The 72,089-nt window shown below is 39.6% G+C and overlaps 1 protein-coding gene across 1 annotated transcript; it reads right to left on the bottom strand.

Moving 5' to 3' along the window:
- Window positions 1-32,311: 32,311 nt before the first annotated feature.
- On the bottom strand, window positions 32,312-61,845 carry LOC121512255. The gene is made up of 6 exons (XM_041791426.1): window positions 61,343-61,845; window positions 56,962-57,002; window positions 37,922-38,042; window positions 35,848-35,989; window positions 34,088-34,204; window positions 32,312-32,485 (listed from the first exon to the last, which is right to left on the bottom strand). The coding sequence occupies exons 1-6, from the start codon at window positions 61,843-61,845 to the stop codon at window positions 32,312-32,314; spliced, it is 1,098 nt and encodes a 365-aa protein (XP_041647360.1).
- Window positions 61,846-72,089: the final 10,244 nt, after the last annotated feature.

The raw sequence follows: 72,089 nt of genomic DNA, 5'->3' as shown, positions 1-72,089 counted from the left end.
ACACTACTAGACCTCTCATCCCTAGGACTTCTGCCACCAGTCCTACCTCTCAACCCTGAGCTGCCCCAAACATCCATACAGAAACAAAGCTACACCACACAGACACCTCATCCCCACCTCTTCTATTCCACTATCTTTTGGCACATGGGTACTTCTCCAAATTGAAAAGCTGCCTGCACAGATTACAAGAGCAATGACTCTCCTTTTATAGCATAACGATGTCTGCTGACAACACTCTTGTCTGTTAGACTAAAACACTTGACCCCTGAGTGCTCGCACATACAGCAAAATAGGACAGTGTGTATTTGCTGCTGCTCTCCATCACCTCCAGAAAGAAACAACCCACCATTATGAGAATTAGAGGTCTTAATTGAAGGTGCCATCTTTTTAAAACTACTTGTAGCCAAGCTCACATGGCTGCCATGACACTCTGGTTGTGTGGAGTATTACATGCTTACTATGAGAGAACAGGGAGGAAGAGGAGGGTCAGTGAAGTCCTGCTCTGATGCTCATGTTCAAAAGGTGTATAAAGTGAGACAACTAGATTAAGAGGACAGCAGTTGAGGTCACTCTTGCAGCTGAGTTACCCTGCTGGAAAACAGAATGTGAGGATTAGTTCTCCTCCTCCCTATCTAGACCGATAAAGCTGGTGAAAACAAGGATATGTTGCAGTGGCAGACTAAGGTTGTGTGAGGGGCAGGGTACTAAAAAAAGAGCTCTTGTTGAATGCTGTGAGGCCCGAGTGAAAAAAAAAAAAAACACGTCAAAGATTGATAGTGAAATAGTTAGACACCCTGGTAATGTAATCTCTGTGATGCAACATATTAAAAATGTAACCATTTATTTTGATAAATGGGGATTTCAATGAAAATAAACTTAATGGCACTAAATTATATTTCCTACACTACTAGAAATGTGCCTCAAGGGCACTTTATCAGGTTTTGTCCACTAAGTGGGTACTTCATCAGATTTGTCCTTAAGGGGACCAAAGAGGGCACTTGAACAATTTTTGTCCGCTTAGAGGGGACCCCAGAGGGAACTTTGTCAGATTTTTTCTACTCAGAGTGCACCATAGAAGGCACGGTTAAGTTTCATCAGGACACTTTAATAGAGGAACCTTGACAATTATCTTCATTTGTAGCGCACCCTCAAGGGAGTTTTGTCACATTTTGCATCCAAAGAAGGCACCAAAGAGGGCCTTTGGTCAAATTTTATCCACTTAAAGGGAACCCTAGAGGAAACCTTGTCAGATTTTTGTCACTCACAGGGCACCTTAGAAGGCACTTTGTCAAATTTCGTCCTTAAGAAGGGTCCCTTAAGGGGAAACCTTGTGGTGTTGTAGTACTCGAGAACAGTCTAGGTCTTGAGACCGGTCTCAAGACCACAGTTTTAATGTCTTGGTCTTGTCTCAATCTCGGATTGGCCAGACTCGGGTCGAGACCTAACCTGGCATGTGTGAAACACATCCATCTGGAAAACCACTCATGCACAGCGTTTGGGAAAGGGCAGAACCTTTGAAAAAAAACTTGGAGGGTGATTGGATGAACATTCTGTCGCATCTTTACGGGCCAATCAGAGCAGCAAAACACATGACGTAGCGGCTACCAAGCTGCGCCCCAACGGAAGGAGTAAACTCCACATAGATATGCAAAACTTGAATGATGGCAACTGTAAACATGTCAGCACACGACTTCTGTCGTTTTTTAAAAGAACATAACTCAAAGCTGAAAAGCAGCTAACGTCTTCCGCCATAATTGCACAACAACTCGGACATCAGTCCATCTTATTTCTAGTCAGAAATACCTCTGAACACTTACTTTAGGCCTCATTCACCTGACAAATCTAGATAAACATGTAACCCTGTTAAAATGGCTACTTGTTAAAATAAGTAGATGTTAGAATAGAAAGTGTATCCTGGTTAAACTATTTGTGAATGTGGTTTAAATAGCATTTCTTAAAGGTTTAAAAACATTATTATAAATAAGTGTAATAAATATGTTTAAGAAGGGTTAAGAGATGTAAATGTATCTTGATAAATATTTTGTTTTATTATTTAATTATTTAATTATTTTTAAGGTTTATTTTTGGCCTTTTTGCCTTTATTAGATAGGACAGTGGATAGAGTGGGAAATAGGGAAGAGAGACATGCAGGAAGTGGTGCCATGGGCCGGGTTCGAGCCCAGGTCGCCTGCGTACATGGCGTGTGCGCCTTAACCACTCGACTACCAGCGCTCCCCAATTGTATTTTATTTTATTTTGAAGAGTTCAGATATGTAGGGGAATACTGTTCATTTATTGGTTCAAGGGATGTGACCCCAGGTCAGAGAGGAGGAGTATGTGTGTGATGATTTGAGGGAGAGACGGCGGGGCGACATTATGACAAGCGTGTGTACAGTTTTACAAAAGAGGTGTGTAGTTTTAATAACATTCTGAGACTGGATACTTGTTCTACACCCAGTTTGTGAGCTGCTAAAGAAATTTCTAAGTGGAGTTGCCTTTGTAGTTGCACACGTGTTTAGTTAGCTCACATGCTAATTCAGTGTGTGTGTGTTATTAGCATTCGTTAGCAAAAACGAATGGACTTTTGGCCACTGCCTAGCTAACACAGCTAAAGCTACTGGCTGTCTTTCATCACTTCAACACGAAACCCTGAGGAGTCATTAGACACGCTGTAAGGGTGAGCCACAAGTCATCACTCGGACACTGTCACCTGCTGCCTGGTTGGAGACTACATTGCCTTTGGACGTCTATGTGCCGCCATATCATACATCAGTTTGGATCTGACTTTCACTGCTCTGTGGACTGAGCGGACAACTGCTGTGGATTTCATCACTCTCAAGTATCCCAGCATCAGGCCTGCAACAAGAGGTTTCTCCTTTATATGCTGGCTGTGAGTGTGTGTGTGTGTGTTGGAGCATGGGCCCTCTGAATTTAGTTTTGAGTGTGTTTAGAGATAATATTTTAAACTATCCAGTTTAAAGGGAAATTTGTGATAAGTCTTGAATTTTCTTGTATCTTTACATTGAATTGTCAGCTGGTCTTGTCTCAGTCTCGGCTTGTCTCTGTCTTGACTTGGTCTCCACCCCCAAGAGTCTGAGTCTTGTCTTGTTCTTGGTGCACTCTGGTCTCAGGCAAGTCTTAGCCTTGGATAGTGTGGTCTTGAGTACAACACTATAACCTTGTCACATTTTCCCCTTGCAGAGAGCACACTAAAGGCCATATTGTCAAATTTTGCCCATATAGAGGGCACCAATAAAGTGCTTGGAAAAATCTTGCTTACATTGAACCCTGGAGGGAATGTTGACAGATTTTACCCAAATATGCCATAAGAGGCAATTTGTCAAATTTTGTCCACTAGGGCACATTAAAGGAGAACCTTGTCAAGTTTTGCCCGCCTGCAGGGCACCCTAAAGGGATATTTTCAAGAAGGCTCCAAAGAGGGCACTTGAACATTTTTTTCCATAACAAGGGAACTTTGTCAAGTTTCTCCCCCTTGCAGGACACCCTGAAGGGCATATTGTCAAATTTTGCCCACAAAGAGGCCACCAAAGAGGGCACTTGGTCAAATCTGTCTGCTTTGAGGGGACGCTTGAGGGAGATTTTGCCCATACATAAGGCTCCTTCTCAAAATTGTGTCCACTTTGAGCCATTCTTTTGTGGATTATGAAGGTGTTCTTAAAAAAAACAGTGGTAAAAAAGCCTAATCTGTGCTTTTATTTTGACAAATATGTCCCATCCCCCATATTTTCTTTGTTTTTATCTTTTGTGGATTTTATTAGTTTTTTTATTAATCTTTAAATATATTATTGTGTTTTTTTTGTCTCTTTCCTACTGTGTTTTGGTGTCTTGTGTGAAGCACCTTAAATTGCCTTTTTGCTAAATGTAAAATAAACTTGCCTTTCCTTTCATCACATCTTTTATTCCATCTCAAATCCAGCTATCCCATTCCATGAGTTTGGGTCCTGCTAGTTAAGAACCACTTCCCCTCTTTATCTTTTATAGGGACATACAAGAGAGCACTTTCATGGCATTTTTTTCATTTCAACAAAGGGCACCAGAGGGTTGTGATTAGTGTTCTGACATTGTTATATCATATTAGAAGTTCTTTAGCCTAAAATAAACTCTTACATTTAAGCCCTCATCCATGAGATCCTCTGCTGGTCCTCATAACCTCACTGTGAAATGAAAAATCCCAGCTCCTCCTAATACCAGGGTCTCTTGAGGCTCTTCTCCTCTGCTCAGATATCAGAGGGTGAACATGCGGTTCTGCTGGCTGAGAGCAGCAGGGCATGTCCTGTGGGCTCACATCAGGAGCCAGCGGGGACTCTGACTTTAAGAGCATGAAGCAGACACACTTCATGAATCCTGCCCATCATAGTGCTGCACCAAGTCAGGGATTTAAAGCCTAAGGGAACATAAGGACAGCAGATTCTCCATGCTGTTCTCTTCTGACATGAATGACATACACATGTAGTGCAGCACATTGTCTTCAGTCAGCATGTATTGTAAAGTGAATGTGGCTCAGTTGGTGGGGTCAGCTATCTCTCAACCAAATCAAATCAAATCAAAGGTAGGGGGGGTTCGATCCACTGCTGTCCCATTGATGTGTCCTTGGACAGGACTCTTGACCCACTGCTGTGCATGAACGTATGCATGTATATGGATGCATATGAGTAGGATTAGGCTGATGGCCACTCAACACTGTAGCTTTTGACATTAGTGTGTGAATGTGGAATGAAAGGGTAAGTGTCAGATGAACAGAAAAGTGCTATACAGGCACAGGTCTATTTACCATTACGTTGTATTTTTCCCCACATACTTTACCATTGTAACCAATGAATACTAAGTCATTGTGATTTGTAATGAAGACAGTGGAGCATGGAGCATATTGTGCAAATGCTCTTTATTATAATGACTTAATTAAAGAACTCCACTGTCTGTCAAGTAGACCGTTCCAGCTCTGAGATGAGTGAGGAGCTCTGCCAGGAAACAGATTTAAGACAACACCCTGTAGTAACTCCTGCAGCAGCTGCCATATGTGCCTCAGTTCTGTTCCCGCACCGTGCTGTATTTAACTATTCAAAACCCAGAACAATGCCAGATGTTGTCTTTGTTACTGGATGACTTATGACCAATTAGATTCATCTTATTCTTCCAATTTCAATATTTTTCCACTTTGCAAAGGATGGTTTCTGTGGCTCAGGCAGCTGATCTCATAACTACAGGTTTCAGGCATAGATGGAGTTTTAAATTCAAGTTTCAGGCTCAGAAAAACAGAATCAAATTTATGTGTAACAAAAAGACAGAGCAATGCAGTATAGCAGGACTAAAGTCACAAAAATTCAACCCTTATGAAGAGTTTCTCTACAGATGAGTCTCAAAGCTGATGTCTTGCAAAATCACAAATGTGTTAGTGATGTTTGAGTGGATCTAAAAGAGCCATCATGCAGCCATTCTGGGTAATATCAGCACCTTTCTATGCAAATGAACTTATTTACATAACGTGTCTTAGAATAAACAGCCATAGGCAGTTAGATTGAAAAAAACAATACTGCTTAGAGTTGGTGGTCCATACTATTTATGGGGGATGTTCCACTCAAATGATGATCAGGCAGGTACCAATGGTGAGACCGTGTGTCCAATGCTGACATGCTTAAGGGTGCAGGGGTGGGAAGGCTCAACTACCTGATACAGGAACGGTGGCTCCGCTTTTAAAGGCAACAAGCGTGCTTTACTTGGCCTGATCAAGCTCACTGCATGGCAATGTCAGAGAATTGAAATTGTTGTATTACAGATAAAAGGGAACGGAGATGGATGTTTGGTTTCCGGAGGGTTTTAGTGGGACAGAGAAGATGGCTGACCCAGAGGCTGATGAAGGAGCTGAGAGTCCAGCAGAGGCAGGTGGCTGAGCAGAAGGCAGCTAGAGTGAGTGATGATACTGAGGCAATAAGAAGGTAGGATGAGCATTCACAGCAAAACTACACCAAGCAAATGTTTGCCAAAAATTACAAAAAAGGGCTTTAAATGTGATTTACCACAATGATCTTGCTGCAAGTAGTCAGGGAACCTGGTGAGATATGATGTGGAGCTGATGAGTACACAGAGAGCAGCTGTGCAGATCCAAGAATGTTAATTAAAGCTGTACTGAACAGCAATATGGAGGAAGCCAGAGTGTCACAGAATAAAGTCACACCTACACACATTCACCAGCAGACAGGGAAAAAAAGGCCAAAACAAAAACACAATGGCTAGAGCCATGATCTAAAACTTAATGACTGAAAAGTTTTTTTTTTTTTTTAAAACTAATGCATTTGCCAAAAAACTTCACCTACAAAAATAAGCCAATGGGCTTCAGCCTATTCCTTTTTTGGTTGCTGTCTGATAAATTATGTATTCAATTATTTTATTTTTGTTTTTAAACTGAAATGAAGCATTCACTCATTCATTCATTCATTCATTCACAGTACAGCTGAATCATAAACTCTGCACTAACAGCAACTGTGTGCTTAGTGTTATGCCAATTTTCCCCAGAAAATTTTGGCTAAACTTATATCCATATGCCAATATAACATGTGGTATCAACTAATGAAGCTCAGTGTTAGTTCATGCAGGACACGGTAGTCATACACCCCGCTGTGATCAGCTGATGACCAGGTGATCCCAGTTATCACCTCCCAGCTCCCACAGCCAATCACAGCACTTTATCACCACACGGCAGCGTATCTAAATATGACAAACTTCTCGCTAATCCCTACTTGCATTAATGCTGATGCACCATGCTGCTGGCAAAGCTGAACCTCCTCCACCCCAGCCTCCTCCTTTATCACATAAAGCTTGTTGTTCCCCTTAAATTGAGATTCATGCTACTATGGATTAATTGCTTTTGCAGTACACACTGTCGTACTAGAAAGTCAAAGCATGCTGCTTGAGTAACCCAGGGAGCATCTTTTGAGCAGAGCCTTCTCCACCAATTAAAACCATATATCCATTTTGCAAAGAAATGGTTAAATGCATGATGAGAGTATTCCTGACTAAAGTTAAGCTATCAAAAGTGCATCCAACACGTCATAAATTGTTTAATCAACATTAATTTTTGATACATTTTTACGACGTATCAATACTTTAATAACTTTAAAATTCCCTAAAGAAAATGCCGACATACTTTGAATGCTACTTGTATTTTGACAGATCATATGCACGGTGGGGGAATACAACAGATTTTGAATGTCCATCAGTTTAGCACTAACATCTTAGTTTCTCTTAAGTCTCCTTGAGGAAAACAGAACTTCTTTTTGTCATAGTTTTTATCATAAAATATATATTTTAGTTAGTCTCATCTTTGTCATGAAATGACAGGCTCAGGTATCAGGTCAGATATGTCATCAGCAGTCATCAACTGCATTCAAAACCTGATGACAGTATAAGACATTTCTGTGTCAGTCTGGCAACTGGTCCAGGCTTCACCTTAAAGAGGTAGAAAAAATCATGGAAAAGAGTCAGGCAGATTTGGGTTGGAAGCAGAGGAGTAGGTAAAGGTAATGATTTCTATGTTCAGATGTGGGCATGTTTGTGTCACTGTCTATGGTGTCCTCCCTCTCTGTGGCTGTGCCTTGTGCTTCCTGTTCTTGGCGGCAGGCTCGCTGGGCTGACGGATCAAACAGAGGACATGAAACAGTAAAATTTAAAAAGGACAGAGGGTTATTGAGAAATGAGTCAAGTTTGAGCATGATGAAAGGCTAGAGTTGAAAAATGATGTAATAAAGAGAGGAATCACTGACAGTCATGAGAAACGTTCAGACAGACAGAGGGATGCGAGCAGGTAGAAGTCGAAAGAACGAGGATCAGAAAGCAGGACAAATGTTCTCTGTTGAAAGTTGAACTGTTTTAAACACACTTAGAGAAACTGTTTAAACTGGATGCCTTTAACAAGAGCACACTGAGCCACAGACACCCACTCAGACTCAGTGTGAGCTTGTTCCTAGGCTGCACTGCTGCATTAGGCTGTTCTGTCCCTTTCTGCATCATCAACAAAGAAAGGTCTGTAATGAAAGATAACAATGAAACTCTGGACTTCAAAATCAATACTGTTTGAAGAGGAAGCAGAAGAAAAATAAGGTTATAAGAAAAATAATTCTTAACATTTTGAACAGAGACTTCCTTGTCTTGAGTTTTCGTCATCACTGTCACAAGAGCTATGTTTACAATCGGAATAAATGCCTCATATAAGCACTTCAATTGGAATTTAAATTCATCTCAATTGACTTATTTTGAAAGAAATTTCATTCCGATCGAGAGGGGTGGTTTATGCTGATAGACGTTCAGATCAGAGTCCATGAAAACACTTGATCTCATCATCTCTTCCTATTCAGGGTGATTTTTCTCTTAATGTGCATGTCTGCCCATGCAAGGACCAGACAGAAACATGGTAGGAGAAAAAGAAAAAAAGAAAAAGAAAACTGGTCTGTTGCAGAGAGCACTACTTTTTTTGATCAGATAATATGACGTACAGACACGAAATAGCAGAACAATCCAATATTTAGCACTAGTAGTAGTTGGGGGGAAAAAAAGCACTCACACATCATGGCTGAGCACCCAAGTGTGAGCTCTTTGTCTTGGAAATACCAGCATTACTTTCCCTCCTCGGGATAAAGGACGAAAAAGATCCGAGAAGTAAACTATCCCACCACCAAGAACACTTATTCCAACTTACGAAGTACCGAGTTTAACAACTCGCTTCAGCTAAACTAGTTTCCAGAGAGCTGGACGCTACAAACACTGCTAACCCAGGTACAGCTCACGTTAGCTCAGCAGACCAGGAAGGAGCCACTCCATGCAAACAACCAAGACTGGATTTTAAATCACCGCCAGCTGCAGAGTGTGTCACTAAGGAAGCACTAAACAGAGTGATAGCAAGGTATGGTGTTGAAGAGATGCTTCTGATATAAGCTGTAGAGTCTGCTGCCTTCAGAGAAATAATGAGAAAAATCAGATAAGATGAGAGAGGACCGTCATGCAGAAATGCATTTAGAGAGCAGCTTGGATTTAATCTGTGCACTGTCAAAAGAGTACATCTATTTTAGACTTCTTAAACAGTGTAAAATCCTTTAACAGTGTCAGAAGTTGAGAAACATTTTTTATTGTGTTCTATTATTTCACCACTTTCCAACATAATGATAATGGCTACAATGTGATATGATATTACAGTTATTTTCTCTCACATTGCCATAACACCAATTAATGTGATGTGTGCAATAATGAGGACTGAAGCAAAAAAGTAAGTTACCTTTCAAAGTAACTAGTTACTTTTACAATGCAGTAACTCAATTACTAAGTTACTTTTTGCAAGAAGTAACTAGTAGCTGTTCCTAGTTACTATTTTTCGGTAACTTGCCCAACACTGGATCTAACTATGATCAAAGATGATTAAGGATCAACTCATGACAATTAGCTTGTCCTGTTCATGCCCATCCACACATTCATATGACAGTGGCACACTAGTGGGCGCAAATTGGGGTGCAGTGTTTTGGCAGAAGACACACTGACATGGGACTATGGGAGCAAGGGAACAGACCCAAGACCTTATGAGATTACGATGAGTTACAGTCGCCCCTATAGCAATAACACTGCAGTGTCTTAATTTTACAACATATAAATAACCTCTATGAGAAAATGAGAATGTTGTAAAATGCTTCATTTTTATGCACAGGTTTTGCATGATAATGTGTTTATATGGCATTTATATATTTTTAGACCTTTAAATTTCTAGCCCCAGCTCTTTATATTTAATGAATGTTCAGCCCACGACTAAGAGTTCTTACAGAAAGGGTTGAACATGCCTCAAACATAGAGTACTTCAAAGGAGACCCTACCACTGTTAGGTAAGCTCAGGGGGTTTTAATTTGGTCCATAACCCTTCTGTATGCAGTTATTAATAATGACAGCAGGGATGGGAAGCCTGAATCGTCATGGTAACAGCAGCTCCAGAGCACAGTTAATGGAGAAGGTTTGTGGTCTTATGGTGGTTTGTGTGCTAAAAATAAGAACATTTTAATGCGATGGTGACACAACAAATTAAATCCTGGTCTGCCAGCCTGCTCTAGGAAAGTCCTGTTGTGTTAACCTCACATTTTATGCAGATGATTTTTGGACTCTCCCACTTACTGTTGGCCAGACACTTAGCAGTGGGCCCATGGCTCTGCAGGAAGCCATCAGCACACTGATAGCACACCACAGAGTAAATGTCATAGTGAGAACACTTTCAACCAACCAGGAAGGCATTTTACACAGTGGGCTAGGCTCCACAGAGCACTGCAGAAAGAAGAAAAATTTTATGCTGTGCCAAAAAAATAGAAGGAACTTAAATTATTTTAATAATTACACAACATTTCAAGCAAAACTGAACATAAACTCCCCTACCAACACACACATAGACACACTTTTCTCCTGACAAATTGCTCTAGAGGACTAAAGGAATTAAAAGAACACCTTTATTCTGGTTACAGGCTCTATTGATCCTGTCACTAATTACTAGGACTTATTATACACACATGAGGAGCTATGATAGCAGATGGTTGTTTCCCAGTGTTAGCCACCGACTTTGAATGTTGATTGCAATTCACAAAATTGCTGCAAATGTTAGTATTGATCATTGCATAAATATGATGCTAATTAACAACTTTGACATTGAAAAAAAAGCATAACTACTGTATATGTTACAGCTGTTTTACAACTAAGAAATGACGTGCATTTCATGTTGTGCGATTTTATTTGTGTGAAAAGTTCTGGAAGCTACAGTCTTCACTCTATGACTCAGTCACAGGATTTACTTTTGCTCTCTGTGCCCAAGGTTTGTCTTGAGATGGGCAAAAGAGTTTCAAGTATGGTGCTCCTGCAGCATGGAATCTTCTGCAGGAAATTTTATGTCTTGGGATGTCTCTTTAAATTGTTTTAAAAGTAGACTGAAGGCTTTGGAGGAAGATGCATCAGGATGTAGATGTTTTGACTGATGACTTTCTGATCTGTGACTTGAGATTGGTTGATCTGTGCTTTGTAGTGTTTCTGTCTTTAATGTTTCATGTTCGTAACTCTGTGAATGTGCTGATCCTCGTCTTGGCCAGGACAGTCTTGTATATGAGATTTGTAGTCTCAGTGAGGCTTTCCTGGTAAAATAAATCTAAATTAATTAGATTAAAAAATCATGCATAGACTTATATGGGGAAAATAGCGCCATCTCGGTGTGTACACTAAAAATAGAACATTTTACTGTTTTCCCTTTAAACGAATTACTGAAATTACAAAATTCTTGTTTTTATTATGCTTTGGCAGAGAGATTAAAAAACATGATTAGAATGAGAGTAAATGGGACATTTTTGTCCATGAATGGCTTATTAGGGAGTAAAGTTTTAAATCATGCACTTTAAAAAAACTGATCATGCATCAAAATCAGTTTTGTTGCAAATATTTGATATGTCCAAGATGGTAATTTGAAAAAAAATATTCCCCAGGCCCCTATCATGTATTATTTAGAAAATACTTGTTTTTTTGTGTGCAATTTTCATACAAAACAGTGACACCATGTATTCAAACTGGCATTTAAAGGGTTTAAATCCTGAAAATAATTGAAATGTTGGTAATTCTGAACAGGACTGAAGTTGATTAAAGGATTTAAGCCCAGAAAGGTGGAAAATATTGATGTGTGATTTGTTTTTAGCAGTTTTTGTAAGTGGGCATTTTAGTCCATAAATAGCTTTTAGGACAGTTAAATTTAAATCCAACTCTAACTATCCAAAAGCAACAATGCATAAAAATATATATTTTTTTGCTTAAAAAAAATCCCCAGGCCACTTGACTTTTTTTTTTGCTTTTGAAAACTCATTTTGTGTGATTTTTTTCCTCAAAAACAACTATAATATCTTGCAGTCGAAATGGCATTTGAAGGGCTTAAATCCCCAAAGTATTCAAGTATTTAGTCATATTGGACAGGACTGACGTTGGTGAAAAGAATTTTTTGTGAAAAATATTTTTATATGATTTTTTAGTTAATGTTTTTCACAGTAGACATTTTTGTCCATGAATGGCTTATCAGGGTAGCAGTGTTAATTTCGTCGACTAGCACTATGACTAAAAATGTTCGTTAACAGTCTTTTTTTGTTTCCATGACAAAAACTAGACTAAGACTAACAAAAATAGATCTGTGATGACTAAAACTGACAAAAACTAAGTTTAGTTTTTGCCTCTTAGCTGAAGAGAGCAGAGACCTCAGGTTTGACAGGGTGTATAGAACACCCTACCATGACCTGGTACCAGATTTAGGCAAGAAAATAACTGCCTGGACTAAAGTAAAGACTAAAATGTGAGGACTTTTTATGGACTAAAACTGGACTAAAATGTTATGAATTTTCATTAACTAAAACGAGACTAATACTGAAAAGAATAGAAATGACTAAAATGTGACTAAAACTAAAATGCATTTCATTTAAAGACTAAAACTAAGAGTAGAATTAAAAATAGCTTAAAAATGAACTGTTGTCTGGATTCAGCTTGACAGATCACCTGGCTCAATGAAAGAAGTCATACATACTGTTGTAGCTCTTTTTGCAGCTACTCAGACAAAATAACAACAGCTGTTGAGGCCGGTAATGAGGAAGATTTGCCCAGCTCTCACTTTCTTTTGAACGTCGGCCCTGCCTCCTCTGACTGGTGGTCCTGACTGAACAACGTGAGTCAAGTACCCCATCAGTCACGTTCATTCAGGGCTCCTCTGATGATCTGGGATATTGGATAAAGGTCAGGAAAAGAGTAGTGGCTTTGATATAAGCCTGATAGGACCTGTTTCTGTTTTAGGCCAAAGCAGCTGATAGGAACCTCTCAAAAATGTTAGCGCACTATCCCTGAAGACCAAAGTGTCTTAGGGTGTTTTCACAACTGATATTCCAGGGGTCTTGGTTCAGTTCGGAGCTCAAATTGCAACATCGTTGCACTTTCCTGTGGTCTGGTTCGCTCTCACATTGCACTAAGTCAAACAAACCAAACCGTCTGGATAACATCAAGCAGCTTTTTTTTTTTTTTTTTTTAACTATATAAACAATGAAAAAAAAAAAGAATTCTGGTGCTTTTGGGCATTATGAGCAGCCAGCGAGGCAGTGAGCTGTCCAGCATGAAAGCTCAACTCATTTTGACTATAATCTAATCTGAAAATACACTAAATTCTAAATGGACTAAAATATTAACAGTCTCTCTAAACATCTAAAAACATTCAAACAACAGGTGGTGAAACCAGGATAATCAGTGGATTAGTGACTCAGTGAGGAGTCATACTTTGATCTTTTCACAACTGTTTAACTGTTTAGCTGGCTACGTAGCTAAATATGGGTATAATTTTGCCATTTTTTAATATGAACAACTAAAGGACAGTATATGGAGATTTTAAAAGTGTTAATTATGGTAAAATATGACACTTAATACAATGGCTTTTTTCTCATCAGATCTGTTACATCTCTTATGTTTATAAAAAGATGATCGTGATCTTGCACATGACAACTCGCCCTTGCTGGCCCCTGGGTGACTGCTTTCACCCAGTGTGACCTGTAGTCAGCTGATGAGCAGAACAAGAGATCACATATGCTGTGAACTGTAGAAAGCCAGAGAATACACAGCATGGAGCAGACAAACTCTTATGATTATCTGTGACATTATTTGTGGTTGCTTGGAGTGAAAAAGAGGCTGATGAGGAAGAGAGGAGGAGATGAAAGGATGGCGGTGATTGTAACTGACTGATTATAGTCAGAGGTTGGCTGGAAGCTGGGGACTTGTGACAGTGAGCATCAAAGGTGGTACAACACCAAACTTGTCGGGGAGATAAATCTGCCTTTAATCCAGGATCAGGGTGGATGTTTGAGGGGACATGTTGCTGCCTGAGGCTTCAGAAGTGAGTCTCTAAACTTGTGAAACCATCTGCTGATGCAAATACTTGGCTCACATCAGGGCCGAGGTGGGACTCATTTTCACGGCTCAGACCAGCCCACTTTAGTCACAGCCTTTTACTAGAGTTATGCAATTGTGGATTTAGTTTAGGCTATTTATCACAACACTTATCTACAATCAAGAATTAAACAAAAAAAAAAAAAAAAAACCTAAAGTGTCACTTTTGGCAGTTTGATCACTGCTGCATTGTGTGTTACTGACTGTTAATACTCTTATTTTTTTCTTTTATTAATCTTTAAGATAAGCCCTGCTCACATTAACATTATTTTAGAATAGAATAGAATAGAATAGAATAGAATAGAATAGAATAGAATAGAATAGCACTTTATTGTCATTGTTGTGAACAATGAAAGGCAGTTTGGCTCTCTCTAAGAATAGCAGCAGGTAAAAAGAGCAATAAAAATAAAATAGATAAAATAAATAACATTATATATACAGAGCAAGACATGTAAAATTAGGCAGGATATTGCACTTATGGAATGTATATTGCACCTAGAGATGACTATTGCACAAACTAGTGTTATAGGATGTTTTTTTAAAATCTGAATGGGGGGAGCACTGTCTTAACAGCTTGGGGGAAGAAGCTGTTTTTTCAGTCTGTTAGTGTTTGATTTGATTGTCCGGTATCTCTTTCCAGAGGGGAGGGGGAAAACAGTTTGTGACCAGGGTGTGTTGGGTCAGTGATGATGCGGCTTGCTTTCTTGAGTGGTCTGCCAGCATAAATGTTATTGAGGTGAGGTAGTGAGGTCCCGATGACCCGCTCTGCTGCCCTCACCACCCGTTGGAAGTCTCTCCTGTTCTCCGCAGTGCAGCTGTTGAACCACACAGTGCAGCAGTAGGTCAGGAGGCTCTCCACTGTTGACTGGTAGAAGTTGGTCAGCAGGTGTGGAGGGAGGTGGGCCTGCTTGAAGGAAGTACAGTCTCTGCTGGGCCCTGCCCACCTGGTGGGAAGCATGGGCAGACCAGGTGAGGTCAGCTGAGATGTGAACCCCAAGAAACTTGAAGCGCTCCACTCTCTCCACCTCTTCTCCCTGAATGAGGAGCGGAGAGTGCTCTGTGCATTTAGATCTCCTTGAAGTCCATGATTATTTTGTTTTCGTGATGTCCGTTATCAGTCCTATTACGGTGGTGTCATCAACGAATTTGACAATGGTGTTGGGGGTGGGGGTGGGGGAGCAGTCGTGGGGGAAGAGTGAGAAGAAGAGGGGGCTGAGGACACACTCCTGCGGGGTTCCGGTGTTCAGGATGAGGGTGGATGACGTGTGGTCTCCCATCCTAATGTGTTGGGGTCTATTTTCATTGTAGAAAATAAAAGTTGGTTGCTGAGATGTCAAAAGCTTTCAGATATTTATCAGGAAACTTTAAATTTTCTTAAAGGCAGACATGGGAAAAAAGAGACTTTTACCCCACATTGGCTCTGTTGTTCATAAAAAAGAAAGTCTTGCTCTGCAGAAGCTTTTGGGTATATTTTTATATTTTTTGGGCTTTTTATGCCCTTATTTAGAGTGAAAAACAGCAGATAGAGACAGAAACAGGGTCTGAGTGTGGAAAGGCACATGCGAGAAAGAAGCCGCAGGCTAGACTTGAACCCGGGCCGCCTACATACATATGATGCTACCTAACCATAAGACCATGATTTTATTTCAAAGGTAATTTTACAGGTTACAACCCTAAGTAAATAATGGACTAAAAAAAACTTGCACTGTCAAAAGGTTCATATTTTTTACGGCAATTAATCTCAGGATTTCTGTAGTTAATCATGATTAATCACACCTTTTTTTCTTTTTTTTGCTTCATTGCATTTTAAAATTCCACTGTTTGCTTTTTTAAACCTCCTTTGTGTCATTTTGCATTTTTCCACTATCATATATCAAAGGTAAACAACTTCCTGTTTGGATACAGACCTGCTTTTACAGCAAGGCCGACCATAAGGAGGGATAAAGGGGAGAGCTTTCTAGGAGCCTGCCAAATGGGGGGCCCATGATAGTCAATAAAATCATGATCCATTAAGCTGTGATAAGAATATTTTATTTTTAACCTGAATTATAATCATTCTTACCAGAGCACTAATAAAAAGTTATTCTTTTTTTTTTTTTAATCATTATTAACGCTGTAGTACAGTATACCACAGTATACCAGTATACACCTTATTCAAGATGTTAAGCCCTTTTCTTGAAACAGAATTACATTTTTCAGGTAATGTTAAGAATGTGGATGGTTACGTTGAACTAAACTTTCTGTCAGAATGCCAGAAAAAAGTAAAAGAAACTGTGAGAATGTCAAGAATACTTCAGTAACTGCAAAATGACAGAAAAATGGGCAACAAGTGGCAAAAATGGGATAAAGGTTGCAAAGAGACGGCATCAGGAGCTTGAAAGTGGCAAAAATGTGAGAAAACCAGGTTTAATTTGGCAAACAAAGGGTGAAATATTTTTTTAAAAAGTGGCAAAATAGTTGTGAAAATGGGTGAAAAGTTGCAAAAAGTGGCATCAAGAGGTTGAAAGTGGCAAGAAGAGGTGAAAGAGGATCAAAATGGCAAAAATTGATTAAGATTATTCCTTTAAAAAGTGTCAAAATGTGATCAAAGGGTCAAGATATTTGTGAAAATGGGTTAGACTTGGGAAAAAGTGATAAGAAGTGGTGAAAAATGTTTGACAGTTGTAAGAGAAAAAGGTTAAAAATGGCAAGAAATGACAAAAATGGATTAGAAGCAGTAAATTGGTAGAAAAACCTAAAAAAAGGTTTAAAAAGATTTAAAGTGACAAAATTGATGAAAAGTGTTAAAAAATATGTTGAAAAGTGGCACGATGGCCCAATGCCATCATCAGACAAAATATGGGTTTGACACACGTTTCACCTCCAAAATGAGGTAACTGTTATCCACCAATGCTCCAACAAACATGCACTGACATTGTAAATTAATGACAACTGAGGAGAGCCTGTTCACTGGCTTTTTCAGGGGCCCAGCCAATTCTAGATCGGTAGATCGATTGATCGAGGATACAGATATAAACTTGACCTCGGAAAGACGAACTTGATATGAATTGAAAAGGATGTGAGGAGACAGTAAAAAACAAATATGTAAAGACTAATATTTGATGACACAGGTCCAGATGACTTTGACTTGTCCACTGAGCTGTCTGAGTTTTTTTAAAAAGTGAAATGAGACATTAAGGATCAGTGATTGGTATATTTTACATCACTGTGGCTCAAGCAGACACTGATGTAGATTGACCAAAGTGTGTTGAAACGACCGTTAAATTGTGCGGTTCATGGAGACTAAAATAATTAGTGCACTAACTGCATACCTTGATTAACTGAGATTAACTCAAATAATTTTGACAGCCCTAACAAAACATACATCTTATATTCATTTGTATACATTTTTAAAATCACTGCATGTATCTCTTTATAGTTTGTCTTATAAAGTAGTTTGATAAAGAAATGACCCAAATCTCCAACCCACTTAGAAAGTTTGTCACACAGAGCTCCAGGGAAAGTTCTTACCTTTCAGCCACTAGTGGCTTATTAGTGTCCACTTTGTTTTTCCTACATCTATACTCTACATCAGAGTCCAACCTGCATGCAAATGTGATGTAAAAGAATAAGCTGTAAGAGGCTCTCAGAGGAGAATGTGATGGTCTAACTCCAGCAACAAGAACTTGGTTTTACCTGAATACAAACTCATCACTTAAAAAGGTCAGAGTACGTGGAGCTCTGGCATGAGAGGTACATGAGGAACTTTTTAAAGACGATCTGGAGGATGATGGGATAACTGAGGAGTGCTAGTGAGCTGTAATGAGTGAAGAGCTAGTCTCTTCTTCTGCAGAGAGCTGTGTATGATAAAAAGTGTGACATAGATGTTCACAGTCCTCTGAAGGTTCATGCTGCCCCTCTCTGTCCTTTAACACAACCAGGGTGTCTCACCTGTCAGCTGATTAACATATAAAGTTAGAAGAATACTTAGCCAGTCTTCGTCCCTCTGTGTTATGATTGCGCTGACTGGAATATCAGATGAAAGAACTAACAGCAGAGTGAGATTGTTTCCCTTTTCTTTTTCTGACTCTTCGTAATTCTTCATTCCACCTCTGCACCCTCACCTCTCTGTTAGTCATCTTATTCATTCAAAGAAGTTTCAGCAATTATGATCCCACTCTTCTCACCTTTCTCTCTCTCTCCACCTGGTCATTCTCACCTGTTCCCTTTTTGCAGATGTAGGGCAGGTTGTAGCAATGACCCACAGTCTTCTCTAGCAAAAAAGTCGTCAGGCTGATTCTCACACCAGTTCTCATACTGCAGTAAACACAAAAATGAGGCAAATTTAGAGGAGTTATAAGCATTATTTGTTTTTAAAAATACACTATTTTAATATTTAATGCCAATTGATGAATGTGAGAGGATTTAAAATATGTTTAAGAACTGTGCTGAACATTGTGTAATCCAATCATATACTTTTGTCTTAGATGCTGTCTTAACATGTGCTTTGATGTGCGTATAAGAGAAAGAACTTAAGAGCTAAGTTACTTACTGAAGACATGCTGTCATCATCAGATAAAAAAGCTGTATTGATTAAAAACTACAGCTGAAAATCTCAAGGTTGTCATAAAAGTGATAGTCTTAAGTAGGAAAGGAAAACCAATGCATGCATACATATTCTCTTTTTAGCAAGCTGTTATTCAGGATGTTTTCAGCTGTAATGCTGGGCTTTTTTTTAATTCAACTTTTCTTAGACAAACTCTACTGAGATCAGCTGTTGACTGCGAGAAAAAACATACTTAGCTAATTCTCACCAGGTCAGTCTTGCTGGTTGACTGAAAGTCATCCTCCACCATGTCATCATTTAACCGATGCAGGTGTTGTCACGGCTCAGAACTGTGTGAGAGGAAATGCTGGTAGAAAATTAGTGAGTTTTCACATTAGCAAAGAAACTCTATCAGACAGTGTGCAGTATAAAAAATAAATCTAAACAAATAAATAAAAATTACCCTTTCTGGCACAGCTGCATTCAAGTACTTTGGCTTAGTAGAAGATTGTAGGTTCAATCCCCAGCTCCTGCTCTCACGTGTGTTTTTGGGTAAGACACTTAACCCCAATTAGCTCCAGCAGCTTCGTCGCTGACGTGTTAATGGGTATGGATGCGTTTGGATGGGATTAGCGAATTTCGATGGCCAATTGAGGGCCATCAGTTAATACATGTGTGATTGAATGGGGTCAGTGGTGTGGGTAGGTTTGACCTGCATAAAAGTGGTCTAACTTGCCAGACGACTAGAAAAGCACTATACAAGTCCATTAAACAAATAGTGTTTTCATAAGTCATGCAAAATAAAGCTAAGATTCTAAACATTTTTTTGTCAAAGAAAATAGGAATTGATGCATGTTTTGCTCCTTCAGTATTAAGACTTGAGCCCAAAAGATATGAAATCAGCCTTAAAAATGGACCTTCTCCCACAAATCCAGTGTGTAGTGTTAGCTCAGGCAGGCCAGAGAGTCAAGCCCTGCCATATCAGCTGATCTCATAATAGCCCTCATCAGTTAATTGCTGACTCACTCTAAGCACGCTATTGGCTAATCTCGCTAAATGCTGCCATATTTGAACTGCTCTAGCCTGGCTATGCTTTGTTGCTCCCTCTGCAAGCCACTGTTTCCAATCCTCCACCCCAGCTCCTCCTTTATTCTGCTCCTGACTTAACCAGTGTCAATCTGTTGTCATTGATGTCTTGCTCTGCTCCAGGGTATTTGCTGCTTCTCTCCCTGCCTCAGGCTTTCCTAGTATGTGCACAGGAAAAGCAGGAAGGTGTGCTGTTCCTGCTTGATATCCTGACTGAAATGACCCTGATGACTGCCTCTAAAGTGATGTAGTTCCAATAGAACCAGTAAAACCTCTAAAGATGAAAAGGCTTGTAAAAGTATGGTCTAGAAATGGTGTGAATATTCCTCAATACAGTATAAATGCAAAGAAAGGGAAGTCTTTCTGCTTTATGAAGTTACCCCCAATTAGAAGAAGCTTGTCTTTAAAGTTCAGGTAACTGTGCAAGTAGAGGAAGCTGGATTCTAGATGGTAGTCACTATCCTGGTTAATGCCTGAGACTGAAAGGGATCTAACATTACAGTGCCTCTCTGCTTGTATCTGGCCTTTTTACAACATGTGTCTATGGAGCAGTGCCAGGGGCCGAAAGTCAAGAACAAGATAATGAATGTTTAAGAGACCCCAAAGAAACACTGTATGAATATGAGCATGTTAATGTGGCCTGGCACAGAAGAACTGATCTCAGTGGACAAACATAAATGTCCTGATGATCACCAGAGGAAGACATGAAAAACTGTGCTGTAAAAAATTAAGAGTAGCTCTGTTTCTTGTAGCTCTCTTGTGCAGAAATAATTAAGTATAATGTGCTAAAAATACCAGATGGATTGATTTTACTGCATATAAGGCAGTCAAATTAACAGTAAGTCTTAAAATCAGATGTTACTCAATGCGAAGAGGGAATACTTTCATTCAGTACTGATATAACACTACAAAAAATGGAAAGTTGTATTATGGGAGGAATGTGTGCCAAAACTCAACAAGCTGCACAGTTACTGCCAATTTTCTGTTTTCAACATCCACCCACCTCCGATGAAGACTTGATGCTGGCTAGATGTACGCTGTGCTCCCTGCAGTCCTTCTCAGCTTCCTCCCATGTGGTCTTAAGTACCTGTAGCAGTGACTGTGGAACTTTCTTCATCTGTCCTCACAGCCCTCAGTGTCTGCAGATGGAGTAAAGTGAAGTATATAATTGGTTGATAGAAAATCCACAAAGGAAAAGAAATGCAGGCTTCTTTGATCACTAAAAATCCAAATCAGCAGATGAAATCACAGGGTATTGCACAGAAAAGAAGTTCAGAACTCTTCAGCTATGGAATCAGCAGGGCATTGGTTACTCTTATGCACCATGTGCCTTAGCAGTTGTTGTTCATCAGCAGAAAACAAGGTCATTTACAGGGACAAGCTAACCAATAGCCATGGGCTGAGGTTTCCCGACCCGCCATTGTCAGTGCACTGGATTAAATATTCATCTTTACAACCAATGTTAGATATCTTCATAAACCATATGGACAAACCTAGTGTTTGTGTTTGGAAAAATTTAAGACATCCTCATCTTGTGATGCATTAGATTTTGAACTTTGTGGTCAGAAGGATACTGACAGTGAACGGTAAATCCCCTGAAATACTGCTGTTACCAATTATCCAACCATTAGTATGGGATGTTTTGCACATGTGCAAACCGTAACTTTAACATGTTGTACACCGACATCAGGCCAGAACCTTAAATCTCTATTTTATGATCTTAATTTTTTGTATAAATCAGTGCTATTGGTCACCCTTTACATCTGTCAGTGAGTTTTAACCCATTTCAAAGTCATAAAAAGTGGCAAAAAGATGCTGACTATGGCCATTCAGTTTTAAATTAATTGAAAAAAACAGTAGTTTGTTCATTTCCTGAAATGTGGCTCTTTTGGTGATACAAGGTCTTGGCCTGACGCAGGCATTTTACAGATACAAAATATTTTCTACAAGTTCAAAATATTCATGACCCTAATTTGATCCCATACTAAAACTGATTTTTGCGTCAGAGTGTCCTCCACATCTGTATTTTATAGAAACAGAGTCTTCTTTTTGTGCTTTCTCTTCTGACATCCAACAGCAGAACAAGACAGTTTTCATTTACACTCCCATTTTGGCCTGCTTCTCTGTTTTCTCTCCACTTGCTTCCACTATTTTTCTGCCACCACACGTGCATATAACTGCTGTGACATCTGCTCCAAATTGGTCTATTCAGATGACAACAACCCTTAGAAATAGCTTCCAGTGCACAGTGCTGGTTGGGTAATGGAGCCCTGTCACAGTCCTGTCTGCTCTCCCTCCACAGATCCCTCCTTCTTTTGCTCCTTCTCTCACCTCCTCTCTCATCCTTCACTCTTCATCTGACTCCGGGGGAACTGTGTGACTTCAAGCTGTACATGTCGAATGTGATGTATGTTGCTTTTGGTGTGCAAATGTACGTGTGTTTAGAAAAAATTACATTTACGTGGTTCAGGCTTAACATGTCAGCTAAGCCACGTCCAGTTTCTTTATTCTTATCCCCTTGCGTACTCCCTCCCTGCCCCCAAGCTGTGTCAGGATCAGGGGAAAGGCCTCAGCTTTTTCTCCTGCAAATCTGAAGCGACACCAGTAAATTGGGTGGTGTAAACTGGGCCGTATGGGGCCCTGCTTAGTATACAGAGACACAGATTCAGCCATGGAAAGAAGAGGAGAGGAGAGGAGTCCATTATGAAAACTCTTCAATGCTATAATATAAAATAAGATGCTTGAAATCTTCATATAGGATTGAGAGTAGAGGTGCTTTTCATTCTCTGATTGGAGGTCTCCTTTATTCACTTTGTTGTTAAGAGACAATGTGCCGGAGTAAAAAAGGACTGAAGAGGTTAATGTATGAAGTGATCTATGCTGCAATAAGGCCTGCACAATTCTACAATTACAACTACTATTTTTGAAACTATTTTATCATTGAATTTATTCAAAATGCTCTCTTTCAAAGCCTTTTCAAAGATCAGAGCTTGTTTACAAATTACTCTGCTCAGCAGCATTTTTCTGCAACATGCGATTTTTAAGCTTTGCATGGTGGAAATAGTTTTAGACCAACCCTTTTCGTTAATGAGAGCATTTTTCAATCACCTGTGCAAAGTGAAAATCATCAGCACTTACACCAGCGGTTATTTGAAGTGTTGTTTGCTCTAACATGTCGGCCATATTTTCATGTGGCACAAAGCTTGTGAGCAGACTCTTTCGTGGCCCCCTTCTCCCAGAGGATTTCTCCAAAGGAGAGACCAATCCAGCTGGATTCAGGTGTTCTATTAAAATCTCATCCATTCATCCAAATAGACTCCCTCCCCCTCTGTGTTTTCCTCCTGTGCTTTCACCTCCTCCTCTTTGTCTAAATTCATACCATCATCCTCTCTCTTTCAAGCCTCCTATATAATCTATGATTGGAGTTATTTTTCCTGTATTCGTTTCTAGACCCTTATAAGCACACGCTGCTTCCACCTCAACACAATCACATGCACCTCCTTTGTCTCAAACCTCTCTCCCGTGTTTGCTCAATTTCCATTTCTACATTTTTCTCTGACACTTTGATATAAATCTTTCTTCCAGACAAGAAACAGTGGGGTTCCAGTCGTGCACACACTGTTACCTCTCTCACAGGTAGCCCCTCTGTAGCTGGGCAGGAAAAGACAAACAAAGGACTTGATCTCATCGACGCAGGTTCCTTTGTTCCGGCATAGATTAGGCTGTCAGTCATTAATGTCTAAAGGGAAGGACAGAGAATAAAAGAAAAAATGGTGGGTCAGCATGGATGCAAACACACAATCACACACATAAACACACTATTCAAATAGCTGCTTTGTAATCCATCTGCCATAGCTGTGTTGTAGAGGGAGTTATAATAAAAGTAGATTGATTGCACTTATTGGTGAGCAGTCAGACATGCACTGAAGCTCATGATTGTAATTGCACTGTGTTTGTGGGACGTGCTGCAGGTCTGCCTTCCCCCATGTGCAGCAGGAGGCAAAGAGATTGAAGAGCAACTGTCAGTTGCACAACAAAAACACCGGCCAACACTGATGCAGCTGATTTACAGAAATGCACAATTTTATGTGCACAGCTCAAACACACTCATATATATTGGATACATGCCAATACACATATTTGTGTGTGCAGGTTCTCATTCTGTTGAAAAATGGTAACTACTTTTGGGGCTGATCTTGGCTTGTGGGCAAAATCATTAAAAACTGCTGCCAGCTGGGTGAGTCTTGGGGGCTTAGGCAAAGATCACAGGAAAGGAGGGTGAGTAAAGGTGGATTAGGTGGGCTGAAAAGACTGATGTGTATAAAGAAGATGCAGAGACAGAAACAGAAAATTCTGGGGTGCAGCTGAAATGAAAACAAGGAATAACAGGTGATATGACTCTGGGATTAAGGGGGAGTTACACGTTTGGGTTGGATTACAGGAGTTTGGGTTGGGTTTTTGCAATGCTTTTTGCTGGCTGCTAATAAAGACTGATCAGAGGCAGAGCAGTCTCTTGTGAAGGGAATGCTGCAGTTATTTCTTAGGTTAAAAACATAACGATCCTCCATCCTGAAGTTCTAATAAAACCACTATCCTGCAAGCAATTTACAATGAGAAGCCTGTCCAGTTTCCTAGTTATAGTACTGAAAATGCCTGAATGCTGAGCTTTGTTATAGCACTATTGTTAGCCCCGGATGTAAATCAGGTGAGGAAGTGGGGGACAGCCGTTAGGAGTGAATGGAAATGGAGGAAGTCAATACTTTACAGCCCTAACCTGCACACTGCAATTATAATCAGGAAAGGTGATTTTTTTTCTCCCCACAGTTTTGCAGATTTACCTGACGTGGATACGATCAACATAAAAAATTACTCAGTCCAGTAGACCTCCTACAGTCTAGCCATCATTGACTTTACATTGGTTAAAACATCACAACTGCATGCTTATATGTACACAGCTCTAATGCAGAAGTATCAAACACAAAGCCTGCATACTTCTAGTCATAATTTGCTTTATAAAACTGTGTGTGTTACAACACTTTGCTCCTGAGTGCATATCATAATCTCCCTTCTTCACCTTGACTCCAACAGAGTGAGAGCACTGCAAGACTTCTCATTCCCCTCCACCGGCTGCACAAGAGAGCCATCCATCTGAAGCAGGTGGCTTTGTGTGCATGTGTGAAAGTGGTTGTGCATGCACATGCATTTTTGTATGTGTGTATACATCATTCTCTGGCTCACTCCCCAGTAAAACAAAATCAGGCTGGGCACTAGAAGGGTCCCTGGGGAGTCAAGGAGAGCAGAGCTCTGCTTATTTGTTGTCACACTGGTGGAGCTTACATTATATATCAGTAATTCAATGCCATCTTCATTGTGAATCCATCAGGACAGACAGGAAGAGAATGGTAAGATTGTAACAGATTTAGCATAAAAAGAGACAAAAAAGTGTGTCTTAAAACTGCTGTTAAATTAATGTTGTCTGTATATCCAAGGATATGTGGTCAGTTTAACGACAGAGCATGTGAAGATGGATATAGACGAATATGAGGGAGGATGGTGAGAGAGCAGCCAGGCATTCAGTGGGTGGTGTTGGTTGACAGAATATCTGGAGGCTCACTGCAGTCATGTGTTGAAACCAGGGTATGAATAATTGAGAAGGGGCGAGACAGAGACAGTGACAGAATCCAAAAAGAAATCTGGTGAAGAATGCCTTGGGTCAGTCATTTCCCCCTTTCTCTCTGGGGATTATTCGTCAGTTCAACAGATCCGATTAAATTTCTATTACCTGTGTTCTTGACCTAAGCTTCGTCCAGCTAAAAATCTATTTTATATCCTGCCCATTGTCCCCAAAACACCGCTGTCCTTTAGTCTCTTCTAACTTTGACACCTCTGGAGGGTCTTTAACTTCTGTCCAACAGTGAGATTTATGCTTTCAGTTCTCCCTCCAGCCATGGTGTTGTTTATGGCTGCCCAGGACAAATAAAAAGTAAACAGCTCTTATAAGTGAGAGCTCAGCTGAAATCAGTAATTTCATGGGTGTGAATTCTGGGAGGTTGATCCATGAAGGTTAAGGAGAGTGTTCTCTGAGAGTAATAAAGGTTTAAAGAGAAGAGCAAGAGTTCCAGTCAAGACTGGCCTGCACCAGCATATGGCATACTATTTATTATTTGACTAACCAGGCAATAGAAGAGCAACAACACAGCAGAAACTGGACACTTGAATTCTCAGATTTAAACGTTTCTGAGATTATTTTTTTAATCTCTCAATGTGTAATTTTAACTTTGCTCAGAGTTAGATTACCTTCAGTGTTGGAGTTATTAGACAGTGATGATCTATTCAGTGTTTATCCAATTTTGTAGAGCGTAACTTGATCTAAGCTCCACCCCCTGCAATTTCAGCTCTTGGAGGCAGAGTTTTCCCATCATGCACTTGTACAGATTGTTTTAATGTGTTTTAGATATTTTGAAAGTTTATGTTTAGATGTCATTAGATGTCAACTGTTGTACAGTGATCACTTTTGGGATTCCTATTCTTATGCTTCTAGTGAATTATTGTTTTTGATGGTTGATGGTAAACACTTCTGCACCATGAGAGAAGTTATCCAAGTTGGCCACTACCTGCCTATGCCACTGTGTGAACAGCAATAAAAACCTCAGATTTATTCATTTAGACTGATAAAAAATCAGACAAAGAGTTACATTTAACACTATGGGAGTTGAATTAACACAGATGATTTTGCCGTGCACAGTGTTAGAATAACTCTATTCCAGTTTTAGATATAACACTCTCAGTGTTAATTTAACAAAGGTCATTTTGCTACGAATGTTTGAAAGAGGAAATGTCTAGTACCATAAATTTCCGTTGCCTTGTATAAATGCCAGCACATGAAAGTAGTTTTTAAAAGTCAGAAGTAGAGAACATCCTGTGCTTGAAAGACATAATATCTTAATAAAAAGATAGAAAATGTTCCATGAGATTGAGGAAATAAAAGATGTTCCCTTTAAATCACATGTTTGGCCTTCAGAGATTTACAAGAGAAGAACCTTGAAAGGTATGTGGATACAATGAATACCTGCATTACACACTCATGCACACATAATAGTGAAGCTCAATAGACTGAATTTGTTTCTCCACAGTTTCCTGTTTAAAAGCTGTAACTCAAGCAGCGAGAAGTAGGTAAGAACACAGAGTAGAAGACTAAGGGCATGTTGCATTATGGGCCAAAGACTCAGAAGCAGGAGTGGAAAGTAACTAATTACATTTACTCAAATGACTGTAATAGAGTAGTTTTTTTCATGTACTTGTACTTTTTTGAATACATTTTGAAATCAGTTTTACTTCTACTTAGGTTGTTTTAACCAGAATAACTGCACTTTTATTTGGGTACAGTTCTCTTGCACTTTTTCCAACCCTATTAACCACATGGTAACACACAGAGAGTTTATTCTTCCTGAGTGTAGTTTTATCTCCATTCTGAGTGAAATGGTGTTCAGCACTGGAGTAATTGGCAGTGTCGATCCACCAGTGTTAAATCAACTCTGTAAAGAGTCAATTGATCGAAGCTCCGGCCACCGGGGTGTGTGTGGGAGGTTTCCCATCAGGCCCTTAGGCGGAGTGTTTAGATGTGTTTCATACATGTTTAGTTGGGTTTTGATGTTGCCTGTTAAATGGTGATAGGACTTTTGTTTTTTTGGTCATGTTTAGTCAATTGTTGTTTTTGATGTGAGACACATTTGCACCATGAGTGAAGTTGAGTCAGAGTTCCCACCTGTGACTTTAGGTGTTGAAGACACACAGTATGTGTTCTTCATCAGAATGAACTGCCTTTCTATGATGTTGACTCTCTACTTTGTTGTTGCCGAAGGAGATCAGTCTTGCCATTGATTTTTGAGTTACTGCAGCTCTGTCATACTGTGTAATACTAAACACTTTCATAAGTGTAGTTTAGCTAAATGTAGTATAGAGCAATATAGATACTTCTAGAGTTAAATGTAACTTTTAATGAGTTCAAGTAAGACTGTTCATTTTGCTGTGTATTTTACTTTATTATAGAGGTGTTACTTTACCTAAAAACTGGTTGGAGAGCTGTTGTCTTGTTTTTATTGCCAATAAAAATATAAATTTTCTCCATGGCTACCCAGGACTCGTCAATTAAAATAAACTTTATATCATATACTGTTACTTGACCAGATTTATAGACCAGTTCTTTTACTTTGACTAGAGTAAATTTTGACCAGAGTGACTATACTTTTACTTGGGTACAATAGTTGTGTACTTTTACCACCTCTGCTCAGAAATTAAAGTAAGAGATAAATAAAGTGGAGGAAGACTGTTTCCACAGAAATGGAGAGTTTGAACAACTTTTTCATAACCTATGTGCTCTTGAAATAGTTTTATGTAACACCCCTGGGTGCTAAAGTGTGCTAGAGATGCCATTTTTAAGTTGAAAATGTGTTTCTGCTGCAAAAGTTAGATTTTTCTTGTGTTGATATGCCAAATTTTATCCGCAAATCAATACTTTATGTGAAATTATGACTCCTTTTCAAAAATAACAAAACAAAGGAAAACAGAAGCAGTGGAATTCAGCACTGAATTAGGCTTAAACATAGTCTTTTTAAATGTATCTGGGCTTTGTGGAGAAACTCCTGAAGGACTGAGTATACTGTTGCAAGTCTGCAAAGACATCATTACTTTTAGAAGCAGTGAATAATGCTGGCAAAGTTAAATGGAGAACACTATGAACCTGAGCTTCTATAGAGCTTGTCGTTTTCAAAGCACTTTTTACAACTCAGGTCACACCCACCCATTCTCCACCTCACATTCACACGATGGCAGTCATTTATATACATGAACACAGCACTGATGCAGCAGTGGGAGAAAGCTGGGGTTGAGTGTTTTGCCAAGGGACACATCAGCATGTGAATGATGGGATTAAACCGTCGACCATCTGATTGAGAGACAACTGACTACTGTCAGACAAGAGCAGATGACTGAAGAAAAGTGAAATAATCTTATTTTGCATTACTATCACCTATAATCTTCTGTTGGTGGAAGGGCTGAGTATTGGAAAGCCAGTTAGTCAGATCAAATAGGAGAATATTTTTCTTAGCAGACTAAATGCCAGATTTTTGAATAATCACACAGAGAACCATTGAACCAGTTAATGTTGCCAGAGACTTCAGAGACTATGGAAGGACTGAAGGGATAATTTTAACCCACAGTTAGTATTCCTTTTCAGCTGCATGGAAATGAGCAAATTTATGCAAGTTTACCTCCAGTCAATCTTTCTGTAACACACGTCTGAAAGCCTGTCCTCTTGTGAACTAGCAGATCTGGTCAGCCCTCTGACAGCTGATATTATGTAGGGAAAAACTGATGTGACATCCTGTAAAATACCTTTGTAATGTAAATACTTGTTACACAAAGGTTTTGTCTGAAAGCCTCTTTGTGCTTGTCATATCCATTGTGTAAGACCCCAGATGATTGACTTCTTTTAGCTAGCTGAGGGACATTGACATTTCCTGCCCTTCTACAAACATGCAGACCTCTCTATTGAATCACTGCTCATCTGAATACGAAACTGGAGATAGAAGTATGAGTCTAAGTGATGACTGTGTTTAGAAAAACAGTTCACACACATACATCTTTACTGTTTTCAGCAAAAGGACCTTCATTCTGCCCTCATACATGTTGATCATGAGATCAGCATGATAACATGGCACAAGGTTCAGATAGGAATCTCTGTGATCTTGCTCTCCTTGGCAATGAATATGCAGAAAAAAAAGGTGAACCAGAGTGCAGAGGGCCCAAGTTAAAAACAGCTCAATGCCAGCTATCTATGAGGGCATTTATGGATGACATCACAGTGAGCACAGGGTCAGCCCCAGGCTGTTGGTGGATTCTCCAAGTGCTTGAGAAGTTGCTGGAATGGGCTTGTATGCGCTTCAAGCCAGCCAAGTCAAGATCAGTGGTTCTGAGAAGAGGAAAGGTAGATGGCAGATCAGTGTGGCAGGTGTTACCATCCCAACCATTTCTGGGAAAACTGCCAAGAGCTTAAGCGAGGTTTTTGACTGTAGCCTATGGGGTTCAGCCTCAACCATTCAACCTGCACCCCAGCGGATGGCTGGTTGTGTAGAAACTGAGAAGTCTACTGCTACTACAGCTGCTTGATAAAACTGCTGCTACACTTTAGCTACATCTAAACTAATCTATGGCACCAGTGGCTGCCATTGCTGTTGGCTTGCAGTGCAACGTATCCCTGCCCATAACTGCAGCCTTGTTCTCCTTAAATAATGCTGATTGGTTACACCTGTTTTCAGTGCAAGATAGATTTGCCTGATGACAGACATGGATTCTTTGCCAGTCCATCTGCTTGATGCAGGATTAAAGTAAAAAAGCATAACATGTATTATCTTAATTCTTGTAGAGCATTGTGGATAAATGAATATATATATATATATATATATATATATATATATATATATATATATATATATATATATATATGCTTAGACATATGTGTGTTCTGTGTATCCTCAGCATGTTTCAGACAGGTCCTCTCTTTGGTTGACAGCTCTACTGAGACATTTAGAGCAGCTGGGAAAATGTAATGAGCTGAAGTGTCACAATATCTCACATCGCTCTTCTCGCCCTCAGTGCTGACAGGATGACTCTTCCCACTGCTGCTGTATGGGTTGTGTATTTTTATGAATTCATCTCCAGTGGTTTTTATATTTTGTTTGTGTGTGTGTATGTGTGTTTTTGGGGTGGCCAGGGTCAGCGAAGCTGAACCAGCTGCCACAGTGTCACCACTATCACTGCCTTACTCTCACACCCCATTTAGACAAGCATGAACACACTTGCTCTGATTTACCATGCCTCAATGTGTACTAGAAATGATCTGACATCCTGTGGCTGAGACTGCACATGGAGGTGGTCTGAGATGCCTTTATCTAGACTGAATGGGTTAACCAAAACCCATACTGGCACACATTAAAGACCACCCCACCAACTGACATGATGTGCATGCCAGCTCGTCCTGATGAGAATTACAACTCTTTTTAGAGATTCAAATTATTTAGCTTGGCTTTCAACAGCTTTCAACAGCAACAAAAATGCAGAAAACCACCTCTCAAATGGTAGCTGGTACTCATTGTTCACATAAGGAGCCAGGCTTTAAGTGTAAGCTTGTCCACAAGGGGCACATCATGACTCCCTATAACTTAAAGTCTTGAACTGAGTTGTCATGCCAATCCAACCAGTATACCAAGACAAGATCCTTTACCCTTTTATTGGTAATGTTAACAATGCGGATGGGGACATTGACTTAACCATTTGGAAACTAAGCCATGATGTGCACAAATGTCAGGTTTCTAGAGAATAAAGTGGAATGAACTGAGACAACTTTAATGGGAAAAGTAATCAAGGAAAACAAAAACTGGCTAAAGTGAATCAAAAGTGCCAAAAAATGTTGGAAAAAGAGGTGAAAGAAATTCAAAGACCGGTAAAATGGGTTGAAAAAGGCAAAAAAGGGGCACATGAAATAGTGGAGTCTTCACAGGAAATAAAAAAATACATTCAGAGAATCATTAACACCTGCAGGCTTTCTCACCTTTTTACCTTCTCTTCATTTCTCCTCCCCTTTTCTCCATTTGCTCACTCCAGTCATTCCCTCTCCATCTTTCTCTCCTCACTGATCTCCATTATTCTCTGTCAATACTCATTTCCAAATCCTTTCACCTCACATTTTTCCCTCTTTCTCTGAGATCTCTAAATGGCAAGTTTATCCTCCGCCTCAGTGGATCTAACAAGGCTTATTCACTTTCTTTTCCCTTTGAGTCAGTAGGGTTTACAGGTGTCCCTTTAGGGCTCCCTTGGTTAGCAGCAGCAGTGTCCCTCAGGGTTCTGTGGGGTTTGGCCTGTTCCTGCACAATTTTATCTGCCTAAGACACCCAGGGATGGATCATTAACACACTTAACCTCAGCTTAAAGGCTATACAAGTCTTACACCAAAAATAGGCTGCTTCTACTGTGACTTTTTTCCTTCTTTCCATCCCAGTGTTCCCCTCAGTTTGCTGACATTTCCCCATCTTTTCTCTATTCTTTCCTTTATCCATCTCCAGGTTTCTTACTTTATGCTTTCTTCCTTCTAGGAACCCCATCCAGACTTTGTTTTGTTCATTTATTTTTTCTCTATTCCTTCCTCTTTACAGTCCATCCTTCCATCCTCACTACTCTGGTCTGCACTTGAGTCACACTCACTAATAACAATAAGTCTTAAAGTAGAGCAGTTCCCAAGGGGTGACTGACAGACTATTTTCTACCTCCTGTAGCTATTTCTAAAACATTTAAAGAGGAAAAAGGGAAATTAAATAGTCTATTTGCTATTTTTTCTTCATTGCCATCAGATTCAATTAATCAGTGTGATGGGAAAGTTCTAGCAGAATCAAAGTTTATAAAGTGTTGATGTTCAGTTAAAAAAAAAAAAGCCATTACATCCATTGTCTTCTGCCTTTCAAGGGTCATGTCACAGCAAGCTCAACAAGTCAAACATTCCTCGACCCAGCAGCATTTTCCTGCTCTTCCTTGGGAATCCAGAGGCATTCCCAAGCCAAGTGGGTAAACAAGTTCTGGGCCAGCCTTGAGGTCTCTTCCCAGTTTAACATGCCTGGAAGACCTGCAAAAGGGTTGTGCACAGGCATCCTGATCAGATGCCTGAACAATTCAACTGGCTCCTTTTGATGCTAAGGAGATAGTGTGAGGAGCTCGGACATCCAAAGGGATTTCAAAGCAGACCTGCTGCTCCTTCACAGCAAAAGGAGCCAGTTGAGACGGTAAAGCCATTTGATCAGGATCCTCCTGGTCACCTCCCTGCGGAGGTCTTCCAGGAGCGTCCAACTGGGAATAAACCCAGAATCCACTGAAAGGATTATATATCCCATCTGGCCTAGAAGAGCCTCAGAATCCCAAAGGAGGAAATGGTAAATATTGCTGGGGAGAGGGACATCTGGGTTGACTTACTTTTCCTGCTGCCAAGGCGAGCCAACCTCGGATAAGCGGAAGAAGATTGTTGGATACCTACTTTTGGGCACCTGAAATGATCACATGTGCATTTCCCAATCAATGTTTCTTTTGGTGGCCGAATGCAGAAAAGCTGATTCAACTGTGATATATATTCCACCCCCTCTCATCTCTTTCATCTTTGCTATAACTGCAGCATAATCAGCTGCTGCTCAATATTTATCAGCTCTGACTCCAATAACTTCTCTATATAAATACAGTGCTCTGCTAATTAAACAGCAGTCGAACATTTGTTGTTATAAGCAATTAACCTTTTTGCCATTGGCAGCGATTCATATCAGAATCATGGGATAAGAAGCTGTTTAACAGCAGGATCAACATCAGACTGTTTAAAAAGGCATTAACACCTTAGGGAAAAAACAGCATATAGACAAACAAATGCAAAAGTGATGAGTAAATACTTTTTCATTAGATGTGATTTCAATTGCTTCAGTCTCATTACATTCAATAACAAACCTGATATCTGATCTACAGACAAACCAAAAATCAACAAACTAAATGTGTGTAATTCATCATTAACATGCATTAGTCACCACTTATTGATCAATGCCAGACTGATGATTGATTTCCTTTGGTTCTAATTTAAAGAAACACTTTTAAATTGCAAAATATGTTCTTTGGTGTTTTAAATACAAATGATTATTGATAATCAGGCCCAAGACAACATGTCTTACTTGACCCTTGACCCCTGATCCTTCACCTCCTCAGTACTAATGACCCCATTTGAGTCTGTTCTCTTTGTACACATGAAAATGTTTGAAACAGAGCTTGGGAATAAAAGGATTGCGGAAATAATCACTCAGAGTGTATGTGTATAAAAATAGTTGATAGTTAATTTTTAAACTGATTGTATTTGAATGAGCATTACATAATATCTTAAAAGCAGAAAAGACCTGAGATCACTCTGAGGTCTTGCAAACAGAATGTAGATTTTAGTTCTGCTTTTCTGCTTGAACAGATCCTCAACTCTTCACTGAGCTCAGGCCTTCTTTTTAGGCCCTTGTGTCCTTACTTGCCATCTAACACACACAGGTGCACACATATCACCTTAAACAATGCAGGGCCATTTGTCAAAGCTATATTCTCCCATCACACAGCTGAGTGGAAAGATGAGTGTCCTACCTCTCATGGGGCAGAAGGTGAAAACACACAGTTAAGCACACATTCACCATCTTCTGTCACAAAAGGCTGACCTGAGCACATAAAGATTTCCCATCCACTCTGAGACAATTTAAAACTACAGGACCTGACAGCCTGTTTTCCCTTTGGATGAAGAAAATCTTCAAGTAAGGAAAGTAAAACCACACTGAGTTCACTGCTCAGCCATTTGGTAAATGTTCAGCCTACATATGCTGCTATGACTCTGCATCTGTCTGCAGCTGTGACCTCTGAGGTCTCTCTGACCTGGTGGTGACTCACCGATCTCACAGCTCTCTCCAGAGAAGCCCTGAGGACAGGAGCAGCTATAACCGTCACCTTCCTGCAGGCAGCGTCCTCTATGGAGGCACGGGTTGGTCTGGCAGGGATCATTATCAGCTATAGAGAAAGACAGAGTCAGAGGAAGCACAAGGATTCACTTTTAAATTTGAATTTATTATAAATTTTTTTTACAGAAGAAGACCGTTTGAGTAGCCTTGAATGTTTGTGTCTGTGACAAGCAGTAAGCCAGGGTAATACCCTTGCTATGTTGTTTTTGAGCCTGTCCTCTTCCTGCTCTCTGACAGAGTTAAATACTAGAGTTGGCAGACAGAACATGGACTCGTCCCTGTCTCAATGACTTTGTACAAGAGGGAAGACTGGCTGTTGATGCATCCATTGCCCAAACTACCTGTATTTTCTGTCTTTACAGTTTATGGTGTATTAAAAATATTAAAAGGTTAGGCATTTGATGCAAAATGACTCCTTCCTCCTCCTCAAACAAGCCTGTGATGCAATATTCAACTGATGTGTGTGCATAAATAAAAAAGATGCTCTGATCACAAGAACCTTGCATGTTCAGTTCTCAGGACGTTGTAGTTCATTTCTAAATCTGTGTGTTTTAAAGCTTCATTTCTCACAGTGAGTTGTTTTCAACTGAAATGACTTTTTCAAATTTAAAAAAAAAAAAAAAAAATCCAAACAAAACTGGGGACTTTATAAAGAACATGGGGGAAATAATGTACAGTACCTGAGCTTTAGTGAAGTGTTAAGTGTTTAGAGCTAGTATTTTTAGCTGCTTCTCTGCCAATAATCAGAGCCACAGCTCACTCATTTGAATTTCCTCATATCATTACTGTAAGTAATCATTTAAAAGACATCTTTAAGCAGTCTCAGCTGAGGTAGTTGAGATGCAAATTACTTTTATTGAAAGTTAACAGCTGTGTTTTTGTTTATTGTGAGGTAAATTTCACAAATCTATCAGCCTCAGTGGCCTGCACGTCATTTAAAGTATCACAGCAGAAAGATCTGTACCAGAAAACAGTAAATTTAATCACCAGATTGTGTCTCTGCTCTGGCACAGAGCCAGGCAGCTGCGGTCAGATCAGAAGCATTTTTTATAATCTGAGAGAATCGTATTTCTCGGAAGTGGCTGTGGCTTCAGCTCATTCAACAGACATGGCCACATCATCTTAACACAGTGGCCATTGTACAACAAACCGAAAATACAGTTTATTTATCACTTTACAGGGACAAAATTAATCAAATTAATAACAGACTTTATAATAAATTGCTTACATTTAAACACATTTATACCAGTACTATGAGAAGGACTGCAGATGGATTTATAATGTGGTGATAAAACAGTCTGAAACTATCTGCCTCTGAATGCTGTGAAAACTTTAATACGCCTCTGAGACAGCAAGTTTTATACTTAATTGAAAATATTTAACTTTTGCATATTTTTGTAGATACAGACAGGCACTGGAGGAGGAGAGGCAGAGGGCAGAATTACCACCATGATTTAATCTAAGACTGTTTTGACATTTAAATGGATAAAATAATAAAGACTAAGAGCAAAAGAACTTTTAGGCACATTTTCTCATCAGATTTGCAAAGCTGCTATGGTTGGTTCTACATCAGAGTGGAATTGATCGACATACATTTTTTAAATTTTTCTTTGGATTGATAGAAATTAATATTGGTTTTGGACAGAACTAGTATTACCTGATTCCACTTATACGTATTCATGAACCACTGACGCAGCAGTGGGAGTAATTGGGGTTGGGTGTCTTGCTCAAGGACGCATTGACATGTGACTGTAGGAAGTGGGGATCATGACCCACTCTGCCTTGTGAGCTGCAGTTGCCTTTACAGCTGCTGCTGTCGGTTGCAGGTATCAAACTTCAAAAGAGGAGAACAGTTTTACCTGAGCTGCAATTCACTTTCAGTAACACTGACACCCGCTATGACAGGATCATGCAGGGTCTGTATATGTCACTGAGAAAAATGCAGAACCCCAGAAGACTCAATCAAAGCACTTGTCTGTCACAAAAAAAAAAAGAAAAATACTCCTTTATATGATGTTTATTTGACCTCCCCCATAGATGGGATGTTGAGCTATCTATGGTGCCAGTTTTGCCTCACAAATGCACTTCAACTAAACCTGCATGGTATTGTAAAAATCTATTGCATGGCACAAGTAATACCTCTCAAGTCCGATTTGTCATCCACCACTTCTTTTGAGTGATCCTCTCTAAGCAAAAGACAAGCCTAAGATGATCTGTCTTTCATCCAGTCCTTCTGATGAATTTAGGTCCTCATAAACAAGTTGATCATCACTTGGGCACGTATACTGAAGAAGGAACCTAATTTATGGCCCGTTTTTGCTTTTTAAAGAAGATTTTACACAGATTTTACAATGCTGGGGTATAATTTAATGTTTGGAAGATGAATGATGGAGACTGAGAGAATAATTTCATAATAATCACTTATATAGTTTATATGCAAAGCAGATGTGAGGATTTTCATCCTTTGTTTAAAAAAAGGGACCATATGGAACTGTCTAGACTGACTGACTTGTATTATACAAATCTGATAAGACTTTAGCCCTGGCCACAGTCTGTCAGGCCATTCAATACACTGCATCCTCTCCATGGTAATAACCAGACTCACTCAATGACGACGAAGCAGAATGCTCTGCAGAACACGAAGTACATTTCTCCACAAAGTCTGGGAATACACCTATTTATTTGCATGTCTGGATGTTTTTCTGACACTGACTTGCTGCATGTTGATGATATATCGTAACACCATCATGTTTAAAATCCTGGGAAATAAGGATTCAGAACTGTAGCTGCTTTTGCTACAGTGTGCAGGGGAGATAAAAATGCAGAAGAGTGAGTCTCTGAAAGGAGAAAACCATTAGCGGCAGACTCATTTCTTAAATCAACAGCAGGAGGAAAAAAACAGCACTTTATGTGATGTGAAATCATTACTTGAAGGTTAATGACACACTGATGGAGAGCAAAATTTAAATGTTAAGGCATGCAGGACACATAAAATAAACACACAGCATGTGGTCAATGTGAGCAACAGGATCAGGGCCGATAAATGTCTGACTAAAGAGGAGAGGAAGAAGAAAGTGAAGGGCATAGACAGGTCGAGCCATTATTCAGTCCCTCTGCCTAACTACTTATCCAGAGTCCACAAGTTCTTTTTTGCAAGTCCAACTCAAGTCACAAGTCTCCAATGGTTGCAAGTGTTCTATGATCTGCCTCTAACCACTGCATCTTTATATCTAACAAATTCAAATCATGTATTGTGTTGTCATCACCAGCACAGGTGGGGTAGCCATTGTTGTGATTGTCAGAGACTGGCTGGCTGGCTGCAGCATGCACAAGTGTATGTTTACATATGAAGGCTGATAGGGGAAAAGAGTGACATGGTAAGTCACTGACGTGTCTGACTTTAGTGCAATTCATGGATTTGAGTCCCAGTCTCTGTAATTATCCATTAAAGTTGAAATCACAAGCAGACAAACTACTTTTCCTATATATGCCGGATGTATAAGGGCAATTAATCTTTTTTAAATATCATTAAAAACAGATCTGGGGAAGACAATTTCTGCTGCACTCAAGGTTCCCAAGATCACAGTGGCCTCTGTGATTCTAAAATGGAAACATATGGCACAACAGGACTCTTCCAAGAGCTGGTCGCCTGGTTAAACTGAGCAATCAGGGGAGAAGAGCCTTAGTAAAAGGGTGACCAATAATCTGATTGTCACTTTGACTGAACTCCAGAGATCCTGTGTATTGAAGAAAACCAGCCCTTCACAAATCTGGGTTTAGGTGGCTAGACAGACGCCTCTTCTCAGTGCGAAACACAGCAGCATCATGCTGTGGGGGTGTGTTTTTCAGTAGCAGGGACTGGGGGACTGGTAAGGGTTGAGGAAAAGCTGAATGGAGCAAATTACAGAGAAATCCTCACTAAAAACTTGCTCTGCACAGCTTAGGATCTAAGATTAGGCTGAAGGTCCACCTTCCAACATGATAATGACCCTGAGCACATAGCCAAGACAATACAGGAGGGGCCCGGTCCGAGCCCTGATTTGAACCCTATCAAATATCTCTGGAGAGATCTGAATGGCTGTCTGATGGTCCCCATCCAACCTGACTGAGCTGGAGAACATGTGCAAAGAACAACGGCAGAAAAATCCTTTGGTACAGGTGTGCAAATTGTGTTGTGTTGTGTTGTGTTCAGAAATAATGGAGGCTGTTTTTTTTCTGCAAAGGTGCTTCTACTAAGTAAAGAGTAAATAATCTGAATGCAAATGTCAGTGTTATATTATTTTTTAAATTACATTTACAAATTTCAAAAATTCTGTTTGACTTTGTCTTTAAGGGGCACTGAGTGTAGATTAATGAGAGAAAAAAAGGAATTTAACAATGTAGACAGATGTTGAGATTTACAGCATTTTAAGGTTCTTCTTCCCATTTAATGTTGTCGGAGCTGTACTGACCAATCACACATATCTGCAAACATATTGCTAAAAATCCACATTGATCAAACACTTAATTTGAGTTATAAATTTGGACTTTCAATAACCAGATCAATGATAGTGTCATATGCACATACATACAGTGTACTCATTGCCAGTAACTTGTTGCCTCAATATCCATTAAATCTAAATTAATTATAAATGCATTATTGATTTCACACAGAAAAAGCTCCATTTAATACAAGTTAGCTAATTCATGACCACCAGCTTCAGGAGCAAAAACTCTGTAAAATCCATCTGTGGTTCCAACAAGCATGGCCAACAGTACTTTTCTTCACTGCTTACCATAAGACAACAGTCACCGCCAGAACTAGCTTAAAAAAATATGCCTTGCAAAGACTTTGCCTGTCTGCATGAGACAATCCAGCTTAGCCGTTGGCCTCTCCCTTTCAAATGTGTCTTTGGTAGATAACGAACCCACTGACCCAGGGCCTTCTAACAAGCTCGAGGGCTGTTGCAATCACCACATTTCAAATTCTGGCTTGTTAATTTTGTTTTCTAGACATATTTATACCAAGTTTACTTTCTTTCAACAGGGCCTGGGTGCAAAGTCTCATTAGACCCTGTACCCAGTCAAGACTGAGAGAAACACAGACAGCATCAAAGAGTGAATATAGGGTTTTTGATATAACTTAACTTGAACAAAACAGAAATCATTATCCAACTAAACATTGTACTTTACTTATTTGCAATATTTTATCAACAACTTGTCATTATACAGCAGTAGGGCATGTACAAAATGCTTGAAAATCCTGATACACTGCAAGTGGATTTCTAGACAACCTGAAATCATTGAAATGGTGGAACTGGCCTCTATTCAAACATCCAGCCAACAATTGTCTACACTGCTTATTCTGTCCAGGGTTGCTGGAGGCTGAGTGGGCCTGAAAAGCGAACACTAACTTTTTACAAATCCACATCATGATGTTGTTATTTTGGCAAACTTTGGTCTTTTTAACTGAGATTAAACCATGTAGACATACGCTTCATTTTAGACTCAATCTCCTGAAACTGGCTCAAGTAAAGCCAAGTATAACTTACATCCTACCATTGAACTAAGACTCAAAGGATGGATAGATGCTACTCCTGGAAGTTCATGTCCATTCCCAGAGAAATATAAGACTGGGTGTGTTGCGTTGCCATATTTATTTGAACTCCACAGATTGTTATGATGAAAAATGAGTGATGTATTCAAAAGAGTGGACAGCACAAGTGTGCATCTCATTCCATCAGTACTGTGCCTGCTTGGGCTGACAATGTCCACTGAGATCGATCCTCATATTTCCACATGAGGTAGAAACACCACTCTACTCTACTTGGCCAGAAATGCACCCCAAGTCTACATTTTGATGGAGGCACTGCACAAGAGAGAAATTAAAATTGAAGCATCACATATAGACTCTGTCCATACAGAGTGGACTACAGTCTAAGTGCTGATGTCATACACTATATGGGCAAAGGATTTGGCCACACCTGTTTATCTGTGAAATCAGGTGTTTCAATCAGACTCATTGCAACAGGTTTATATAATCAAGCACTAAGCTGTGCAGTTTCTATTTGCAAACATTTGTGATACAAAATGGTTCATTATGGAGAGCTCAGTAACTTCAAGCATGGCATTGTAATGGATTCCACCTTTGTAATTATCCAATTCTTGAAATTTCATCTCTGCTGGATAGCCCACCATCAACTGTGAGTGATATTATAAAATAGAAGGATTTAGGAACAACAGCAACTCAGCCACAAAGTGGAAGACCACGTAAAATCACAGAACGGGGTCAACAACTGTGATGGTGCGCAAAAGTCACCAACACCAACAGCTACATTGAATAGATTTCCATGGCAGAGCAGCTGCATGCGATCCTCACATCACCAAGTCCAGTGCCAAGTGTTGGATGGAGTGGTATAAAGTGGTATAAAGCACACTGACACTGGACTGTAGAGCAGTCAAAAAGATGTTGTGTGGAGTCACATGGGTGAACCTGGGTTTGGCGGATGCAGGGAGAACATAAACTGCTTGACAGCATTGAATTTTGTGGCAACAGTTTGGGAAAGGCCCCACCATGACAGTACACTAGTGCACAAAGCAGGAACTAATTATAAAGACATGGTTTGATGAGTTCGGTGTGGAAGAACTTGACTGGTCCACACAGAGCTCTGACCTTAAATCCACTGAGCACCTTTCGGGTGAACTGGTGGAGATTGCGAGCCAGGCCTTCTTGTCTAACATCAGAGCCTGACCTCATAAATGCTCTACAGAATAAATGGGCACAAATTCCCACAAAAACACTCCAAAATCTTGTTAAAAGCCTTCCACAAGAGACACGTAAGTGATGGACAGAAAGTTAGAGTAGGTGCTATCAGAGCAATTCCCTCTTTAAGTTTATGGTAAGTTGTCACAGGACAAGTTCAATTCCTGCTGTATGTTTGACTTTTTGTGTGAAGTAAAGTTTAAAAAAGTGAAGAAACTTAAGTCTGAAGAAGAGGAGTGAAAAGAAAGGTGACCTGTGCAGCACTTTGTGGGGTTTATGGAGTAGAGGTTCACTGGCTTAAATAAAGATAGGCATATTAGACCTTACATGAGTTCAACTTTCATGACTGAGCAACTCCCAGTGTAGATAACATTGAGCCTTCCTCCCTGACATTGAGTAGATAATGTATCTCTTAAGTCCTGTACAAAATTCCTCTAAATCTGTTCTCCTGTGTGACATTTTGCAGCTCTATGGGGTTATCTTAAATTTCCCTAAGCCTCTAAGAGCAAGATTTCTCAGTGTTGTGGCATATTGGGGAAACTACTCTCCAGCGATGACAGATACATATTCACAGGATTAAGAATGGGTCATGAAAGGAGGACTGAGATGAGAGGAAACCGAACACAATGGTAGCCTGCAGAAAAGGTTGTGCTAACAGAAACACAAAACTGCATGAATAAATGAGTGTGACACACATTTACATAGCTAAACTGCACCACACATGCTTTACATTCACTGTACTACTGGGTATCACCTGGTGTGTTGCTGTGCTCAGACTCACTGAAGCCTGTAATAGCTTTGCTGAGACAGAGATCACACCCCAGCTTGTTCAAGTGTTCATCATCTCTGAGTGTGATAAACCGTCAGCTGTGGGCCCAGCAAGAGCTCCGGTAAAGTTAAATGCATCAGTACTTCACATACGGTACTGAGGCTCACAGAGCAGTTAGAGACATATGGACGGCTGAGCTAAACGGAGAACCATGAGCTTAAATACAGTTAGTGACGCCATTCCTGTGATGGCTTTGTGTGTAATGTGAAATGCCCTTTTAGTCACTTCCATGATGGCTCAAATAAACAACAGATTTATGCTTTTAGAGGTGACAGAGATCAAGAAAGATTAGACATTAGTGTAAAAGCCCCTTCAATTCTGGATGTCAAATCAGGTACAACAACAAATGTGGAGCCAAAACCAAAGGTCATCAAAAGAAAGTTTGTGTGGGATGCCGGTAAACTGTTGGTTGCTTTGCTCTCTGTGTTTGAGTCTGACTTGAGGCTACATACCTGCATGTCACTCCATAAAAAAGGGGGCTGACTGACTCCTTAGATAAATAAATAAATAAATGAATGAATAAACAAATAAATGTGTATACTGTCTATTATGGAAATTTATACCTTCATTGAATAAATGATTGCATAGACAAATCTTACAGCCCATTAGTGGGTGTTGCCATCTTGGCTAGCTACCATCTTTTGCAGTGTCTACTGCTGCCCACTGACTGGGACAGCTACAGATAGATCTGGACTGAATTATGAGTCAGACAATGATAAAGGCACCTTAATCAGCTGATTGTAACTTCAGTGTCAATATTCATCTCTGGAACTTGGAAAAACAAATATGACAGTCTGTCAGATGATTGTGATGAAGTGGTGCATGTGTATTGTAACATTAAAGAGGTAGTGAACACTTTAACATTTTTTTTTCATCTGTACACTAAGGTAATTTACTGAACTATAATAAAACACATCAGTATTGGTGTTACAGTATAACTGAAATTTGCACCAAACTGATTAAAATCTGGATTTTATGTCTTTAAATTAGCTCAAACGAACATCTGCCTTGAAAAATCTTTTCTGAAAAGGTGGGGCTTATGTGACATAGAAACCGACCATCAGTAGGTTTCTACATCACAAACTCTATATAAAAGGTAAAGCGTTACCGCCTCTAGCTGAGTTTACCATTCAGAGACCACTCCCATCCTCTCCTGCACTGCTTCGGCTCTGAGAGCTCCGGCTGTAGTAACGCCACTGCTGGATCAAGAACCCGAACAGGTATCGCTCAGAACCACCACAGTCCGCCGCCACACTATAGCCTTCGTCAGGGGACTCTAGAGGCAAAAACTCCTCCACTTTAAAAGATCACTATGAGGCAGCAGTGTTGTGGGACTCTGTGTCTCTCTCTAATAAGGGGACATCTCTGTCACTCCCACCTCAATTTGAAAACCCCGTCCTTTTCCCCTCCCTCCTCTCAGTACCAAACTGCTCACTTTCTGGGCATTTTTTGAATTACGGAGGTGGGCGGAGTTAGCTCTGAGCCGGGGGTTCACTTACATTTTAATTTGCTGTCTACTAAGCTTTAAAGTGTAACACTTGTAAATAAAGGGATATTTCAGTATTTTTGAATTCGGGTTGTATAAGGTACTTGACCTCCAGTGATTTCAGTGAGCGTTGTACATACATCGTAGCAGATGGGTATAGTTCCTCTATACAATTTAGCAAGTTGGCCCAAAAACAATTCTGGCTAAATTGTATGCTATATTCTAATTCTTTCAGTGTTTTATTTTTCACCCAGAAAGACTCTGTGTTTGGTACTATTTTGCAATGCAAGCTTCAGTCACTGGACTAAACAGGAAACTTCTACAGATGTAGACTCTGTGAAAAGAAAAAGGGAAGAGAAACTTTAGTGGAGACTGGCTGGCAGGGGAGATTCTGGCATACCCTCTGGTATAGATGTGAAAAATGTGAGCCTACGTGCATGAGAGCTACTGTTGTCATTGGTAGGATTAAGTTACAACACTTCTTCAGGGCATTTCTGATCAAGGAAAGCGACTCTCAGACGCCCGCAGCCTGCATCACTCACCATCCAGAGTTCCCTGGCTTACACCAGTGTTTCATGGACCTTCTACAACTTTCTGTTGATAAATCTGAGAAACTGACCCCACACGGAAGAGCAGAAAGAAAATTTGTCATTCAAATAAGATTATGATTGTCGCTTTAATCTTGTAACGGCTAATGATTACACATGTGACAGTTTCCACGATATGTGTAATGTTTTAGATTACCTACTTGTATTCTTTGATGAACCCAGACAGCTGTTAAGATACACTGAGGTGGAAGAGCACATAGCTGGTAGCTGAAGCTCGCATTGTAAAATAGTGCCAAACACAGAGCCTTTCTAGGTGAAAAATAAAATGCGAATTTACCTCAAACTCACTAAATTACGTGGAGAAACTGTACCCATCTGTTAAGTTGTATAGCCTAGCTCCCCCAAGTATGTCCTGTTTGAAGAGGCAACACTCTGAAATCACTGGAGGCTAATGCCACTACTATCGCAAATGTCTTAAACAAACCAACTTAAAAAAATACCAAAATATACCCTTAATCATCACAAACTAGTAGCATCTGCTAATATTTAGAAAAATAATAATATGAATTTTAATTATTTATTTTTATCTTTTATTTTTTTTTTTGCTAAAGCAGTTGAATTGGAATGATTACGGTTATCTCTTACTCAATCATTCCACTACAAACAAGCTTTTTTATAATCATACAGAGATTAACAATAAAAATAAATTCCTCTACCATTTTTCATTCTCTACTGGAGAATTTCTCAGTTCTCTTTGCGGTCCATGAATCTGTGTCCACAGTCATATAGGAGGAATATTCTGTGAACTTCTGATGGGGATTCAGATTGTTTTTAGTGATCACTTATATTGTTACAATGTTAAAATGTAATTTAGCACAAAGCATCATGCATCTGAAAGACTCAATCATCTGACAACTTACAACGCTTCTACACCACAGGTCACATCTGTTCACTCCACATGCACACACTGATGGCAAGGGTTATATAATATATGTATAATAAAAGTATGTGTATCTCTACAGGTTCTCATGAAAGTCCTGTAGAACTAGAAATCCAAGGAACAACGGGCAGTAAAAAAGTCCCCTGTTGCCTATCACAATAATGTCATCCTCTACTGAATAAATATCGGGAAATTCAGAGCACCTGCTGCTCCTGAACATTCCCAACGGTGTAAAAAGCTGCTTGCACCACCCAGTGTCTTTCTACAGAGAGGTTAAATTTGACAGGATGGGCTGCCGTTGGAGCAATTCTTGTACTGCTGTGATTACTGCAGTGAGTCAAAGAAAAGCCACCTCTGAAAAACTAGGATTGATGAGCTCTGCAGGGGAGGGAGCAGCTACTTCTGTCTGTCTGAACACATGCAGAGCGAGCTGTCTGTCAGCAAACACAGCTGTGTGTACATGTGAGGAGGGAGTTTGATGATAAAAGGAGGAAAATATCAAGACTGTTGATTGTGATGCCAAACATTTCACAGATATTCCCTTACAAACATGGGAGAGTGATGAGAGCTGTAATCAACACCAATTTACTCAAACAACACAGGTGAACATGTCGATAAAATGAACTGTTTAAAATTATTTCTTAATACAGTCCTGCTACCAATGCACTGTTCTGTCTTCATGCTTTCATGCCACATGTGTGTGTTGAAGGAATAGAGCCCTGGAACAGCGAGATCAAATTTATTGAAAAGGAAGAAATTCAGTCTAACCAAATGTGCACAGCCAAACATGAAGATGCTTATAGTCAGTTTTAGTGTTGCAGGGTTTTGGTGTCCTTTTACTGCATATTTTATTCAAAACAGTTTTGTACTGGAATTTCCTGATTTTCTGTATTTGTAGGTCAAATGTGACTCTGGTGTAAGATAGAGTATTAACCAAGATAAATAAATATGTATGAGTTTCTGTTGGCCAGTATTTACCCATCTTTGGCTGGTTTCACAGGCAGATATCCAGCAAATAATAGCTGCCAAAATGTCCAGCTGAGAAAACACAGCACATGGCTAATTTAGGTAGTGAATATTCATGACATCAACCAAACCGCATCTCTGGGTAAGTTTAGAGCTACAATAAGCGGTATGGAAGGAGTTTGAGTTTGTCATTTCTGCAGGTAATAAAGAATCTGTAGATAGCTGAGCAGCAAACATCAGTGCAGAGGCTGGTATAAGGACAGGCCTGGGCTGAGCAGAGAATTGTAGTGGACTTTGAGCAAGTAAATTTACCTATGACCAATTCTCAGATGAAATGAAACTTTAATCAACACCAAATCATGTCATGCAAAAAGGCATGGATCATTAGGGCCAAGGCAAGAGAACCATCTCACTTTCCCAAATCTGGGTGTGCATGCTTGGGGTGTCCGAGCAAATCATCATCAGCATTGTGAGAAGAGCCACTGATGAGTGGAGGACTGCACTGAACTATCAACAGTGGATACTTTTGTCTTTCTTCAGGACAATTCAAAAGAAACTCTAATGGTTGAATTTTACTGTTTTACAGAAGGTTACATTTGAGATCATCAGTTTATGAGGATTAATATGGGACAATTGACAGTAGGACTCAATTTTGAGCTGTAATGCAGAGTTTTAAGGTGGTGTCTAGTTAATGCAGTGAAACAAATTAACTTATCAGTGCCCAGAGTGATCATAATACCCTTGAAAAATATAAAAATTTAATGTGATTTGGAGCAAAGAAACCTAATGCTCAGACACAATGTAAATAACATTCTGAGCTCTAAGCTTTTGTTGACCATTTTGTCTCACCTTTACTTTTTGGCTTAAAAAAGCTTGTAAAAAAAATCAACCCTGTGACACACTTAAACTCTAAACATCCTTTTTTCAGGACAACCTGGATGTGTGCAGCAGTAATGTCACTTGACTAAAAAAATATATATGAGAAAAAAGACAAAAGAAAAATTGAACTGACTTATTTTGAACAAACTTGGTCTGCCATCTCTTTGAAAGCAAAAAGGGGAAAATAATCATTCTGTGACAAAAATAATCTTCAAAATATTGGCACATCTACTAAAAAAGTCCTTGCGCTTTTTTGTATTGGCTCTATTTGTGCCATTATTTAAAGCAGTTCCTGTCTGCAGTGACACAGAGGGCCACGTCACAGGCTCTCAGTCGCTCATTCTTCACTATGTGCTATTCAGGCCTTCTCTGTCTTGACAACCCATCACAAAGCATTGTGGAATAGCTGGTGGCAGAAACAATTGAAAATGGATTAAAAAGTGGATATGCAGATGCTCAGTGTCAGATTTACTGTTGTGGATTTAATCTTTAAACGATCTGGAAAGTCAACCAAGTTCCAGGCTCACTAGAGAAGCTCTGCATGGAATTGGAAGGCATGATTAGGATCATTGTAATGTCAAAACAGCTACTGTCAAGAGTAAAAAAAGAGGAAGAGGCTATGATTTATGGCTCAGAAGGTATTAAAGTTTTTATAAACTGTGTCACCTCTTGTCATAAATGACAACGCTGATCTTAGAAGCTCAAACACAAAATACAGAGTATCAAATATGTTAATTTAGACGTACAATGTTTATTGAAAAAGAAGTAGAATTTAACATCCCAAACTTAATTGTAAGTAGATTTTTTTATACTTTAGGTGGTTACATTTTCAGAAATGTGACCATCCCTTGTGGATATCCTGTTTATGATCCATTAGGTATTAAATTAGGTATATATTTAAGTATTGTTCCAGTATCAAGAATCCTGATACCCCTTGTATTGTCATCAGAGGGGAAAAGTTGAAATGTTGTTCATCATCTTCTGGCTCGTCATCATTACTTCCCTTTTCTGTTAATGATTGAGACTCTAGTTAACTTCAAATGGCTTCTTATGTTATTAAGTACATTTAAATAAGAAGATAATATAAATAGTTTTCCACAACCTCACAGCAGTTTTTTTTTTTTTTTTTTTCAATACACCGTAGCAAAGGAGCCCTGAATTTGATCTCACAGGAAACATCTGTGGGGGAGTCTGACAAGTCCTGCATGAAGGGACCTCTCAACCCCTCCACCCACTGGGTGCTGGCTGCAGCGTGGTGCTTTGTGACAGACACTGGGGGACAAATACCTCTGACACTGCTCCACTGTGCCCTCGCCATCAGTGGGAGGGAAGTCAGTCAGGCAATATGGTTGCTACAAAACCCCAGCTGGGTGCGCTCATCCTCCTGTGTAGATGTAAAGTATTTCATCTGAAATCAAACATTTCACTCACTTCAAACACTGATGGCAGATGGCTCTATTTTTGACAGCATGTGTCTGAGTGAGTGACTGTCAGAGTCAATGACAATAATGTGTCTGACTGTAAATGTTTGATAAAAATGTGAGAGTCAAATCTTAGGAATGCTACTGTTCAAATCTTGTTAAGTGTGCTACAGGTATAATAGAAGTCCCATTTCCACATTGTCTTGACAAAAGTTTTTCAATTGAATAAATCCATATTCATTCTTCTGCTTCTGAGGTAATCATAAAAGCCAAATAACAAGTCTGTCTTCTGCTTTTTCTTCTTTGTCCTCTAGGAGGGCAGAGCTGTTCGGCACAGATAGTGTGGTGAAATATTCTTTCAGTAAAAGGAAACAGTTTCCTGATGTCTCACCTGACAACTCCTGAATGCTTCATTGTAACAGATACCAACAGAACCTGACCTGGTTCAACTCTCCTACTCTGCTCAGACCCACAATGTCTCTACACAGAGGATTATATTCATTCTGACAGCAGTCTTTCCGGCTCTCTGTCTCCATTCATCCCTCCATCTCTTTACGATTGGTGACAAACAGAGGTGATTTTTTTAATGAAACCCCAGACACTCTTAAGGGCTGTACCTGTACATAAAAACACAGATCAACATTCATCAGGGAGGAAAGAATAAAACAAATGTAGTCAGTAAGTCTCTGACTGTGTTTAATGGGCTCAGCAGAGGTCTGATCTCACCTGCTTTAGTTATGACTAATTTAAAGTGACTTTAATGAAATCAGAGGAGATGATGAAACCTGAATGCTCCTTCAATTCCATTTCTGTGATCTAATGTTTTACTTTGCACATTTTATTTTATCATGACACTAAAAATAAAACTGCTTACTACAGCTTTAAGGTTACCTTTCACATAGCTAAATTTAAAACTGGTGTATCTTCAGAAACCTTAGCATAATTAATGTAGCAAGAGGAGAGCTTTGTTTGCTTAAGCTTTAGCTACATAATAGTTATATAGCTACGTTATATAACTGGGCTTTTTTACTCATAGAATTAGCTAAGTAACCTATGTAAGCTATGTGTCTTATGTAGCTAGTGAAGCTTTGTTTGTTTGACTTTATCTCCAGCTACATTACTCACATAGCTAACTGAGCTTTGTTAGCTTTAAGGTTACCTATGTAACTTATGTATCTTATGTGGCTAGAGAAGCTTAGTTTTCTCCAGCTTTATCTTCATCAGCTATATAGCTACATTACCCACATAGCTAACTGAGCTTTGTTAGCTTAAGAATGACCTAAGTAACCTATGTAACCTATGTATCTCATGTGGCTAGCAAAGCTTTGTTTGCTTTGGCTTTATCTCCATTAGTTATAGCTACATGACACACATGGCTAACTGAGCTTTGTGTGCTTGAATTAGATAAGTAACTAGGTAACCCTTGTAACACATGTAACCTACGTTGTACGTAGCTGAAGCGTTGTTAGCTTTAGCATTAGCTGCAGTAGAGTGTTTTCATGGTGGACAAGCTTTTTTTTCCCCGTAAACAAACTTTTTTTTAATCAGGTTTTACTGGTCAGGTTTTAATAACAGGAAAATTAATCAGATTGTATTTTGAAAGTTTTAGCATGTATTTCTGTTTTGACACATGAGGTAACTCACTGTTGTGGTCTACAAGGGTGTAAGCTAGTCTATGTTGCTCTTTTTGGGGCTGCCATATCTGCTGGGACTGGAAAACTTTCCCTCAGTCAGGACAAGTATACGTACTGTTAAAGATAAGAGCAACTTCAACGGATTTTACAGTGCTGTGTATTACCATTATTGACATTTGGTGGTGTTAACAAAGGGGTTGGTGTTATTTCTCAGTATAGGGGATCACTTTTAACACTTTGGTTGCTTCATTATTGTCCTGGTTAACAGGATACAAGGACTTTCAGTTCAAGCCAGAACATAGAGGTTACACTGTTACATCCCATCACAGACCCCAGTGACCCTCATGGCTGGTCTTTAACAAATCTCATTAATTTAGAATGAGGGTTAGAATCAGCAGGCACACTAGACATGAAAAATGGTGGAATTACATCTTGAAAAGAAGGAAGAGGCACATAGAGACAATGAGAACATAGAACAATGACAGATTAAGTAGAGGATGGATTTAAGTGGAGTCACTCCTTCTAAAAGGTAGTGACATGGATCCAGCTGAGGCTGAGGATTGTACAAGGGACAGTTACACGGTAATTGACTGCCTTGTGTTGCACCATTGAAGTTCAAGAGGCTATCAACACATTATGCCAGAGAGAGTTATAGCAATAGCCAGAGGAGTAATAAAACACATTAGGCCAGGGAGAGGACGGTATGGGGAAAAACTGTGAGAAAAGACAGAAAGAGTCAGAAAGAAGGGAAAGGAGATAACAGGGTAGGAAGTAAAATCAATGACTTCTACCTCTCTCTGCTCCAGACAGTCGACCCAAGGTCTTCAACAGCCAGCAGACAAACGAAACATCTATCCACAGATTCATACTGATAATATGGGACCCCAGCTCCTCTCTGTCTCCATGTATCTCCTTCTTTGCCCCTCAAACCAACAGTATACGCACACATACATATACACACTTCAACCTTCTGGCTCTCTGCTCCTCTAAATTTCACACTCTAATTTGGTTGAGGGCTGCCTGCCATGTTATTGATGCTGCCTGGGGTCTGATCCATCTTGAGCTCAGGACAAGGCTGTTGTCAAGACGGCAATAAGTCAGAGGCCTCCTGTCCTCAGGGTATCAGACTGGAATTGGTGATTTAAAAGCTGGATAGAGAGGAGACAACACTGTATCTACTGGAACAAATGTTATATTAACTCCTCAAACATCTGGATGACGATTAAACTTCTGTTGCATGTTGAGATTCTTTGCACGAAGAAGCACTTTTTTGTGTTACACACTTGACAAACTTTACTTTAGAACAAGGTACAAAGGTAAGAATTGGCATACACTGTAATAATGAAGAACTGTTAATTCACCAGGGTATGAATGAGTATCTACTGATAATTTATAAGGGATACAGAATGAGTAAATCAGAACTATTTCAATCAAAAACACCTTAACAGATAAAGTTCCATATTAACACAGGGGCCCTTCTGTGATTTCCCCTTAATAACTCTCTCGTCTATTGAACTTGTAAGTCCAGGTATAGTTTCTGCCTGTATTTCCTTTGAGAGTGCCAGAATTGCTTCCCAGAGCTGCCGTTTTGAGGTAAACTGCCTTTCACCCTCATAGAGCTTCCTTTTAAGGATGCTCCACAGGTTCTCTATAGGGTTGAGGTCAGGGGATGATGGTGGCCATGCCATGATTATTTCTTCTTTATGCCCATAGCAGCCTAGGCTTCAGTGGTAGTTGTTGCAGCATGGGATGGTGCATTGTCTTGCATGAAAATTACTACAGAACGCACAGTTCTTCTTTTATACCATGGCAGGCAATGGGCAGTTAGGAACCTGTATTTTTTGTGTTGTTTGTTTAAGGTTGTTTTGACACCTTCAGGCACCTTGAAGGAGCCTACCAACTCACTTCCTATTCCAGCCCAAATTATCATTCCACCACCTTCTTGCTGGGACCAGACAGCAGGGACAGACATGCAGGAAAGGGCCAAAGGTCAGATTTGATCCTGGGCTGCCCGGGTACATGTGGTGTGCCTTAAACCACTAAGCCACATGCGCCCCAAGTCTTCATAGATGTCTGAGCCCACTGCAATCGTATCTCCTTGTGGGTCTTGCTTAATGGTGACTAAAAAACAGCTTTAGGTTCTTGGGACTCCAGAGGCACCAGCAGCTTTATGTACCAGTTTGCTACACATCAGCAGATTTTTCTCGGCTGCTCTCTTGATGAATTTGCCTTTCAGAAACTTTCCTTAATACACCTTAATCTGAATCGCACATAAAACCTCTTACAGCACAATGATCTCTCTTAATTTACCTGGTTAACTAGATGAAAGTTCCTCATTCTTTCTCAGGTACACATTGTTCACCCATGTTCAACACCTAGTGACTATGCCAATTTTAGGGTAGAATAACCAGCTATAAGTCACCTCTGCATTCTTTGCTAACTAGTTGTAATTTCCATCTTGTTATATGGCAATTTTGTGTACTTTATGTTAAAGTGTGACTACATTTAAATAAATATCAAATGTACCTGTGTTTGTTTGTGATGGTGCAAGATCATGAAAATCAACTTCTGCATAATCTTGGCATGTTGTTTCTTCACATATATGTTGTTTTATGTGTTTCCATGTCCACCCATCTGTGTAGGTTTAGCTGGAGGAGGGTGATGGGGAATTAGAGGGCAGGATGTAGCATCATACTAGTGTTAAATCATTATGATGTATGACCAAATATGACAAAGAGGAGCTCAGACTGTTGTGATAGCAAACAATAAGTGAAGACAGGAAAAACTGGGGATTGAATGGGGTTATTACGGAGGAGAGAAGAAAGGAAAGGAGGGAAGAAAAGGTGAAAAAGATTAGGAATAATGAAGGTTCCTCTGAAGGTGATACAACTGTGTTATTGTGGTCTCTGACCAGTGATTAAAGAGGCTGATGTACAGCTCTCTGCTGCAGAGGACACTCAGCCCTCTCTTCCCATCCCTCTACCCACCAGTCCTCCCTGTCTTTCTCCTGCCCTTTCCCTCCTCTCTGCCTCTGTCTCTCTGCTGTAATGGGAAGATGACCTTGGCTATCATTTTCTCTGAACTATAACTGATGACTATGAAAGGTCATCAGAGGGAGGAGCTCATGTTTCTAATTACTCAACAAGAGGAGGGACGCAAAATTCATTCATCTGGATCTGATAAATGAAAAAAAGGTGCATGTGTACACTTCATCTCTTTATGATTAAAAACCAGATTATTCTCACTGTCGTTGAAAACTGTGTATGAAAATACCCTTCAATCAGAAGACCGTAAAGGCAATGAGCTGTAATGGCCTGAGCATTTTTGAAGGATATTTAAGTTCCATGTATATGAAATCAAACTAAAACTATGTAAAAACTTGTAGTGAAAACTTCTCTGTCTTTGATGAAAGTCGCATGGACATGCAAAAAAATGTATAACAAAATGCATCAGCCTAATCCCAAACTATTTTTATGTTCTGAATCAATTTGAAACATAAGGTATATACAAGAAGAAGACACCATAATACTAATACTAATAGTAAATTTAACATGAATGGCAGTGTGAGGTGTCCCCTATTTGATATGGACCAGATCAACCAAACTAGAGGTGTGAAAACACCCTTAGTTACATGCAAGACAAAGAACCAATGGCAATGGAGAAAGAAGAAAACAAGAGGACGGACGCTACGATCAGTTATAACTACAACCTTGTGCTTTGTGGCTGCACTGATTTGTTGTGTGCTAAGCTCTCAGCCTCTTCCCGCTCACCTAATTGCATTCTTTCTGACCTGCTAATGACTACACACAGACCTGGTTGGTATTACCTCAGTGCTCTGCTGTCTGCTGTTGTCTCGATGAAACAACAGAGAGAGGAAGGGGGAGGAGAGGAAGAGGATGTGAAGGTTAAAAGACAGAACAAGCCTGGACTAACAATGCATGATGAAAGATGGAGTTGATGATGTGGAATGAAATAGGAAATAGAAATGGGAGATGCATCTATTTGGGATAGTTTGCAGAGGTTGTGCACACAGGAGTGTTCACTGACTGCTGATCCTGTACTCCAAAACAACCCCACGATCAGGATGACATGAGTGATATTTCTGACTCTAACTGAGCAATTATAGCTCAATAAACAGCTGCTGATTAGATAATCGCCTCTAATCAGGAAAATCATAATGCATGAGAACACCATGGAGCTTACTCACCTGATAGGATGAGTCCAAAAGCCCGGCAGGGTAGAAGAAATCTTTTTGTTTGTTTTAATTATTTTTGGTTTGGTGTCTGAAGTGAAGGTTGTCAGCTGACTAGTGTATGTAGATGTCGGAGAAACAGAAACAGAATGCTGTAATCAAGACAAATTTATTATGGAGATGTGATGTAAGTAAATGTATACATCTGTGAAAATGAGTAATCAGAATTCAACCCTGGCTTAGTCGAGTCTGTACGAAGTATTAAACATTTTCATAAAAATACACAAACTCTAGTCTGTTAAAATCAGTGTGTCATCAGCATGGATCTGTTAGGACTTGGTAGTTGCTCATGTCTCATGTTCTTGTTTTCATGCCCCCCCCCAAAAAAAGAAAGGAAAAAAAAAAACAACTTCATTTAAACATTAATTTTTTTTTTTAGTGTAGAAAAAAAGGTCTCATTGTACATTTGGATTTTTTTTTTTTTTTTTTGGTACACATAATCGAACATGGTATCCCTTAGGACAGAGCAGGCACAAATACTACCTCAGTGTCCATTCACCAGCCAAGCAGGACTGAAGTTTCAAAGCATATCTACCAGGTACTAAACATACTGTCTGAATGTCCTTCTTGTATTTGTTTTCCGACATTTGCTCTGTAAACTGGATAAGAACCTGCCTGCACATTAAGGACATCACCGTTTGGCTTTCCTACAACATATAGTCATTTTTGAATTTTTGAGATAGTTGTCCAGAATGTCGAAGTTAAGATAATTTGCTAGAAATGTTTGGAGAATTTGTTACGTAATTTTCAGGAGTTTCATGGACATTTAAGGAATTTGTTTGGCTATTTTGGGGGGAAATTCCTGGTATTTTCCAAGTACCTTCAATCAAATTTTAGAGATATAGCTGTATAATTTGGAGAACTTCATCAGATCTCTGGTAATATTTGCTTCGAAATTTATTGGCATTTTCACTGAGGTCTGGGAAGTCTAATTGTATTTTTTTATGTTTTTGAATTTGGGGTGGGAATATCATTTTATGAAAAATAGAAATTAAAAATTACTTTTGTTTTTTTTTGGGGGGATTTCTAAGCTTTTAAAAAGCATAGAAATTTAAGGGCATTTGTATGGATGTTTAGGATAATTTTCTACAATTTTTATTGAGATTTTTGGCAATATATACTCCATTTTATGGGGGAGAATTTGATAAGAAAATAAACAAATGTAAGGGAAATTTCCTTGAAGATGTTAAATCATTTTTAGGGAATATTGGGGATCGTGACTGGAATGTTGGAGTGGGAATGTTGAAATTAGAAAAAAATAATAGTTTTGGAATAATTTTTTTGGATATTTTGAGGAATTTTCTGCACTTTAAATTTAATTCATGTGGAATTTGATTTAAAAAAGCAAATTTAAGGCAGATTTGCTTGAGAATGTTTAGTAATTAACACAGAATTTTTATTTTAATGTTTAGGCTTTATAATCAAGTTTCACAGCTCAGGCCTTCGGTGGTTAAGAATGGTAGCAAACAAATCTTACAAACACTAATAACAGTTTGATGTGTCGTGCACAGATGAGGATTAGGCCCACTGAAAAACGTTCTAAGAGATCCAACTTTTAATCCCATTCTGAGTAAAAGAAGGAACACTTCTAAGAAAAAAGGCACAATCTAGATTGAAATCATTTCTCTCTGAAAACAAAGTTTAAACTTTAATCTCATCATTTGATTTTTTTTTTTTCATTTTATGGCTGTTACTGTCTTCCTTACCTGTGATTTTAAAATGTAAAAATGTCTTTTCTCGATGCACTGAAAGTATCTGGACCAGCTGGGATTATTTCCTCATCAGTGGAGCTGATCAGAAATGGTACATAAGATGCTGAGTTTGTGTACAAAGGGGGCAGCTATCCCTTGAAGAAGACCATAAACACACATGTGAATGCGCACAGATACACAACCGCACACCACAAGAGTTAAAGGACCTTTTCAAAGTAATTTCACACTTCTCTTCTCTGTTCCTGTTTTCTTATTCCTTCTGGATTATTTCACCCCAAACAGCCTCCTTCAGGAACACACTCTCCTGCGGTGAGAGAGGCCATGTGGAAAAACACAGGAGCACTTGTAACACGATAAACAAATGACTTGATCCACAGCAAGCTCCTGTCTTAGACCTGTTTATTTAGATGAAGTGGGCCACTGCTTTATCAGTTTACAGCTTTAAACCAAACACTGTCTGCAGCATCAATAATTCAATCTGTCTGCATGTGTGACTCACAGCTGCTGTGGGAGTTTTTAAGGGCAGTGGTGTTACTGAGAGGCACGGCTAGAGTTGCCCTCAGCATGATCACTCAGTTCAGTTGACATGACTGAAATGTACAGTGATACAGCGTGGGGCGTGCAACACAACACAGCAAATTACCCCTGGGAGAAAACATATACAAACATGTCCATGCATACAATATTAAGATGTAAATTATTCAGGTCTGCTTTACCCTGAGCTTAAGTGAGGTTTATGAGCATAAGGTTCATTTCCATAAGAGCCTAAGTGTCCTATTAATAATGCAAATAGCTAATTATATACTTTATTACAGATGGTGAAAGTGAGAATAATTAGACACATCAATCTGACTTATCATAAATGTAATGAGCTGTGAAATTAATACAATGAGACCTTAACACAACGATTCTGCAGAAATTGCTCTACTGTATGCAGGTGCTGTTGTGTGGTTGCACTGTAAGAGGCTCTGCTCCACTTTAAGAGGCTGAGAGAAAACCTTGAGTCAGACGTGATATTAAATTCTGAGAGGTGACGGCTGACAATGAGAGAAGCACAGAGAGACAGACGGAATAATGCCACCACATCCCATCTACAGATATGACATGTAATATTAAAGACTGAGGGGAAGTTAATGCCAGGCTTTTTCAGTGGTGTCAGGAGGATCTACATTCAGTGTCACTTCGCAAACACTTTTATCTTCAATCATAAAAAAAAATCAGTCCGTGGGGTTGAGGCAGACATGCCTTCTTCGGCAAACATGCCAAACACAGGAGTAGAGCTTATTTAAATTCAGCATGCTTTTATCTGAGGCAGTTCCCTCCAGCTCATCAAAATAGGACCAAATGCAACAAAATGTTCAAATATTTTAGATTGCAAGCAAAATAACTGAGGGTACTGCTAAGATGTAACAAGTCAAGTGATGTTTTTAAATTCTGAATTTGATTCAAAGCTTCTTTAGCATCCTGTCTGCAGTGCAAAGCTTTGCATTCCCTTCAATCAAAGACAAAACATGACACCATTAGTAAGAAAGATGTGCTGAGATCTGAGGGGTAGCCTGAGGTGTGCTGCAACACAGTTAATTCACTTCACAGCAACATTAAAGAACCCCTCTTTTTCTGTCTATCCCTTTTTTCCTTCCCCTCTTGTGCCGCTCGTACTCACTGTAGTGTTCATTACCTCCTACCTTCAGAGAGCTGTGTGGGGCTTAATTGGCTTAGATGGCGGCAGAGGTGAGGGGGAACAACGGTGTATCACAAACCTTCACTATCAATTGGATTTTTTAATCTTTCTTGTTTTGGCATCAGCTCTCAGGTAGCACCGCAGCAAGTATCAATATCAGTAAAGCCAGCAAAGACCAAGTGAGGAAAGACGTCCACCTTTGGGAGTCATTTCTCTGGCTGTATGTGAGAGAGACTTTGGTCCTTCTTTGCTTCTTCCCCTTGAGCTGAGAGCCAGAGTGTGCTTCTTATGAGGATATAAAATAAAAGTTTCTTTCTTCCATCAAAGGTTTGAGTACTGAGATCTTTTAGCTCCCACCTGCAAAGTTTTCAACTTTTGCTGTTGATAATTATCTCAGCTGTAAATTGCCACAACAGTGGGAGCAAATACTGTCCAGCTTCCTTCTAGTCACCATCATAGACAAATGGGAGTGGTAGTTCAGGTAAGGCATTATTGTGGATGAATGATCTGTTTAGGGCAATGATTCTCACTGGTCTAGCCTCAGGATACACCAAAATTTTTGTGACAAATCATGACCCAAATTTCACCAAAAATACAACAATGCACATTTAGTAAATAAAAAATTATGACAGGAACAACTGATATGTTTTACACCCCCATTTCCCAATGCTAACAAGTATATTTTAGCCAATTTTCCAGAGATCTTGAGAAAATACTTAATTAACATGGTAAAAATCACTCTTTTATTTGAAATATTGCTAAAAACTTGATATCACAATAAAACAGAGTAAAATCAATGGTATGGTTGCATGTTCTTTATAGACTTTTGCCACTTTTTTTTCCAGACAAACATCTGTGACCCACTGAAAACTGCTCTGTGACCCACTTTTGGGGTCCCTACCCACCAGTTGAGAACCACTGATTTAGCGCATTTGGATATCAAGTTACTGCACCATACTAGTACATGCAGCCATCTTGTTCATGAAGAATGCTCCCTCAGTGATGCCCAGATATCTTCAATGGTGGTTGGAGGTTATCATAAAAAACAGTGACATTTTTGGATGAATTGCTTTGGATGCTTGGATGTTTTGAGGAATTTTCTGCACTATAATAACTCATGCAAAAGCACAGCGAATACAGTGTCTATCTTGAGTTAACCCAAGATATCAACTAAAATGCTCTAAAATAGTCATAATATCTCTATTAAATCATTGCCATCTTGGTGTGACATTTAAAATGTAACTACCAAAATAGTTTTGTTTAAAATAGAGGTAGGAAATCAAGAACAGTTTATGAGCCAGGAATTCCGTCATTTTCCTAATTTTCCTGTGAGAATTAGAAAACATGACCTTTATTCAGGCTCAAACAAAGAACATTGATCCCAGCACTGCCAAGCAAAGAGGCTGATTAAGAGATTCAAATGAGCAAACTAAGGCTTAAAAGAACTCTGAAGAGACACACAATTAAAGGCATAAATTCACACACAGCGATATGCTCTGTTTTCATCTGGCCCTCACAAGAGAACCAAGGCTTGTAAGTCTTTGGCCTCAGTCTCTTTCTTTCTGCTTGGTTGCTGATGAAAAGATGGCTGTTGTCTGTATGTTTTCCCAAAGTATTAATTGGACTCTTTCTTCCCAGCTGATGTGCACACACAGCCTTCTGGATCTGGACCAATTAGAGGATTCCCGCGTGAAAAACAAGAAGAGTGTAGGATGGAAGGGGAGAAAGAAAAAGGGAAGAAAGAATTCTGCCTAAAGGCTGTGAAATACCATCAGGAGGGGAACAGACAATCTGCCACTGAATCAACAGTTATTTGAATTGAAATTAAGATATGGAGATCACTGTGGAGAGACAAGCTCTAACTTATATTGTTAAAAGACACTGTATGGAGGATGGCATGCAGGCAGCAGCAGCTGACTGTCTTTCAATTGTGCAAACCCTGCCCTGTACTGAGAAGATCAAAGAGATTCTGCTTCATATTCCAACTTCTACTGTTTATGCCTTACAGTGTAAACACAGTTTTAAGAAGAATAGTGCATTTATTTTTTGTAACAATGCTTCATTGGCAAATGATTGCTGGTTTAAGACATCAAATGACTGTTAAACTGGGGATAATCAGCTGTAGCTGGGAAAGTCAGGGGCTCTTTTAAAGTAGCTTTGGAAGGCTTGAAATGGACACACATCATTTACTGAGCAGTGAACCAATAAAAAACCTCACCTTACAGCCTGGTCAGACAGCCAGCCAGCATCACAGTTTTCATATCCATCAGTAAAGGCAGCCTGCAGCTGCTATGACTGCTGAGTTCTCCACAAACACTCTGTTGCCATCAGTGAAAGACAGGGTGTAGTGGTCATGATGGGCTCTGTAGTGAAATGCCACACCTGGAACAGAGACATGCAGTATTTGAGAATTCTCCAGAAACTAATCACATGGATTTATGACCTGCAACATCTGGGTGACAGCAATTTTGGTATTGATGCCTTGCATCGTGAAGCCATGAAGTGAGAGGTTAGCATCAGATAACCTCCTGGCAAGACTTCCATGTCTGTGTGGCATTTATGTCTACAATACACAGTGCCTATAATGTGTCACCCCATTTTACCCCATTTGAGATATCAATCATGGTCAATATAGGAACGAAAGGCAAAAAAACATCCTTGATGTCAAAGTGAAAACAGAATTCTATAAAGTAATGTCACTGAAGCAAAAATACATAAGGTAAAATAAGTGTCTGCATAAAAAATTGCCCTCTAAAAGTGACTGACCTAATTCAACAGAAGTCCAGCCAATGGGGGCTAGTAGTCTCACAATTGATGGAATGGGGATTCCCTGAGTGCAATGACTATTACTAAAGGGATTGTAGTCCAAAGACACCTGCATATGCAAGGCCAGTCACCGTGTACACAGCAACCATTACACCATAAAGACAAAGGAACATTCTAAGCAACTCAGAGAAAAGTATAAGTCAGGGGATGGATACAAAAAAAATCCAAGGCACTGAACGTCCCCTGGAGTTCAGTTAAATCCATCATTAAGAAATTGAGGGATTATGGCACAGGTATAAACCTGCCTATATTAGGCTGTCCTCACAAACTGAGCAAGGAGACTAGTGAGAAAGGCCACCAAGACCCCATGACTACTCTGAAGGATTAATGAGCTTCATCAGACGAGATGGAAGAGACTTGGCATTGAACAACTGTTGCCTGAGTTCTTCACCAGTCAAAGCTTAAATGGAGAATGGCAAAGAGAAAGGCACTGTTGAAAAAAACTCATTAAATCTTGATTAAAGTTCACCTAAGGCATGTGGGAGACTTCATTGTCAAGTGGAAGAAAGTCCTTTGGTCTGATGAGACCAAAATTGTGCTTCATGAAATCTGTATTGACTTTGACATTAAAGAGTATTTTTTTTTAATATATATATATATATATATATATATATATATATATATATATATATATATATATATATATATATGACGATGGAGACAGACGTACGCGAGTGAGCGCAGAGGGTACAGTCTGCCATTTCATTCATAATTTCTACCACTGGTATGTGACCTGGCTCAATAGTTGGAGATAAACTGCAAATGCAGTTTGAGGACATTGCCAAACCCCCCCAACTGATGTCTAAAATCCTATTTTTGTGACTGATAATGCGACCAGAAAACCTCACGCCAATCACACTGAGTGCTTGCACCTGCCGAATTATGCACAATGGCTGGGACTGAGGTTACTCTACAAACTTTATGGGAGGCGGTGAATAGAAGTAAAAATAAACTTTTGCTCAGACTGACAAATATTGATAAACAAATGACTCAACTACATTCCTCGATGCATTCATTAAATGAACAAACTGCCAAAGTCCAAACCAGAGTGAGCGCTACTGAGGATAATCTTGTGGATGCAAAGAAGAAGATCAATGGGCTGTTGAAAACAGTGGATATGTTGGAAACTAAGGTGGATTACCGAGAAAACAAAAGCAGACAGTGCAACTTGTTGATTTATGGCGTGATGGAGGGTGAAGAAAAGAAGGACACCGTAGCGTTTATACGCCACTTTTTGCCGGTGATCCTAGGCAGGGATATACAGGCAGATGTTCTTGTGTTTCAAATACATGGGCCAGACATGGCCATAGAACAGGCCGGGTGAATCTGGCACCGTGTAGTTCCTAGAGCACCTCCTCTTTTTGCATTCTTGATATGGGATGGAAATAAAGTAACGTTGGTTCAGCACGGCGATCAAAGGTTCGTAGGTGTAAAGCAGAAAGCCTTCCACAATAAGGATGTGAGTCTCCTCCTCCTTAGTGTCAGACTTTGGGATGATCTCAGTGTCCAGGGTGTTATTAATGCCATGAGATTTCTCAAACTTCACCGGGTTATCCAACCATGCGTAGATCGTACTCATCATGGCGTCCATGTCCGGAGCATTGATGACATTGTACTGCTTAAAGCCATCTTCACCAACTTCAATCTGATCGTGGGGCTTGAAGAAGTCATCCTGATGGACGACACAACAGTTGGGCAGGTTTTTTATCAGTCTGTTGATGAGGGTGGTTTTTTCTCCATTGGTTACACCACCGATGCCAATGATGTACTGCATGATTTCAGAGCTTGTTAGAAAGTCGCTGAGAGTTCAAAACGTTAATAAAACCGGTCAGGGATCTGCTTCAATGTTTTTTTTTTTCTCATGTGGTTTGGTTTGATGCTTTCTGATGCCTTTCAGGTAGTGAGGGAATGTAACTGCTGATGGACTTTCTACAAAGCACTAAGCAGATCTGTGGCTGAAGTTTGATTGTTTGACTAATAAATCCAAAGAATTCCACTGATGGGAGCTAGTTTGTCACCTGCGCAGACATCTGCATTTTCATTGTCTTAAAAATGGACCGTTTCATCTGTATACACCAAAGCCTGCTGATACGTGATTGGCCAATGCAGCTTAGACTACTACACCTCCATGCAAAATCTCTAAATTGAGGTTAGGGTAACAGAAATATTTATTAATAACAAACCTGAACCATTCAGACATGAACATGAACACGCTCACAGATGCATGAACACTAAACCCTCTAGACACCCCATCCTGCTCTGACATTCTTCCATCCGTGCAAGAGAAATGACAAGACTCAGGTTCAGCACCCTGGGTATGTGAGTCTCATCTGCATCAGGTGCTTGGCTCATCATTACAGAAAGAGATGCTGCCCTGAATGCAATGTATGGCAAACTAATGGTTGTGAATTCTGTTTTTTAAAATACACGACACAAATGTTATCTTCTTGCTGCTGCTAGTATAGGTAAGACAAAAATAGGAACAGAAAAAACATGGCGGGGAATAATGTGACACACCTTTCCCTTAGTTGTGAATAGAGCATATATTCCACTTAATGGGAAAAGAATAGCTTCTGAAATGTCCATCCTAAGTTTCTCACCTCCTACCTCTGCCAGTCATTCACACAGTGCTGCTCCCCTGAGGAGCATCCAGACACATGACAGCCAGTGGCTGTCTGAATACTAACACAGCCCCTTTATCTTCACTGGCTTTGGCAGGGAGAATGACAGAGATTCCAGTGAGATGGAGGTCTGAGGCCATTTGAGCATCAGCACCCAAGGGTCTATCTAGCTTTTCCATCATATTGGTCTTATAAACCTGCTCAAAGTCCTCTGAATTGTTTTTCTATTTCTTTTCTCCCTGTATGTCTTAGGGGCTGTGGAATCCTTTTCCAAATAGAGATGCTTGCTGGCTTACTAATCCACACCTCAGAGAGACAGTATGGGAAACCCAGTCCTAATCCACATGAGGGTTGAGAGCCCAGTACCTCATCTGTCTATTTTTATCCTCTGCCTCTTCACACATCCAGAGGAGGAAAACAGGAAGTTTAGTGTTTTAGATAACTTCTATAGTTAATATCTGTATTCCTTCCTCAATGTGGATTCTTTTAGTAAATAAAGTAACATCATTACATCAATAAACTCAATCAAAATATATATCTCATTACTTTCTGGGAACAGAAGTTAAACAATAACGATACTGTGAAATAAAATAACAAATATCTAAGCCTCTGGTTGGACAGGTCTAAGAATGTTATCTGAGCTACAGTCTTTCAAGAAGAAGTACATTTGACCTTGAGCATGTTAGTGCCTGAAGCAGAAAAATTGAGAGGAGATGGCACCTTGTAAGTCTGAGCCTTCCACAGATGAGTCTATGAGAGCAGTGTTGATTAATATGGAATTGATATGGCTGAGCATTATACATACCTGCTGATTTATACATTAAGCTCTCAGTGGAATTAGTGTGAGGAGGGCTGGGGTCTCTCATAAAGTGTGACTGGAAATGAAAACTAAACCCTGGAGATGGAGCCTCTTCTCCAGATATGTAATTAGTCTCTTTCCAAAAGGGGGTTTCTCATGGTCTGCTAATTGACTGGATCTGAGGGAGAGGACAGGGTCTCCCACTGGGGGGGGGGTAAGCATTTGAGTAAACACACCAAAAGTGCCCTCTTGGATGCCCCTGTGGTACAGAAACATCATAAAATGCCCTCTTTATTACAGAATTTGTCCCAGTTCCCACTTGGGTGCTCTGTCAATGGACAAAATTTGACAAAGTGCCCTCTGTGATACCCTCTCAGTGGGCAAAATGTGACAAAATGTCATCTAGGGTGCCCTTTCAGTGGATATTGCATAGGTAAGTGTCTCCTAAGATGCCTACTCAATGGTTTGAATCTGATGAAATTCTAGGGCACATGTTTAGTAGTGAAGAAAATGCGATAAAGTGTCATAAACTTCTCAGTAAAAACTTTCAACTGACATTGAAAGATGAAGTGATTTAAGGAGTGATGAATCATTTTCATTAATTTGTCCTTCATTCTTTATTTAATGTTTGTGTGTTCATTTATTTTTAATCATGAACTTTTTCATTTGTGACTTGTTAGAATTTTATTTGGTAAGTTTCCTTGATTTAGTAAAAGTTTGATTTTCTTTATAATTTACACACTTTTAAACATGATTAAAGAAGCAGTAAGTTTTATGCTCTGATAATGTCACTGAAGGTCTCTATGCAGCTGTCTTAGGTGAACATCCTGTCTATCTACTTGTAGACCACAAGGGGAACAAGGGATCAAACATAAGAACATGCTGCTGATGAGAAATCAGGGTTTAATTGCTGTTTTGTCAGCTGTAGTGACTGTGAATTTGAATATAAGTGGGCTGGACACCCACCTAAGCTGTGGTGCTTTGTTAAAGCTCCACAAAAAGTGCATTGATTAAAATTTGTAAATAAGTCAAAAGGCACAGCTTTAATGCTCCTCTTATTATGTTGTCGGCCAATTGCCACACATGCACACCAGAGTGCAGAGATGCTAAGCCATTATGCAATTATAAGGGGAAAAAACCCTCCCATTCAAATTGGCCCGATTGCATTAAGCATCTACTGGTCAGGACAGTAATAGCATGGCATAGCTGGAGTAAAGATTAGCCTATTGTCTGCGAGTGCTGATGGAAGCACACTGCAGTTTTTATGATGCACAAACTTTCCAGAGATCAGAAAACAATTTCACCTCTGTATGACTTTAAAATAAATAACTTGTAAATAAGGTCAGCAAACATTTCTTTGACATTACTTTTACTAAGCCATAACTGGAAATTTAATCAGTGTGAGGCTCCCAGCTGCATTTTTTTTACGTGTGGATCTGTTAAGCATGACAAGGATGTGGTTGTTTTCTTAGGGTTTCCTTCATCCAGAGAGGAAACTTCATCAGGATGGTGCTTCACTGAACATATCAGTATTGCCTTTAATTTAACGCAGTAATGGAGTAATGGTCACAAATGCAGCAAGAGCTGGCAGGAGGCAGGGCTCTAGTCTGTTTAATTACAACAGTGTAGTAGGCATATTCATTATGGGCTGAGGCCTCAAACATTCCCAGCTCACCACTGGGGTCTTCCATGCATTCTCACAGGGGGTGATTCACACTAGATGTAATTTCTCTACATAAAGTGCTGGACTTGCTTAAGAAGACCAGACATCATTAATGACACTGTGTAATCCAAAAGACCAATGTGCAACACAAATGTATTTACAACACTGCTGCCAGTATTAATGTATAATCACAGTTAACTAAGGGCCATAATCAATGCAGTATTTTTTAAATAGCATAAATGCCATTCTTTATTTTTCTATATAATGATATAGAATCTGCACCTTAATGTCTCATTTTCATATGAAAACCTCACAGACAGCTTGGTGGACAAGTCACATGTCTGTACCTTGCTGCACACATAAGCATAAGCTTGCACATTTTAATTTGGATTGTGAGAGCCATTGCAACTCACTGTATTTGGAAAAAAAAATAGAACGTGTGAAATTTGAGAACTGAGAGAGAGACAGCGAGAGAGAGCGACAGAGATGTTATCTACACCAGCATGGACTTGTGAAAACGACAGGCTGTAAAGTAGTTTCTTAACTGTGTGATTCCCCGTGGGCATTATAATAATAGCTCATTATTAAAATTAGCCAGTGACCTGGAAAGATACCCTGATTAAAGCTCTACGGCTTTCTGCAGGTAGCCTGGTGATTCCACAAATCTGAGAGTCATGATTGCAGTACTGCAGTAAAAATGATTTGCCCATTTAGTTAAGCCATAAGAGTCAAACAAAGCACTGTTACACAATCACATTTACTGCCAGGCTCCTAACGCACAGGTTTCATTTGGGTTCCAGTGCATGAGCTGCACGTCAGTGAACCAAGGAAACGATGCCTAATGAGCTGAAGTTCCCCTTTTACGCTTTATCATACGCTTTACAGACAGGAAAATAACAGGTGTAATGCCTGTATTAGCCTGACATGGGAAAATAGTCAACGTTATTGACTTTGCAGACCTTAGAGACAGCAAGGTTAACAATCAAATATTACACAATCAAAAAGGCTGCTTCAATAAGATGGTTTGTTTTACTTACCTGTGACCTCCAGGGGAACCGTGTCTTGCTCATTGCTGATGACCTAACAGTGAAACAGACCAGAGTCAGAGGAGCGAAATCCTGACAGACCCTGAAAGGGCCTCTTCACCTACAGGAGGACTGTAGAATTAAAAAGACAGAGGTAAACATCAAAGAGCCAAATATCACAAAATGATTCTCATCGTATTTGTCTTGACTACATTGTCTTTGGCCACCAGGACAAACCTTGGTCCACTTGATCCCAGGGGATCATGGGATAAACTGGCACTGGGGCAGACTGGGAATAGGCAGGGGAGGAGAACAGTTCTGGACTGCTCCTCACTAATGGTCTGACGGGTCACCTTCCTCATATTCAACCGTGTCTGTGTTGGTTACACCTGATAAAAAGAGAAGTTGATGATTAAGTTAAAGGACTTTTTTCTTAATTACATGAACAGTGTGTCAGTCAAATAATTTTCACTAAAGAAACCCACTTTCTTTTCCTTTGTTGTTCCATTAGATCATCCTGGTAGTAGATTAAAAGGAGACAGCAGAGGCTCATCGCATCTCTTTGATTATTGCTCATTGATCCAACAAACCATTACTGTGCTATCTGAAAAGTGGGAGGCAGAGCTATATTGTGGAGGGAAGACAAAAGTATTTTGATTAGTCATACATCAAACCTGGATAGGCCTTATGGGGTCAATATCAACCAGCTCTTTGCAGTTATAAAGCACCACTACCAACAAAGGGATACAAATATTACCATCATCAGAACAGCTGATGACGAAAAGAAGTGTATAATAAAAAGAAAAATGTAAGTTTGATGTGTTCAGTGCTTTCACTTCTGCAAAAACCTGCTGGGTGTTTTCAGATCAATCAGAGAAAATACTTGGTTTTACTCAGAATATCTGTCTTTGCTTCCTCCTGTATGTCTGATGGTGCAGATGCTTAGAGGATGATAACCTTTAAATATTTAAATGACAGTAGCCTTGCAATGATGGTGGTGGTGCACACAGGAATGCCTACAGGAACCTCAGGTGCACAAGTTTTTAGCATTTAATACATGACTGTATCAGGAATGGAGCTACTAAGCATTTATTTTTCTACATTCTGTTCAATTTAAAGCACAAATCTAAATTATAACTAGTATCCTAGAATATTCTTTTGTCTCTGTACAGTCAGAGAGAGCAGACCTCCGCCATTAGCCCTATCTCCCAACAGTGAAGAATCCTTTAAGAACATTCCTGGATCCAGACGGTGATCCGGATCACTCCCAAAATCTAATTCGGCAATTACTCCCTCCCTGGTGGGGTGGAGACACGGTGAGGCAAAGCATTGGCTTAACTTTGTGTGGAAGTCATGGCAGAGGGTGAATATTCCTCTATTCCTCCCAGCATTGTGAGTATTCTCGCTACATTCCCCTGTCTCTGTTACGCTCTGACTCGTCTCCTCGACCGGGCATGTGTCTTTCATACTCTATAAACTCCAAAACGTTGAATGAGTTACTCATGTCCGCCATCTCCTGGTGTAAAGTGGTAACAGCGCAGACCACTACCATTAGCCCTATCTCCCAATAGTACAAAATCCTTTAAAAACTTCCTGGATCCGTCCCCATGTGCCCCCCACCACAACATTCGCCAATTACTCCCTCCCCATTGGGGTGGAAACGTGGTGAGGCAAAGCATTGGCTTCACCACGGGTGGACTGTGATGGTGGGTGCATTGCCTGCCGATGCCAACAGATGCACTGACAGTCTCACCCATGGTCTCACCGGACGACTGGAAGTCATGGCAGAGGGTGAATATTCCTCTATTCCTCCCAGCATTGTGAGTATTCTCACTACAATTCCCTGTCTTTCTCTCTGTTACTCTCTGACTTGTCTCCTCGACCGGGTGTGCGTCTTTCAAACTAAAAACTCCAAAACTTTGAATAGAAACACACCCACAAACGCTGCGGGGATTGAAGTCACTCATGTCCACCATCTCCTGGTGTGAAGTGGTAACAGCGCAGACCTCCACCATAAGCCCTATCTCCCAAGAGTAAAGAATACTTAAAAAAATTCCTTAATCCAGACAGTGATCTGGATCACTTCCAAAATCTAAGTTATATAGTTAAATCTAGTTAAAAAGATATGTTTCTTGTTTAAAAAGTCCCTCTGAGTTTGCTTTTCCAAAGTCAAGCAGGCCTTAAGAACTAAATACTGCCTCACCAGAATGTTTTTTTTGTTTTGTTTGTTTTTGGTAAAACTCTTAAAAGACTGAATGTTATTTGATTTTATTTGATACTTTTATTCCATTTATTTTTTAAAAAGCTCTTCAAATACTTACAAGTACTTCAAAAACAAGCTAAAAAGTGTCTCACTGCAAAATTTCTTCTTTCTTCTGCTTTTTGTGCTGTTTAGTTGCAGGAAGGGTACAAAGAAATTTCTTTACTTTAGATTTTTGTTTTACTCCATATCAGCAGCAATGTTCTCTCACTTTGACAGCACAGAGAAATAAACCAAGCAAAAATGGCTGGGACTGTGAGAAGATTGTAGAAACAGGTGGGGAAAATACATCAAGGAAAAATGAGAGTGGAAAAGGATGAAGGCTCTCTGTGTGTAACGGGCAAATTGGAGTGATGTGATGTGGAAAATCTGCCAGGAGGAAATGATGGAAAAGTAGAGATGGACTTTTGTGATTCAGCTGGATGTGTGTGGACCAATACATTCATGATCATTTCTCTCTCTCTCTCACACACACACACACACACAAGTACACACACCCTTTATAAGAATCTATTAGATTTCCCTCCCAGCTGTCATTCTTTTTGCTTTATTTCCCTCAAGGATATAACAGTCGCCTTTGTTTACTTTTTCACATACAGTAATCACCCCTCCTACATAGAAACACACAGCATACATGAAGTGGATCCTCACAGGACAGACAAACTGTAGTTTCTGAACCACTTTGCCAGAACACGAACAGGCAAATTTGATTCCTCTGCTAATATCCATAATGCATGGTCTGTATGCTAGTTTTCACTAGGAGAAGCACTTTTTTAGGTACAGTTATGCAGCTTTGGTTGTCAAAAGCAAGCCAGGCATCACAGTCTCATTCACATTGTTTTAATGTGGACAAATGTTTATCTTTGTCTCCAGGATGATGTAATGCAAAATTGAATCAAATGAAATAAATAAAGATCCCACTTACAAAGTGTAAATTTACGACCTCAGTTCCCCAAAAAGTTGGGGTGCTTTGTAAAATGTAAATCAAAACAGAATGCAATGATTGCATATCTCATAAACCCAATTTTCATTCACAATAGAACGTAATGTTGAAAACTAAATGTCTGTCGACACAGTTTGCCATGCTATCCACAAAGGCTAGTTAAAGTTGTATCATACAAAGTTGTGAAAATGACCCAGAAAAACAACTGTCTTCTTGGTGCCAAAGCTGTTTTAAAATGGACCGAAGCAAAATTTTATAACTGTTCTGTGGTCAGAAGTTTCACAATTTAAAATTTGATTTGTAAACCACAGTTACGGTGTCCAATGGACACAAGAGGACAGGAATCATCCAGCTTGTTATCAGTCCACAGTTCAACAGTCTGCATCTCATTGGTATGGCACTTTAGAAGTATGTTATAGGCAGCTTACACATGTAGAACGGCACTATTAATGCTTGCATATTACAAAAGACAATAAGGCAATATTAAACCACATACTACATCCATAATAACATGGCGTTGCAGGAGAAGAGTCCATTTGCTGAACTGGCCTACCTGAAATCCAGACAGTTCACTAAGAGAAATAATTGGAGCATCATAAATGGAAAAATCTGGCAAAGAAGACCCAGGACTGTTAAATCCTACATCAGACAAGAATGGGACAACATTCCTCTCCCAAAACTCCAGCAACTGGTCTCCTCACTTCCCAGACAGTTACAGATTGCTAATAAAGAAAAGGGGATGCCACACAACGGCAAACATGGCCCTGTCCCTACTTTTTTGAGATGTGTTGCTGCCATCAAATTCAAAATGAGCTAATATTTTTCATGGAATGGTGAGAAGTCTCAGTTTTAACATCTGATATGTTTTTTATGTTCTATATTGAATAAAATATGGGCTTTTGAGGTTTGCAAATCATTGCATTCTGCTTTAATTTACATTTTACACAGTGCCCCAACTTTTTTGGAATTGGGGTTGTACATTGAGAAGAAGATCTGAAAAAAGCAAACATAGCTCCATTCCTCTGTGAACTGAATACAAACTAGTAAGGGTGCAAAATGTCATTTCTGTATCAAATCTGCATTTAGATGGAAAAGTTATCCAGAAAACATCTGCCATGAGATTGACTTCAGTTTGGATAGCTGTTTTTATTTCACTCGCTCTTTGTCACATTTTTTTCTTCCAGACCTGGCTATTGTGTACGAAAAAGAAATACAAAACCTGACTGTCAATAGAAAAACACATAGGAGATACAAACTGAAGGTTAAAGTTTTGAAAACAGTGGGAGCAGGTCTTTAAATGTTAACAGGTGGTTTTTCATCAATGTCTGTTCTCTCTTTCTGTCTGAGTGTTGAAAAGGGCAAGGAGTGAGAGGACCCTCCATCCTTGAGGAAATCCTGACATCCCACAGATAGATCTCAGATTGTCTAACTTTCTTTCTTCAGTTTCGCAGTGCTGTCTGTATGATGGTCTCTGCTGGCCCATCTGTCTTCCCTTTGCTCTCAAATGATCAAACACAGTTAGAGAGACGTATAAGGCTGTCAAAGACAATCATGGCCTTACATTTCAAATTCCCCCTCATAATGACAGAAGCTTTTTTAACATTCTGGGAACCAAGAGAACATACTGTAATAGCTAAAATTAAACTATAAAAATAATAATAATAATAATAAATAAATAAAAAAAATTCAATTCAATTTTTGAAAGCTGCACTTGAGCTTATATAGCTCTTTTTCTTGTTGCCTGTTTAATACAAGCATTTTTACACCACCTTTCACATCTACACATTCACACAGTTGAGAGACGGCTGGCTCTACCATTGTGGGTCAGATCCACAGTGAATGGATTGCACCTGCTAATATAACCGTGACTTGCGCTAATTAGAACCTAAAGTCTGCAAGACAGTCTGGCTGAAGGTTGTTCATTTCTGACAGCCACTCTCACAGCCATTCATCTAACACCCTTAAGCTTCAAAATCAAATTGGATTAAACTTCCATTTAGGGTTAGGGTAAGGGTTAGGATGCCTAAAGTTAAAAGCAAAAATTCTGGCCTGCGAAACCTGATTATAAAATGTGTCATAAAGCCAAGTAAACAGTCTTCTTGCAGAAATGAAGCTTGTCTTCCATGAAGCATACCAATGAAGCCAAATTAGCTTACATTGCTCCTTTGTAAGCTACAGAGATAACTGAGTTAAAGCTAAGCTTACAAAGCAGCTACAAAAACTAGATGTCTATGTTATACAGGTAGCACAGTTAGCTTTAGCTGTGTTGGCTTAATCTCACGCTGCCAAAGCTAACCTAGCATAGATAACATAGCTATGTAGCTAATATAGCTACGCAGAAAATGTAGCTTATCTAGCTCAAGCTAAGCTCACAAACCAGCTATGTAAGATAGGTACATTAACCTACTGTGAGTAGCTTTGTTAGCTTTAGCAACATTTGCTAAAGCTCCCAACACCAAATCTAACCTATCGATACTTGCTTTTGTAGCAATGTTAATTTCTTAGCTTGTGTAGCTATCTTTAGCTAAAGTAAACAAAGCTTAAGCGAGCCACTGTTCATGTAACTACTTCTAAAACAGATCTATGCATAACCACATTCTCAAATTAGACCTCTGACCTTTTTTGTTGCTGTATTTTTGAAATGTTTCTTAGCCTGTAATGGTTGCTATGTGGTTACTTCATGAACGTAACTGCCAGGCTTTGTTTA

This window comes from Cheilinus undulatus, linkage group 7 (assembly GCF_018320785.1).
Source record: "Cheilinus undulatus linkage group 7, ASM1832078v1, whole genome shotgun sequence".
Lineage (NCBI taxonomy): Eukaryota > Metazoa > Chordata > Actinopteri > Labriformes > Labridae > Cheilinus > Cheilinus undulatus.
Note: the sequence above shows the minus strand (reverse complement) of the source record. Positions and strands in the feature narration are given on the sequence as shown.

What these genes read in the sequence shown, in the direction of transcription:
- LOC121512255 (XM_041791426.1), bottom strand. Translation starts at nt 61,845, where the DNA reads ATGCAGTACATCATTGGCATCGGTGGTGTAACCAATGGAGAAAAAACC. An exon ending in CCAATTACTCCCACTGCTGC is followed by an intron (nt 34,205 to 35,847) that starts GTCAGTGGTTCA and finishes CTTTCTCTATAG; the next exon opens with CTGATAATGATCCCTGCCAG. An exon ending in TGGAGAGAGCTGTGAGATCG is followed by an intron (nt 32,486 to 34,087) that starts GTGAGTCACCAC and finishes GTTTATTCCCAG; the next exon opens with TTGGACGCTCCTGGAAGACC.